Genomic DNA, 72,089 nt, shown 5'->3' with positions numbered 1-72,089 from the left:
AACATTTTGGCTAAAGAATTATGATAGTGATTTGGATAATGCTGTAAAGGTCCTGGCTGAAAAGATCTGCCCTGTTCTGTTTAAAACAATAATCCAAGGTATTTTCCTTACAATCATTTCTTCAATGGAAGTACTCTATTTCTTTTTTCATTAAATCTATATGTACTGTTTTGTAGGTGAGGTGGAAAAGAGAAAAATGATACTTAGAATTAGAATAATGTGGGATTTAATTGATGTGCCACAATTCACTAACTTAATGGTCATATAGTCTTATTTATTCTAATAATTAGGCCAAGTATTAGTACAATACTACAATCCAGTGCAATTCATCAAATTCACTACTTCAACAAGACTCCAAGTTCTAACTCTAATGTTCTCTCTTAAAGATTACTAAGCTTTTGGCTGTTACAAGTAGCAAATCTGAAACAAAATATCAGACGGCATAATTTAAAACAAATTGGCCCATTTCAAATAAATAACTTATGTAACTAGTACTCTCCTTAATAATAAAACCATGGTGGTGTGCTTGAAAGATAGCTCCCAAGTCTTTGACCATTCTCTTCAAGCACTGGAATATTTACCACTGGCCAACATAGGCACTATCAGAAATCCCATTGGCTTTCAAAGAAAGAACAAAGTTGTTAATAGAGGACCTGTCCTGCATTCAAATGCTAATGCTTCACAATCTAGGACTCTCCAATGTTTATTTCTTGTTCATATTTGTTGTCAATCATTTTTTATTTGTGGCCTGTCATATGTTTTGTTGCATTTATAGTCACGAATACTTATGTCACATATTTTCTTGTTAGTAATGCTTCTGATTTGCCCTCATAAATAAATAGGAGACCCGCGCATTAGCTCTGCGAGTATAATCTGGGTTAGTCCAGATACAAACACATGGGTCCGAAACCCTTATAAATCTTCTAATGGTGAATTGGCACTTGACATCATTCTCGAGAAGGAAGCTGTCAAGCAGAGTGGCGATGCTTGGAGAGTTGTACTTGATGCCTGCCTTCCTGTTCTTCACTTGATTGATACCAGGCGTTCCATCCCTTACGCTATTAAGCAGATTCAGGAATTACTGGGGATATCATGTACTTTTGATCAAGCGATTCAGGTGAGTTTCTAAAGAATATATTAAACATAATGTTTAGTTGTTTGCTCTTATGCTTATTATCTTTAGCATATTTCCTCTCTTTGCATTACTGTCTATGCTGCATATTTCCTCATTCATCAATTTTAAAAAGTGAATTTATTTTATTTTAATGTACATTCCAACTGTCATAATCAGCTGTGACTTATAGTTGGATGCTTAGAGCATCATCACGTGGTGTTTTTCATTTATTTAAAGAGCATTTGATCTGATTCTGTTGGCATTTTTTACTTTCATGTATTTACCAGTATAGTTGTAACTTTAAAAATTCATGCTTGAAACTTGATAGAATTTGAGAGAGGGAAAGAACAAGTTCTTTATCCTGAATATTATGTTCTATATATTGGGTACAAGCAAAACCAATATATTGGCTGAGCTTGAGCTGCATGCTTTATGACTGTCTAGTGATAGCTGTGAACAATCTAATAACTGACAGAAGGCTAACGGAAAGCTAGGTACAATTCAGTGTAATATTGCCTTGAATCCCAAGGGTGGTATTTGACTAATTTGATCTAATCTATAACAGAAAACTAACAGAAAGCTAGGTATAGTTCAGTCTAACATTCCCCTTGTAATCCCTAGGGTGAGAATTGACTGGGATGAACTATGTTGTCATAATCTACTACTCCGAGTTTGTTGCAAAGGTTAGCAAAGCAAGTGGTTCCAAGGGCATTCGCCAGAATGTAATCATATTGGTTCTGTGATGGAGCATGACAAACAACTAAATCTATTTTAGCATCTTTTTCACAAACAGAGAAGATATCCAATTCCATGGGATTTGTTCTGGTATGAAGCACAGGATTGTGAGCTAGGGAACCTGTACTTAGGTTATCCCAACATCTTTTAAGTGCAAATGTGAAGATTTAGTCATTTAGATCTAAAGATCATTTATCATTTTGTATTGTAAATGAGTTTTTGATATATTTTATTTGTGAGTAATTCAATTATTTTAAAATGTCCTTTTTTAGAAGTCCTAGTCTTGGGGTGCATTTAGAAGTTCTTTTAAGTTGATTACCCAAACATACCCTTAGTAATTCTACCAAACTAACAACTTACATTGGCTACTTAGTAGTAAGAATAGAATAATAAGCGTGTTGCCTAGTAGCAATAGAAAACCACTGAATAAATTAAAGATGAATATGCTACTTTTGAAACATTTGAGTTTTGAGATTTGAAGTTTCTAGTATTTCTTTTTATTTAAATCTGTGAATGCATATTTTGTCTCATTCGCCAAAGTTTTTGGGTCATTGATTTCTGTCTCCTTCATGATCACTAATTGTGTGGAGGACTTCTTTTATTATTATTAAGTGAATCTTAGTGAACTAACTGGATTTGTTTTTAATGAACAATTTATTACAATGAAATGCATAATCTATATTTAGATTACACTATGACTGAGCTGAGGGCAGCAAACAGACTGCACCTGAAATGAAACTAACTGAAGGGCACAAGGCCCAAAATGAAAACATACCGAACAAAGCTGTAAAATCTATTTCTATCATAATTAACTCTTAATATAAGGGAAATAATCAACTGAAAATAAACCTAACAGCTAAGTTTTTATGGTGCTATGCAACTTTTGCTGTTCTCTTGTGTGTTTTGGAGTGTGATGTTTATAACATTGAGGAGGTTTGTTTTATACTTGTCTCTAAGTTTGATTTGGAATTTATTTTCCACTATGTCATCTCTGTGCTGCGCTTTTATGTCTTCAGGAATATTGTTATTTTTAACATTTATCTTTTACTATTGGAAAGGCTCACTGCATGCTTAGTATTGCTCCCTATTTCATAATCTTTGGTTTACATGTTTTGTTATCCTCCCATTAGGACTTTGCTATGCTTATATTTCCTGTTTAGTCTTTAGTGAATTTTGCTATGCTTGTATTTCCTCTTTAGTCTCTAGTGAATTTTCATTTTTTTTAAGAGAAAGTGTGTGAGAGATATCAATTATTGTGTCTTGTTTGATGAAATCTTCTTGATCATTATGACATGATCCAATTGTTATCATCAATTATGGTATATATCTGTCTTCTGTATGCTTCTATTTTCTCTTAATTAAATTTTCTTCTAAGAGAAAATCATTAATTATTGTTTCTTGTTTGATGAAAGATTTGATCATGATCCAATCTTTAGTGGCCACCCATTATGGCTCCACCTTTTATTCCTATCTCATCCTTTTGTGGCTGCCTGCAGCGTGTTGCAGCATCTGTGAAAATGGTGGCGAAAGGTGTACTTAGGGAGCATCTAATTCTGTTAGCTAGTAGTATGACTTGTGGTGGGAACTTGGTTGGCTTTAATATAGGTGGATATAAAGCTCTGTCTCGTCAATTAAATATACAAGTACCATTCACAGATGCAACACTCTTTGTAAGTTGCTGCCTTGATAATTGTTGTAATCATGAGATGTATCAGGTTATTATTATTCTTACTTTGTAAATGTGACTATGCAGACACCTAAAAAGTGTTTTGAGAGAGCTGCTGAGAAATGCCATACTGATTCTCTGTCAAGCATAGTTGCCTCCTGTTCCTGGGGTAAACATGTGGCAGTTGGTACAGGATCAAAATTTGATGTTGTTTGGGATGCAAATGAGGTATTTGATTATACTCAGATTTAATATTGGACTTGATAAGAATTGGAGTTGTGTAAACATTATTTGAATATTGATATTTTCTTTTGCAGATAAAATCAAATGAAATTGAAGGGATGGATGTTTACAGTTTTCTTCACATGGTGAAAAGCTTTACCAATGGCGAAGAAGAAACCGATGCTTGTTTGGGTGAAGATATTGATGATTTGCTGGAAGAAGAATATATGGACTTGGGCATGTCCCCACAACATAACTCTGGTTTTGAAGCTGTCTTTGAAGAGAATCCTGAAGTACTGAATGGTTCAACATCCAATGGTTGGGATGTAAGTTCAAATCAGGGTGAATCAAAAACCAATGAGTGGTCAGGTTGGGCAAGTAGTAACAAAGCTGAAATAAAAGATGGTAGATCTGAAATTGCCCCCAAGAATTCTTGGGGGAAAACTGTCAACCAAGAAGACTCTTCCAAGTCTAACCCTTGGAGTACAAGCACCATAGCAGATCAGACAAAAACTAAATCTAATGAATGGTCTGCCTGGGGAAGTAACAAGTCTGAAATACCAGTTGGTTGGGCAAGTAGTAACAAAACTGAAATAAAAGATGGTAGATCTGAAACTGCCCAAGAGAATTCTTGGGGGAAAACTGTCAACCAAGAAGACTCTTCCAAGTCTAATGCTTGGAATACAAGCACCACAGTAGATCATGCAAACACTAAATCTAATGAATGGTCTGCCTGGGGAAGTAACCAGTCTGAAATACCAGCTGGTGGATCTAAAGCAGTTCAAGAAGATTCTTGGGGCTCAAGTAAGTGGAAGGCTGATGTTGCCCAAGAAGACAATTCCAGGCTTGGTGCTTGGGATGCAAATGCAGCAGATCAGACAAAATCTAGTGAATGGTCGGGTTGGGGAAAGAAGAAAGATGTTACCCAAGAAGACAATTCCAGGCTTGGTGCTTGGGATGCAAATGCAGCAGATCAGACAAAATCTAGAGACTGGTCGGGTTGGGGAAAGAAGAAAGATATTACCCAAGAAGACAATTCCAGGCTTGGTGCTTGGGATGCAAATGCAGCAGATCAGACAAAATCTAGTGAATGGTCGGGTTGGGGAAAGAAGAAAGATGTTACCCAAGAAGACAATTCCAGGCTTGGTGCTTGGGATGCAAATACAGCAGATCAGACAAAATCTAATGAATGGTCAGGTTGGGGAAAGAAGAAAGAAGTTACCCAAGAAGACAATTCCAGGCTTGGTGCTTGGGATGCAAATACAGCAGATCAGACAAAATCTAATGAATGGTCAGGTTGGGGAAAGAAGAAAGAAGTTACCCAAGAAGACAATTCCAGGCTTGGTGCTTGGGATGCAAATGCAGCAGATCAGACAAAATCTAATGAATGGTCAGGTTGGGGAAAGAAGAAAGATGTTACCCAAGAAGACAATTCCAGGCTTGGTGCTTGGGATGCAAATGCAGCAGATCAGACAAAATCTAATGAATGGTCAGACTGGGGAAAGAAGAAAGAAGTTACCCAAGAAGACAATGTCCAAGATTCTTGGGGCTCCGGTAAGAGGAAAGACAAAGTTACCCAAGAAGACAATTCTGGGTCTGGTGGTTGGGGTGCCAACAGAACAGATCTGGCAAAATCCAAATCTAGTGAATGGTCCAGCTGGGGAAAGAACAAGTCTGAAATACCAGCTGGTGGATCTGAAAATGTGCAGAATGACTCATGGGGCTCGGGTAAATTGGAAGATGATACCCAAAAAGAAAATTCTGGGTCTGCATGGGTGAGAAATAAAGCTGAAACAATAGATGGTGGGTCAGAAAAGCCCCAAGAGGATGCTTGGAATTCTGGTAATTGGAAAGCTGAATCAAAAGTCGGCAATGCCTCTTGGGGAAAACCCAAATCCTCAGAAAGTCAAGCATGGGATTCCCATAATCAGTCAAATCAAAATTCAAGTTCACAGGGATGGGAATCACATATTGCTTCAGCTAATTCAGAAAGTGAAAAAGGTTTTCAGTGGGGAAAGCAAGGTAGAGACTCGTTTAAGAAAAATCGATTTGAAGGTTCGCAAGGCCGGGGTTCAAATGCTGGTGACTGGAAAAATAGGAATCGCCCACCTAGAGCCCCTGGACAGAGATTGGACATTTATTCATCTGGTGAGCAGGATGTTCTGAAGGATATTGAACCCATTATGCAGTCTATCAGACGAATCATGCAACAACAGGGGTAAGTTACTCATGGCTGTAAATACTATCTAATAATAGTATAATATAATATCTATGCTCAAGTTAGGCCTGGCCATTTTATTTTCACCTTTGTTTTACCTGCACTAAATTGCAAGTAGCATAATTTGAAACTGCACAAGGTGTCATTCCTTCCATTTTAGGAACCTTTGTTTCTGCTCAACAGTTTTTCTTATTTATTTTTTGTTTTAACTAGATTCCATTAGCAATATAGCTATTATTACTTTGATTTTTTCTCCTGGTAAAAGCTTGTGTTACTAATCAATTCCTCTGTTCCCTTTGGCTGTACTCTGTATGTTTTCCCTCTGCTTCTATGAATTTTGTATCATAAACTGGAGCATTTTTATCTGAAGTTTTTAATTAAATTCCTGTTGAAGGTACAATGATGGGGACCCACTGGCTGCTGAAGATCAACTTTTTGTACTGGAGAATGTCTTTGAGCACCACCCAGATAAAGAAACCAAAATGGGCACTGGAATTGATTATGTCATGGTATCATCAAACTCTGTTTACATTGTATCTTTCATTCACATTTATTTATGATTTATGATTGATATCATCGTAGTTGCCCTAGATAAACGAGTTTCTTTCCTAAACTTCCAATATTTTTGTACTGAATGATGGGTTTATATTGGTTTCTCTATTTCCTTGCACATCTGTGTGAGTTTTAGTACACACAATACATGATCTATTTATCCACTCTTGGATAATGGGTTGCATTGAAACTTAAAATAATTGTCCGTCTTTATATTTTCCTGGATTTAATGTTGGGAGTACTTGCAACAGGTTAACAAACACAGTAGTTTCCAGGAAAGTAGATGCTTTTATGTGGTTTGTAAAGATGGTGAAAGCAAGGACTTTTCCTACCGGAAGTGTTTGGCCAACTATATAAGCAAGAAGTATCCTGACCTTGCTGAATCATTCCTTGGAAAATATTTTCGGAAACCTCGTGCACGGGGGGACCAGACTGCAACACCAGGGCGGGATGAAGCAGCCACTCCGGGCGAGCAGACAGCAACGCCAGGCCGGGATGAAGCAGCAACTCCGGCTGAGCAGATCTCAACACCCACCCCTATGGAAACCAATGAGTAGATTACAGTTGTGTCCATAATATTGTACAGAAACAGTGCAGTTGAGGCCACTGAATAGTTTGTCATAGCTGACCAATTTTCCTGTAGGAAAGTGTTCCTCTTTTTGGTGAACAGTTAGATGGTAATTTTTTTAGCATGTGAATGATGATAGCAAACACCCTTGTGCAGATGTTAATATTGTTCTGATGATTACAGCACATATGATGTGCCTAGCAAACTTTGCTCATCATTTTGTTTAATCATCAATGGCACCTGGGTTTCAGACCTTGATTGGACCACTGATGCAAAAATGGCATCCTTGTGATTAGAGTTTCATGAATCAGATTGTGGCTTATATTCTGTTTAATAGGTTACTAAGCATTTCCGAGTTATATTTAAACTGGTAAAATTTCTTTGATTTAGTTTTTTCTTGTCTCATCTTTGTAATACATTGCTTAACTGGTTTGGTATATCGATTTTTAGAGGTCTTGGTCGAAGGCAGGAATTACTTTAACTGCCCATTTTTGTTAACCACGCCGTTCTTTATAATTTCTGGTAAATTTTATTTTCAAAATATTTAGTGTAACGAAAACATTATCACCATTTTTCTTATTTTGATCATGTGTGAGTCCTATAACCATCCATTACAATCACTCATTTGTTAATAGTGAAAACCTTTTGGGTGCAATTTCTGCGATGACAAGTATTGCTCAAATTTATGTGAAAGAACGAGTTAGTTAGAAATTTAAGCTTCTCAGAATTGTGTAGACATGGGACATGGCTTCGGATTGTTTCCAAATATTTTGATGTTATTTCTGGGATTATGTTTCAGGAAGCTTTAATAGCTTGAGTTTTGGAATTATATGACTCAACACAAGAAATGGAAGCAACAGTTCCACAGTTTTTTTCTGACATACTTTCTTATCAGGTGAAATATGCAGGTCACATTAAGTATGGGTCATTTTTTTTCTTATTTGGTAGGTTTCATTCCAAATTAATAGAATCAATATCTATAAGAAAAGAGAAGGAAATGAAAAATACTGAAATACCCATGGCTGAGAGGTTGACAGCTGTTCAAAATTTTGGTTTTTTGGTCAAAATATCCATAGCTAAGAGCTTGACACCTGTCCAAGTTTTTTGTTTTTTGGTCATTTATGCCCTTCTAGGTTGGGTTGGTTTTCTGCTACCTTGCTGCCATGTGTTATTTTATGGTTCTATGATTATGGTTTTAAGCCACGTAGCTTGGTGTGTTGTTGAGTGATTAGATTGTCGTTTGCAGTTTTGGTGGTTGGTGGTGTACGTGGCTTCTTTGTAGCGTTTTTTACTTCTTTCACTAGCAAGTTGCAAGCTGCTGATTGCATTTGTTTAACTTTTTTCATTTGTTTTTTAGCTGTTCTGTTGTTTAGGATTTTGGCATGAGGCTGTGGTTTCTAGTTCGTGATTTCCGTTCTTCTGTGGTTGAAGGTTCGAGTGCATGTTTATGTTCTTCTAGCACGTGTTCTGTTCTATTCTTTATTATTCACAAATTCTTGCTTTTCTTTTCGTTGGCCTGCATTTGTCAGTTGTTCTTTGGATTGCATTTACATGGTTTTGGATTGATCGTATTATTCCTTTAGAGCTATAATTGTTTGGTTCAGTTTTTTTGCTTTTTTGCTGAGTTGGCTTTTTTGTTTTTTGTCTCTTATCATTGGCTTCAATGGTTGGATTGTATTTACATGGTTTTTCGTTAATCATATTATTGTTCGTCTGTTGTGCATGTGTGTTTTTTGATTAACCATATTATTGTTTGTGTGTTCTGCATGTGTGATTTTGTCAGATTTTTGTTGTTTGGTGATTTTGGTTTCTGCATGTTTATGTTACTCTGGCACGTGTTCTGTTATGTTTTTCATTATTTACAAACTCTTAGTTTTTTTTTGTTGGCTTCCATTTGTCTGTTATTGTTTGTTGGATTGATTGATAGTGTAATACATTTTGTGGTATGTTGGCATTGATGGAAATCTTATTGCATGTGTGGTTTAAGGATGGGTTGGTATTCTGTTTTCCAAAAGCTGAACTTTGTTGTGTTTGTTTTCGGCCTTTCTATTTGTTTGTTGATGGTTGCAATATTATTTGTTCAGAGATATAATTTTTGTTTCTGCTTCTCTGCTATTTGCTGATTTGGTTTTTTTTTTTTTTTGTTCAGGTTGTTGCATGTATTGGCTTAGTAGTTCAACGAATAGTATCATAGTTTTTATGGTATTTTGTCATTGATTGAAATGTTATTGCATGTGTCATTTGAGTCTGTGTTGTTGTTCTATTTTTTGTCAGCATTATTTTCTATTCTAAATTGACAATCATTCTTTACATAGCATTTGCATGGTTTTGGATTTATTACATTTTTGATTTAGAATTCGCAGGTCTATGTAATTTTATGGTGAGGATTCTTGACAAGATTAGGTCTATTGATGGATCAAAAGAAACGCTTAAGCTTGCTGTTAGGATCACCTATCTTTGGTTCGTTGGGACTCCTAACAAGTCTGAGCAAGCGGAAATGGTTTTTGTTGATTCTGAGGTATATTTTGTGCTCTCTATTTGATTGTTGGATTGTTGTTGATGTCATTTATTGATTATATAGTTTGCATATTTCAGGGTGATCAAATTCATGCTATTTGTAAATCGGACCACCTCAAGTCTTGGAAAGCTGATTTGAAAGAGAATTGCACTTATGTTATGCATAATTTCAAAGTTGTTAAGAATGATGGTCAATTTAGAGTGTGCGAACATGAGTACAAGTTATTTTTTATTGGAGTGACGGTTGTTAGAGAAGTTGATTTGCATGAACTGCCTTTTAAGGAATTTTGATTTGTTGAATTTCCAAATGTTGTTGCTGGCAATTTTGTGTCTGGCCTGTTGGTTGGTGAGTATAGTCACAATTTGTGCTTTCATTTTGATCATAACTTCTTTGGGTTTTTTTCCGATGACCTATTTTCATTTCTGGTGGTTTAAGATATTATTGGGGTCGTTGATCAGGTGGTCTTTCGGCATGTTTCATCGAAAAATACCAGGGTTGTTTTTTAGAATGAAGGATTTGAGGTTATGGTTAATCACAGTTTTTGCTATCTCCTGTGTATATTTGGTTATTTAGAGTTTATATTGTCGAGAATTTTATTTTTCATTTTGCATGGTGCTTATGTCTATCTTATCCTTATGAGGTGATGGATGTAATGTTGTTTCTTTGCTGTAGTGGTGAAATTTTGTCTTGCACACTTTGGGAGCATTACTATGCTCAGTTCCTATCCTATTTGAATGAACGTGGGGATGATGGGCCGATGGTTGTTATATTGACGCATGCCAGAATAAAAGATGCACATGGTAAGTATGATATTTTATTTGTTGATTTGGATACTCAATAGCTGAGTTTTGTTGTTGCTGTTGTTGGCATTTACAGGAAGTTATCTAGCTTCAGTGACCAATTCCTTCAAGGCGTCAAAATTATTGATTAATGATCCTATATTAGAAATTCAGGAATTTAAAGAGAGGTATTTTGCTTATCATCTTTGCTCTATAGTTGTTAAATTCGTGTGACAATCGTCTTGACTGTTTTCTGTTGTTTGATTCTATTTATTCGATTGGCTTAGGCTTTTAGATTTAGGTGTTTAGGTGAGTCAAGTTTTGCTACTTGGCGATCAAGCACGCTCACAAGTTTCAGGGGGAAGTCAGCTATCATCAAAGGATTCGTTTCTTTCAAAGACTGAAGCCAAAACTATTTTAGAAACCAATGCCATTTCTGAGGTGGACCTGTTATCTGTGTTTATTTTATATTCATTGCAGTTGGAAGTCAAATTTGGTTAGATTTGTTTGCATTCATATATTATAGCTAATGTATCTAACGATGGCATTTTATTGTTGGCAATTTGATTGTTATAGTTTTTTTAAAAGGACGTTGTTTGTGTTACCGTGGGGACTATTAGCAAAATAGTCATGGATAACCATTCATGGTGTTATCCAGCCTGTGCTCAATGTCATAGGAAAACTAACATCCAAACAGGACCATTCACATGTGGATGTGGCAAGGATAATGATCAGCCTATTCTAAGGTAATTGGAGTTTTAGTCCATTAACATGTTTTATTCAGTATTTTGTTTTTGACTGGCATCTAAATTGGTAGGTATAGAGTTGAGGTCATGGTTACACAAAACAATGAGAGTGAAAATTTTTTGCTTTGGGACCGTGAATGTGCTGAATTGATTGGCCAAACAGCTGATGGTGTGAATAGGGTCAAGATTGAAGTATGTTCATACTTTATGATATGCTGCTTCTCATTTTATGTATTATATTTTGTTCTTCGAGTTGTAACTGGCAGCTGGTGAATATGTGCTGTTTCTGGTAGGATGATGATCTTGATTTGAATGCTTCCCCTCAAGCACTTGACAAATTGTTGGGTCATGTGCTTGCTTTTAAGGTCAGGATTCAATCAAGATTCAAAAATCTAGTTGTACTTAAATACTCAAAAGACCTGGATTTGATCAATGCTGTTCTGGAGATGCTGCCTGATAGTGAGGTGTTCTTTTCTGATATCTATTTTAGTCGTTGTTGTCATGATGATATGATTCATGAGTTTGACTATCATCAACTTATATATGGTGCAGACATGTTTCAAAATAGATCCTTCCAATGTTGATTGCAATGATGCTACGCATGCTGAATGTGTGAGTTAATGTTGCTGTCATGAACATTGATATCTTACATGTTTTTTATTTACCAGTTTATGCTTTATGCAGCAATTTCTTTCTGCCACAGCTGACCATGATCCAGTTGCGGGGTTACCTTTAACACCCAAAAGGCGAATGTCATCTGATGAAGCCAATGATGAGTTAGGGAGCTCTCAAATTTCGCCAGCCCAGATATTGTCTAACAAATTAACAAGACATTCTCATAGGAGCTAATTTAGCTGATTCCAGATTCTTATTGTTGTGTTTTCACGCTGCTATTAAAATATTCGCATATTGAACAAATAATTATGTAGTTTTTGTTATCACTGCATATGCACATTTGAAAATCGGTTTTTTTGGATTCATGCTTTTAGACGTTCTAAATTGAGATCTGTCCATATTGTGTTCCTGCTGTAGTATTGTAAGTTTTCTTATATTAAATGTGGCATTGAAAACAATTGATTTTCCCAGTATTCTTTGTTTGGTTGTCCTCGATACAATTGAATTGTTGTTTACCATACCTTTGATGGTCTATATGGTTCTAACAAATTAATGGCGGAGTTAGCCTAAATAAAAAAAAACAGTGAAGGAGATAAATTGGTGTTCAAATAACATCAAATATTAAAAAACACCCAAGGAGGAAAATTTATAGCTACGTTGGCGATCATGTTGCTACTCGATATTCTCACGTTTTTAATCTGTTTGTTGATTAACTGCTTAATGAATTCCATTCCCATCTGAATTGCCTGAAAATAACAGGAAAAAAACCAGATTAAGAAAAAAATAGCATGCAGAGGATTGTGTTAAATTTTTAGTTTCAGTTTTCCTTCTCAATCAAGGTGCTCTTTAAATTAATCAAAGTTTCTATCCTGACATCGTATTTCCTTATTTGGAATGTGTTTGCCATGAATGTTATCACTCCATTTTTGTAGCTATCACTACTTTGCTAATATCATGCGTTCGATATTTCAGTTGCAATTTTTAATTTCATTGATGGCGAAGAGAAATCAAAGAAAAAATTGTGATGTGTTGGACAAGGTTATATAATGCCAAATAAAAGATGTAAAATAGAAATTTCATATTTCAAATTGAACACATCAGCTAATAGATGGCAGATGATATCATATTCAATCATAGAAAACAAGGTGATTTTATATATTCTAAATAAATATTGTTTACTCATAATCATTATGTTTATTATTTATCTAATCACAGGTATTCGCCTTACTGAAAAGGAAACAATTCATTTATGCTTAACTGAGATTGAGAATATGCTACAAGCGAACAGAAGAAGCTTGCGAGATTTTCCATCCATGCCATACGCAATAGGATATGCACGAAACCAACATCATAATAATCTGATCCATAATGAAATGACATATGACAAAGAGATGTTAGCAGAACAATACAACACGCATACCAATTGTTGACAGGTACTCACAAATTATGACACATTTGATATAGGAACTCCTTAATCACAATATATATATTACTATTTGTTAATATGTGAATATATAATTACAGATGAGCAAAAAACTATTGTCGATACCATTATGTCTGTGGTTAACACTCAATCAGTTGCAGTTTACTTTCTCTGTGGATATGGTGGAACTGGCAAAACATTTGTTTGGACAACCTTATCATCTGGTATACGCTCCAATGGTGGAATTGTTTGTACAGTTGCTTCAAGTGGAATTGCTTCATTACTATTGCCTGGTGGTCGGACTGCACATTCCAAATTTGCTATGCCAGTCCCTGCAACAAAAAATTCAACATGCAATATTCATCAAGGCAGTGAGTTAGCTGGATTATTAAAGGTTACAAAACTAATAGTCTGGGATGAAGCTCCAATGTGTCACAAATTTGCATTTGAGGCACTAGATAAAAGTCTTAAAGACATCATGCAAAACAATCTGCCTTTTGGAGGGAAAATTATGGTTTTTGGGGAGATTTCCGACAGATCTTGCCAATTGTTCCAAAAGGTAATTGCTCAGACATCGTCCATGCAACTATAAATGCTTCATACATTTGGGACCATTGCCAAATTCTTAAACTTACAAAAAACATGAGATTGCTATCAAATGTTCCCCAACAGCCCAACAATGAAGAACTCAAACAATTTTCACATTGGCTACTTGACATAGGAGATGGAAAAATTGGACAATATAATGACGGATTTTCAGAAATCACTATTCCAAATGAGTTTCTCATCAAAAATTATGATGATCCTATCCATGCTATTGTTGAAGCCACCTATCCCAGCTTGATAGATAACTACAGTGACACAGATTACTTGCAAAAAAGAGTTGTTCTTGCGTCTAAAAAAGAAATTGTTGACAAAATAAATGATTATGTCCTATCACTTATACCCAATCACGAAAAAGAGTATTGCAGCACATATAGTATTGATAAATCAGATGAATTGCTCAATCCTGTTTTTGCATTATTGCCACCTGAATTCCTATATTCATTGCAAACATCAGGTATACCTAATCATAAATTAAAACTTAAGGTTGAAACTCCAATCATGCTATTACGAAATCTCGACCAGAATGATGGCCTGTGCAATGGAACTAGGCTCATTATCACCATACTCGGATCTAATGTGATTGAGGCTGAAGTAATTACTGGGCCGAATTCAGGAAATAGGACATACATACCCAAAATAAATATGCCTCCTTCTGAATCTGCATGGCCATTCAAACTTATAAGGAGGCAGTTTCCATTCATAGTTTCTCATGCTATGACTATAAACAAATCTCAGGGACAATCATTTCATCACACAGGACTGTATTTGCCACACCCAGGTTTTAGTCATGGCCAACTATATGTTGCACCCTCAAGGGTCAAAAACAAAGATGGACTTCATATTCTCATACATGACAATGATGGTAATCCAAAAAATATTACCACTAATTTTGTTTACAACGAAGTCTTTGCGAATTTATAAACAGGTATCCTTCCATCATACAATACAATTATGCTGTCCATTAATTACACCTTTCTGTTTGTTTGTTTTATTCAGTCTGACATATAACACATGCACTATGTATGTTGTTGCATTCCAAAATTGTTATAGTCACTTCGGGGAATTCAATGCAACTTCAACTAATTTATTTAATTCTACATTATATTCTCTTTTACTCCTTTTGTTCAGTTTGACATATAACACATATATCATGTATGCTGTTGCATTCCAAAATTCCTATACTGACTTCGGGGAATTCAATCCAATTTCAACAAATTTATTTAATGGTGCAAATGTTATCTGAAAATTTATATTACATGGTCAATATCATATTGTTATTTCATGGTAATTTATTTATATAACTACAAATCATACAATAATTTACGAAATACACGTACAAATCCATATTATGGTTAATTAAATTGAAATCCTTTTTTATTTAATGTGATTTAACGAAAATGTTTTCCAACTACCTGGGCCACCCCTGCACATTTTGTATTCGTGCTTACACTCCTATACAATTGGTTTTTACACTTCCAGTTAGTCTACAAATAAATCCAACTTCAATCCTTTAATATTTAATATGATGATATGATATGATGAATATGAATGATATCATATGATTTAATTTAATGAAAATGTTTTCGAAGTCCTTGGGGTGCTGGACCAACCATCCACAATTTGTATTCATGCTTTTAGTCCTATACCATAAAATTTTGAACATCCACTTACTCTACAAATAAATTCAACCTATATTCACTGCCAAATTAAAATTACACCAACCAATCCTATTGCTAATAAATACACTGCACAACTGTTGCTCAACCCTTACTTTTCCCGATACCTACACGCTTCATATCCCCGCTTACTCTGCTATCAGATTGCCTTCTGAACTTCCAAAAACCGCTTTCCCATCCCACATAAAACTTACACCACCAAGGCACTATCGTAATAAATGCACTAAGACAATTACTGCTGTTGTATCTCCCTATACTACATCAGATGTAATCATTATCGAGAGACGTCAGCGCTGTATAGGGTTGTGACTCTTCACAACTCTTTTTTGCATCGTTCAACTACAAAGAGTCACCATTTAATTTAATTTCTTAATTAAATCAATCATTATATCGATATAACACCACCACCACTTACAACACTTCTATACAGATATATCTACGTATAGTACACATCTATTCATCTTCTTCACATTCTGCCAAACCAAACCAAACTCCCTATTCATCTTCTTTGCATCCAAGAGTCACCATTTAATTTGTTAATTAAATCAGTCATTATATCGATATACACCACCAACACTTACAACACTTCTATACACATATATCTACCTATACTGCACTTCGTATTCATCCTCTTCGCATCCTGCCAAATCAAAGTAGACTCCCTATTCATCTTCTTTGCATTCTTATGGCCACTTCCGCATCACGCTCCACTATTGTAATTTATTTCTTCTTCTTCTCATTTTCATCTTTCTTATATCTGTTTCCTCTATTCCTTTGGTTACTTAACATTTTCACATTATTCGTATAGTTTCCACGCGATCCAATGGACAGCATAAGATTCACCGCACCTTTCAGAGTTCAAAAGGTAACATTTCACATAAAAAAAACATTTTCTACTTAACTGCATTTCCATTTTTTTTCAACTGCCCCACCTTACTTTCTTTGCCTGCAAAACCTTCTCCAAGTTCCTTTTACCTATCACAGGAAATGGTTGCGCAACTACCCCAAATACGTTTTATTCCACTACGATGGCGAGATACATTTCATTAGGGTAAGAACACTCGGTACTAAATGCTTTTTTGCTGATGGCTTGAATGATTTTAGAAGGGCACACAACCTCCACGAAAGCGTGATTCTACGTTTGGTCGCCGGTGACAAAAACACCACTTTCACCGTTCATATTGACGGACCTGCACACCACCAGTCTAACCTAAAACCCATCATTTATAGAAGGAGATACATCTTTACTGTTGATATCACAGATGATATGCTACAACAGAACCTACCTTTAGTGCGTTATACTACACTTTTTTCAGTCTATCATACTTTGTGGTTTCCTCATCAATTTGTTTAACCATTCTTTCTTTTGATGATACAGACACTTCCTGCAGCGGCTTCCAAATTTGTGTATGGCTCCAAAAAAAGTATTACCATCCACCACGGACTTTCAAAATCCACCAAATGGCCACTCACCATCCACCATGACGTCCCTGCCATTACACAACCATGGTTCAACCTCATTCATGAATTAAATACTATTAAATTAAATTTGAATTTTTTTTAATTAAATTAAATTTTATTTTGGATCAGAATTAAATACTATTATTTATAGAGATAACAAAATTATTTAACATCACAACAAATTATTTGTATAAATTGAAACATTTTTTTAAACAAAGACTAAAACATAGTTTTTTTATGAGTCTAAATTATCTTTTATAATCAAAATATTATTTTCATATGCTCACTAAACATTTTTACAAAATTATTTTTAAAATTTAGTCCCTCTTCACAATTAAATACATCTAAAATAATTTCTTTCCAGAAAAACAAAACATTTCTAATTTATTTCCCATGTTTCTTTTATATAATTTAAATCAACTCTAAAATATTTTCAACACAATCAAGTCTTCATGCAAATTATCTTTATGTTATATACAAACAACATCTTGACAGATAATATTTATATCACTTACAGTAAAAATATACGAACAACACCCTGACAAATATTATTTTTTCACTTACAGTTTAATGATACAAACAACATCCTGACAGATAGTATTTATAGCACGGACACTCTATTTCATCAACATTATAATTATATATCTATTTAATATTCAATTATGCTCCTGTGATTGCAATTTTATTAACCAAGTGACCCGTGCGTACGCATGGCTTACAGACTAGTTCATATCCATTGAGTGTTATTAGCAATTATCTTCTAAATTTCGGGAACTGTGTGTGAAAAACCTTCATTATACCGTGAGTTTAGGACTTCTTTGATCGGTACCATCCGTACTCATGGCTGCTTTAGGAGAGTTAGTGTTGATGCAACGGTGGCAATGAAGTGAAGGAGAGGACTTGCTTGGAATCTATAATACCAATCTTTTTTGTAACTTTTAATTTAATGGGAGTAATTTACAAAAAAGATAAGAAATTAAGAAATTTTGAAGCACCGGTGGACAAAGGAATCTTTTATCCATAAAAACATTTGTCAAATAATATATATTTTGATGGTAACATCAGCCAAAAATGTAAAATTAAGCTAGTACATGGTCAAGATGGATTATTTTTGAAAAAAAAATTCAACTCGTTTGTTCCAATTTTTTATGGAAAAAATCACTTTTAAAAATTTAAGTATATTTGTTTAGTCGTTGAAAAAAAATCAGAATTTTAATTATTTTGAATAGCTTTAAGAAAAAGCTCTAATTATAAATACATTTTAAAATATGATTTTTTTATATAAATTTAACCAAACAAAATATAACTTCTTTTTTTTCCAATAATTTTTTTAAAAAAACAAGTCATTTTTTGTATAATCTTAAATCACTTTTCCGTTTTAGTATACAAACAATTATATATCAATTGATGTACAAATTTATTGGTAAACTGAAGTTATTTCTTTAAAATAAGTTATATTAATAAAAAAATTTACACATCATTCAATCACAATCTATAATATATGATAAAATTATTAATTAATTAAAAATCATTATTAATATTGATTATAATTTTTTTATCAATACTAATCAAAAACTTTATATAACTCACATTCTTAGTCAATTAATTGAGTTACAATCCAATGACAAAATTATGAATAATTTTGATGAATAAGAAATGAGATTAACAAATTTTTATACTTTCTGAAAAAAATAATAGAGTATACTATATGAGTAAGTGTTCTTTAAAATAATTCAACAAAGGAAAAAACCTTATTCAAACCCCGGTTTCCAAAACGACGAGTCATGGCATGTTGTTCAAACCATCACTTTCACTTCACCACCATAAGATATGAAAGTGAAAGAGCAGCTTTGGCCATTGATAGTGATATGAAACTGTAAACAGTAAAGGGCAAAAGGAAAAGCTAAATTGAGATAAGTTTCTGATTATTCATTCCACTTCTTTACATATTTATACTAGCGTTCTAACAGAATTCAATTTGTTATAACAGAATTATCTCGACAACTAACTAGTGGAATGCTGTGAGCGAAAAGGATCTGTAACCAGCTTAGTGGCTTCATGCTTTTTCAGTGTCTAAAATGTATTCTTGCGGGGTAAGTGGGCTTCTTACTAACTCTCATTGGCTTGCCATTGTAGCTATTAGCTTCTGTGATGTGGCCTGTGTTGGTATATGCTGAATTGCTATCAACACCCCCTTCCTCGAAAACAACCTTGTCCTCAAGGTTGTGAATGTGGCGCAACTCATCCCATGACTCCCAGGAAACCTCTTCTGGAGCCAACCCTTCCCATTGGACCAGGACCTGCTTGAGTGGTGGCGAAATAGAGTTGTCCAACTTCCAATCTAAAATGGTTAAGGGTGTAACCAAAGGATGGTTATTAGAATTGGCATGGGGAAGAGTTATCGGAGAAGAAGGTAAAGGACCCTGATGTTACTTCAAAAGGGAGACGTGGAAGACTGGATGAATGCAAGAAGAATTCGGCTATAACAACTTGTATGCTACTGGACCAATTCGTTCGTTCACCTGAAAAGGGCCGTAGAAACATTTGGCCAATTTGGTATACATAGGGGCTATCGACGTCTGTCGATAGGGGCAAAGTCGAACGTACACCCAGTCGCTGACAACAAATGAAAGGTCCTAGCGGTGTTTGTCACCCGTAGCTTTCATCACTTCCTGGGCTTTGCGTAGGCGTCATTGTAATTGCGCACGAATGGTCATCCTGGAGGTAAGTAAAGAATCAACAACATCTATGGAAGAATTGCCTTGCAAGTATTGGGCGATTGTCAGGGGTGATTTGCCATAGATGGCCTTGAACGGTGAAATCCCGGTACCGGCATGTATGGTCGTGTTGTATGACCATTCGGAAGATGGTTGGTGGTGGACATACGCGCAGAGATACTGTTCCAGGGTCTGGTTAAGAACCTTCATTTGACCATCAATTTGTAGATGGTATGCAGTACTCATGCAGAGCTTAGTGCCACTTAATCGGAATAATTCGCGCTAGAAGCTACTGATAAAAATAGGATCTCTATTGGAGACCAGGCTGCATGGAAAATCGTGTAGCTTGCAAACGATGTCGAGGAATAGCACGACGACCTTGTATGCCGTATGATGCGTAGGAAGAGCACCGAAATGGGCTCCCTTTGAGAAATGGTCTACGACCACCAATATCACCGTGAAGCCATGGGAGGAGCGCAATCCTATGATGAAATTGAGAGATAAATCCTCCTAGACATGAGCCGATATCGGAAGTGATTGTAACAAACCATCAACTTTCTTTATCTCGTACTTGGTCTGTTGACACGTGGAGCATTGCGCGACATACCAGCGAACATCGTCCTAGATATGGGGCCAATCGAAGTTCTGTCTTAATCTATGGAGAGTCTTTGATACCCCAGTGTGACCACCGAGATGAGAAGAATGGAATTTTTCTAAGAGGATTATCGTAAATGGTGTTGGGAACGGGATCCAAATATGACCGTGTCGAAGAATAAGGTCTTGATGAATGACGAGATCGAAGTGGGCATCGGGACGCACTTGAATGTCCTACAAAAGACTGACATATTGAGGATCCTGCAACAGGGATTGCCACAATTACTGCAAGAAAAGAAAATGAGGCATGGTCAAAGATAAGCATGTGGCCTCTGCCGGAAAGATTTGCAACAATGCATCAGCGACGACATTAGTGGCCTTGGGCTTGTACTTGATTATGTAATCATAACCCAGAAGTTTAGACAAATAAGTCTCCTATTCCGGGGTCTGAATGATCTGAGACATGAGATCTTTTAGACTCTTGTGGTCGGTGAGGATTGTGAATGAAGTTCCCAACAAGTAGTGGTGCCATTTTCGAACAAATGACGTGATTGCATGTAATTCGGGAACATAGGCCGACACTCTCTGTAATCGGGGACAAAGGACTTTGCTGTAATAAGCAATTGGGTGGTCGTCCTGAAGCAGTACTGCATCCATGGAGGAACCAGATGCATCCATTTCAATGGTGAATGGGAGCAAAAAATTGGGGTTGACCAAGACAGGGGCTTGAACCATTGCCTGTTGAAGGTGGTGAAAGGCTTGTTGCGCCTCTGGGGACCAACATAATTTTTCCTTGCGTAAGAGGCATGTAAGGGGTGAAGCTATTGCAGAGTACCCTTTAATGAACTTATGATAGAACCCTTTCAATCCCAAGAACCCTCGGAGAGCCGTGGGGGACGTTGGTATTGGCCAAGCAATCATAGTCGCTACCTTGTCCGGGTTTGGGGCTGTGCCTTGGGACAAGATGATGTGGCCCAAGTAATTGAGTTGCATCTAAGCAAATAAACATTTCGATTACCGAAGAAGGAATTGGTGGTCTGATAGAATGGACAAGAAAAACTCCAGATGAGTAACATGTGAGTCCAGATCAACGCTGTAAACCAGAATGTCATCGAAAAATACCGCGACATATTTTCGTAAAAATGGGCGAAGTGTGTCATTCATGGCGGCCTGGAACGTCGAGGGAGCATTACATAAGCCTAACGACATAACCCAGAACTCGTAGTGACCTTGGTGAGTTCGAAATGTTGTTTTATGTATGTCATCCTCGACCATTCTTATCTGGTGAAAGCCTTGACGTAAATCAAGCTTCGAGAACCAAGATGCTTGTCCCAAATCATCAAGCAATTCGTCAATAGTTGGCATGGGAAAATGGTCTTTAATAGTGACGGCGTTTAAAGCCTGGTAATCCACACAATAATGCCATGTTCCATCTTTCTTTTTGACCAACAGGATAGGGGACGAGAAGGGGTTGTGGCTTGGTTGGATTATGTCGGCTTCGAGCATGGTGGATATTTGCTTCTTAATTTTCATCTTCAGGAAATTAGGATAGTGATAGGGATGAACGCTAACTAGGGTTGTGTGTGGGAGAAGATGAATATGATGTTGGATGTTGCGCAATGGGGGTAATTGGGTAGGTTTAGTGAAGATATCGAGGTTGAGGACGGAGGATATCTATGAGGGGTACGGGAGGTGTCTGGTGGGAGTGAAGATGGTGAAGGTTGGGCTGATATGGTGGTTATGTGAAATAGAGTTGATATGCTCTAGGTCTGGGCAAGCCTTTTAAGTTGATGGGCTGATGCAAGTGAGAGCAAAGGGGAAGCATCTGCACTGAGAGTAATGGAGCGGCCCATGTGTGTGAAGGTCATGGTCAACGCCTGATAATCAGTAGTGATTGGGCCCAATAACTTGAGCCACTGCACACCTAATACGATGTCTGCACCACACAGAGGCAAGTGAAATAAATCAAGCGTAAAGGAATGGCCCTAGATCGAAATGGGAACTTGGACGGATAGGGTGTCACAGTTGAGGGTATGTATGTTGCCCACCATGACGTGAAGAGTCGTGGTAGGGGTAGACGACAAGGAGAGAAACTTGGCCACATGCGACTGAATGAAGTTGTACGTGCTGCCACCGTCTACCAGAATAGTAACCTGATGGTGGCGCAGAGATCCCAGAAGGCGAAATGTTTGCGGTGTGGGGCTGCCTTCCATGGCATTCAAACTAATTTGCGGGAGCAACAAAGTTTCCACCTTCGGAGGATATGGCGGGTCGAAGGGGACCGGGTTAGAAATGGGCTCCACGTCAATGAGAAGGTGCAAGCGAGGCATGCAGCGGTGACCGTGAGACCACTTGTCGTCGCAGTGGTAACACAGCCCCTGGTCACGATGGACTGCCAGCTCCTCCGCCGTGAGGCGCCTGACCTGGATTTTAGAGGGATTAAGATGAAGAGGTGTTGCAGGTTTGGGCGTGAAAGGGGAATGAGACACGGACAGGATGCGGGGGTCGCAGCGGCGGTCCAACATCTTGTCCTCCTGGAGTCGCACGAGTTTGGTCGCTTGAGGCAGGGAAATCGGTCGCAGAGCCTAAACTTCCCGGCAGAGTTCAGGAAGCAAACCAGAGACAAAGTAACTCAGCAAGCACGAAGGGGCAAGGCCCACAATCCGATTCGCCAATCTCTCAAACTCCGTCAAGTACTCGCTCACTGTACCTGTCTGTTGGAGCTTGAATAGGGCTCCTTGAGGGTCGTCATAGAAGGAGGGCGTGAAACTCGACTCAAATGCTTGAAGCATCGCCGACCATGAAGGGAAAAAACCATTCTGAAACATCCAACGATACCAGGACAGCATAGGGCCATTGTTAGTCATTATTTACGACTAAATTTTGGATTGAATAGTTACATGAAATTAGCCTCTTTCCCACAATTTATGGTTCTTTTTGTAGGAATTGTACATATTTTCATGTTTAGTTTGATTTTATACAGTAGATACTCTCATTTTGTGAATTGATGTTGAAACCACTTCAGTTTTAGGCTAAAAGAAGAGAGGGTCAAGTAGCTGGTGTCTTGCTAAGCAAGGCATATGTGCTTAGCGAGTAACATCCGCTAAGCGAGGCACTCAGCTCGCTTAGCATGATGGGAAGATTCCTTAATTTTGGGAAGATTCCTTGGCTTTTGGAACCAGCAAGGTATAGCTTTCATCCACTCCAAATTGAAGCTGCAAAGAGAAAACAAAAAAAAAATTCTCACTCGATTGGAGATCCACAGTGACTAATGACAAGACTAAAACAATGTATATAAGCAAGCTCAAACCCAAAATTATAATCTCAAGAAAAAATTGAGAGCCCAAACCCTCACCTCCTCATGGTCTGAATGGACTGTGATCTTCAAAGTGCCAACGTCGAATGCTAAAATAGAAGACACCAATTGTTCCCTCAGCTTTCTGATGAAACTAAACCCGACACCAACGATGTTCTTGAACACGATCCCTCTATATCGGTTGAAGGCCGCTCTGAGAATGGCGGAGCCACCGCTGTTTTCGGCGACGGAGAGGGTGAGCGCGGGGTCAACGGAGAGAGTGTCGCTGCCGGAAGTGAACTCACCAGAAGTGAACTCCAGCGCGTTGCTGAGCGCCTCCACGTGCGTCCACTCGCCAACGTCCAACGATGTCTTGGACTATAGCTCCACCAGCGGTACGTCGCCGTAGTTCCCGCCGAGGGGGTCCTCCTGGTCGACGGAGAAAGGTTGGTCGTGGCGGTGATTTTCTAGCGTTGGCGGAGCTTTTCCAGCTTGGCGGCCTCCTTCTTGGCGGCCTTTTTGCTGACTTGGGCCTCCGACGATGTTGTGGCGGCGGCGGGGTTTTGGGAATCCGAAGACGACATCGTTTTGGCGTGGGAGTGTGGGTTTTGCGAGAGGTTTTTTTTAGTGGATTGTGTATAGTAGACCTCGTCGCATGGAGCTCTGACCTTTTTGCGAGCGGAAGCGCAAGAGACGGAAGGGTTCAAAGGAAGCGCAAGAGACGAGACTGAAGGAAGCGCTAGCTAGTATAGGGATTTCAAATTAATTAAGTACACGCGTGACAATTATGTAATTAGGAAAAAAAACAACGACGTTTCTATATACAAACCCGTAATTGTTTAAATTGCCCCTAGTACATTCTAAGACGGTTCGGTAGAACCGTCTTAGAATGTGTGTCATAAAAGAAAAATTATTCTTCTTAATTACAAAACTGTCACGCGTGACATTCTAAGACGGTTATAACTGTCTTAGAATGCGGGTCATAAAAAGGAAATTTTTTAGTAGTGAAAGTTTTGTAGAAGAAACTAGGAGTTAGATTAAATCCAACTTTGATAATTATTTAGATGTATCTTTGTATCTAGTTTTTGTTTTGAATATAGATTGTCCAAGTTTTCAGCCGTTTGACTATTTTTTTCCTGCTCGATGCTAATATCTTTCAAAATATTGGTATGTAGGTATTTATTACTGACTACTTTTTCAAAGCAAACCTCGCCGAAGATTTTTCTTACGCAGAGATAATGGTAAGCATAGATATTTTGTTAATTATGCTCATTATTTTTAATGTCATAATTCTGTTATTTATTTGTTACACGTAATTCTTGTAAATCCAATTATTTTTTAATTCTCTATTGTTTTGTTGCTTTGATTTTTGTAAAAGTGTATGCAATTACCCAAATTTATAAATGAATTGACGTTCCCTATATTTTCAATTTTTCACAATGAATTTTACCTTTGTTTCGTTTATTCTACCATATTTTCCCCATCGTGTCATTGATGTTATAAGAACACTGATGTTTTTATTTTGCATGTTATTGTTATTTGGGATATATTATCAATTTCATGCATATATAATCCAGGTTGAAGTAAAAATAGATAGATTACAAGAGACATCCAAGGATAATGTTCTCACAAACTACACTATAGAAGCTACATTGTTTGATTCTGGAAGCTGGTACACCTCTGACGGGAATCCTGATCTCCTTTCATCTAATTTGGCAGACATAAAGCTCCAACCATCAAGTGCACCAACACAACCATTAGGGTTTCATGGCTATGTGCTTACAGGGGAACTGCAATCACCAAAGCTTTGGTCTGCAGAGAAAGTGAGCAATTTCAATATTTTTTCATGTGTCTGGGTGGATTTTATTCATGGATTAGCAAACTAATGATTACATCACTATTGAAAAATAATGTTGTAGTTATTGAGATCTTTTGTTTAATTCTTACTCCACAACTTTAATCCTGCCAATATCTCCTCAGTTTCATGTCTTGTTACCTTCTTCCCATGCAATTTTTCATCTATGACATACTTTGTTTCCATAGCCATTGAGTAATAGGCAGATGAAGTTTTTTACCGGAGTTCCTTAAACTTGTATGGAAAGTTGAAGACCTGCATCATGATGATGATTTATCAATTGTTTTATGTGATAAGAAATTTATTGACATATTTGGAGTTTCTTAAAGCTTCATATGTCCATTATTTTTGTTATTGCTCTTTTACCTATTTGTTTTTCATGTATCATTTTTGTTTGCATTTATCGCAGCCATACCTCTATACCCTAGTTGTTGTCCTGAAAGATCGATCTGGGCGCGTTGTTGACTGTGAATCATGTCCAGTAGGATTTAGAAAAGTGTCTAAAGCCCACAAACAACTGCTTGTTAATGGACATGCAGTGGTAATCAGAGGTGTGAACAGGCATGAACATCATCCACAAGTGGGGAAGGCAAACATAGAATCCTGCATGATCAAGGTACTGCTAATCTTATTTCACCCTTAAATAAAATTGTCCGTTTGTCTCTTTATGATGGCCAAATGTTATTTGTTTTTTAGATACTAATAATGTTGTGCCTACAGGATTTAGTCAAGCAAAACAATATTAATGCTGTGAGGAACTGCCATTATCCCCAACATCCTCGTTGGTATGGGCTATGCGATTTGTTTGGCATGTACATGATAGATGAAGCCAATATTGAGACACATTATTTTGACTACTCAAAACATCTCTAGCATCCTACTATGGAGCCAAAGTGGGCAACTGCAATGATGGATCGTGTGATTGGCATGGTTGAGAGAGATAAAAATCACACATGCATTATCTCCTGGTCTTTAGGGAATGAATCTGGATTTGGAACAAATCATTTTGCTTTAGCTGGTAGGTTGTGCACTTTTTTACTGACTCTGCTGTTACATTTGTTTGAAAAATTGCTTGCTAATATATATTTTTCTTTTCTTCATTCTGTCAATGTATCAGGTTGGATTCGAGGAAGAGATTCATCGCGGGTATTGCATTATGAAGGAGGTGGATCCAGGACTCCATGCACTGATATTGTGTGTCCTATGTATATGCGTGTTTGGGACATGGTGAAAATTTCCAATGATCCAACTGAAACACGTCCTCTGATACTGTGCGAGTATGATTTGTAGTTTTACATCAACAACATAATATGACTTCTACCGTTCCCTGATTTTACAGTGATAGATAATTATATAATTTTTTTTTATTTGTGATGTCCAACCCAAATGGCAGGTATTCACATGCAATGGGAAACAGTAATGGGAATCTACATATATATTGGGAAGCAATTGACAACACATTTGGACTCCAAGGAGGCTTTATTTGGGATTGGGTCGATCAGGTGAGTGGTTTTTGAATACCGTATCCAAATCAAATTGATGAATGATCAACATCACTTTATTTTGTCTGAGTTCTCTCAATTTTACACTTTGCTTGCATGTAGGCCTTGGTGAAAGTTTATGAAGATGGTACAAAGCATTGGGCATATGGAGGTGAATTCGGGGATGTTCCCAATGACTTGAATTTCTGTTTGAATGGCCTCACATTTCCCGATCGAACTCCTCATCCTGTTTTACACGGTAAATTGATATATTGGCTCATTTTTTCCCGCACCACCTTCGAGGAGTCACAATGCATTATTCGTCTGTTTACATCATTAGTCATGACTGTGTCTTCTGTTTCAGAGGTTAAGTACTTATACCAACCAACCAAGGTGGCTTTAAAGGAAGGAAAATTGGAGGTACTCAGTTTATCTGGAGGTTGTGTTTCTCTATTCGAATTTTACTTGATTATTTATTTTGCAGATAAAAAATACTCATTTTTTTCAAACAACAGAAGGATTGGAGTTCAGCTGGTCTATTTCTGCAGATGGATACAACCTTGGATCTGGTATTTTAGGCCTCACCCATATAAAGCCCCAGAGTAGTTATGCTGTTGATTGGCAATCAGGTCCATGGTATTCTCTGTGGGCTTCAGCTGATGAAGAAGAACTATTCCTGACTATAATGGCTAAACTTTTGAACTCCACACGCTGGGTTGCAGATGGTGATATTGTTTCATCCGCTCAAGTTCAATTGACTGCCAGGAGAAACATTATTCCTCATGTAACTTTTTACCATATTTATTCATTTTAGAACTGAGACATACGTCTCTTTAGATTAAAGAATAAATTATCTACTTCATCCGACTAGTCCCGGGCAACCCACTAGAATTAATATATCGAAATTCTAGAATTAGGGTTGAGTAATGAGGTTTAGTAATTTATAGTATATGCTGATATTGCTTAAATTCAAATTTTCTATCTTATGAATGGCTGTTGTATTCAGGCTGTTGATACTAGTGGTGGCACTCTCTGGTTGCTGAAACACTAGGAGATACAATCATAGTCAAACAGCAAGATGTTTGGGATTTGACATTGAATACTAAAACAGGTTTAGTTGAAAGCTGGAAGGTAAACCTGAACTTTCAATTTATTATTGTCCATTGATTGTTAGGTTAAATTGGAATTTTTCTTGTCTCTTTAAAATGAAAACAATTACAGTTTATTTAGATGTAGAAATTAGAATTACTTCATGTTATATAATGAAGAATGCCTTGAATAATGGTTTCTGTATCTTCAATACTAATGCCTTTAAATCTCCAATCACAATAAATACAATATTTTCTGATCAAATTGTTTTTCTTTTTGAATCCTCTGATAGGAGCCTTAGTGTTTGCTATGAGATAAAGCTTATTTATCCAAACCTAAATATTTTTTAGGTTCAAGGTTTTGATAATAGATATGATAGAGACTGGCTTAATGCTGAAAATATATGAAAAAAAATCAGAGCAAAGGTCCAGTTACAGTGGTAACAGTGAATAACACAACAGTCACTAGGAGATGTAAGGTGAAAGGAAAAGATAGAAAATCAGAGTAGCAATAACAGATTCTGACCTTGGCCTAAGCCTCCCAATGAATTCCCAGAAATTTTCATTCCTTCTCACTACTATCCTTTCACTCCTTATTCATATTTCTTGAGGGAGTGTTTGGTTCATTGTATAAGATTGCATTCCCGGGAATCACATTCCTATACCTAGGAATATTATTCCCATGAACATGTTTGGTTGGTATATAGTAATTTTAGAAAAAAAATTATTTAATTAAAAATTGAAAAAAAAAAAAAGTGGAAAAAAAACGTGAAATAATGAAGTGGAGAGGGGTAGTTAATATAGAAAATAACTTCCATTTCATGAGAATCTAAGATACCCAATACCCACCTTCCACCACCACGGGTATATAGTAAATTTGAAGATTTTGTTTTCCTGGAAATCAATAACTATTATGAATCTTAACATAGAATTGGGTCATGGGTCTAGATACGGAAGACTTCTTTCCACCTATAGTGAAAGCAAGAACCAAATTTGTCCTTGACAGCACCTAAGGGTGGAAATGAGCCGAGTAGCTTGTCAAGGGCCTTTGGCTTGGCCTATGTAAGGTTCGGCTCGACTTGTTTATTATAGAGGCAAAACTCAAGCTTTTTAAAAAGTCTTTTTAGATAAAAAGGCCAAGCCCAAACTATAAAAAAAACTTGTTAAGTTTGACAAGCCGGCCTGTTTAACTAACAATAATAATAATAATAATAATAATAATAATAATAATAATAATAATAATAATTTTATTTTATCAAATCTTATCTTATCCAAATTTTATTTCATCTAGATTTTATTTCTCCAGATTTTATTTCATCCAATCTTATCTTATTTTGTCCAAATTTTATTTTATTTCGTTTATGGGCTTGGACTTAAAATAGATTTGTAAATTTTAGGGCTGAGGACTTAATCCATACATTTTTTAATATTATGCTCTTCTTATTTTCTTTTGATATACTTTGTGCTTTAACGACTTGAATTCAATATGATTTTGTTTATCAATTATTTTTGGATTTGTACATTACTTATATGAAATTTTATAAGTTTCTTTTTTTAGTTAGTGTTTCACTAGGTCTTAAAATAATTAATTAATTAAAGACATATTTAAGCAAGCTTTTAAATAGGCTCGTGGGCTAAACCAGACTTTTATGTAAGCCGAGCCGAGCCTTTTAAAAAAGTCTATGACAGGTAATGAGCTAAGCTCAAACCTTACGTATTTAACTCAAACCGAATTTAAGTCTAGTAAAACTTGGCTTGTCTCATTTCCACCCCTAACAGCACCCCTCCTAAACTACCGCAACTTTTCTGAATATTTCTTCTTGTTTTATTTCCATAAAGTCTGCCTTTTAAATAGGTTACAAAGATATCCTAACAATTATCCTAATTGATAAAATAAAAATAAAGAGAAACCTAATTGATGGGATCATAACTAACAATTATCTTAATGGGTAAAATAAAAATAAGATATCCCTAATTAATAAGATCTTATCTAAAAATTACCCTAATTAATAAAATAAGAATCTGACATAAGAAAAGATAAAGAAATAAGAAATAAGGTAAACTAAATAATTCAAGATTTAGATGATAATCCTAATTTGTTGTCATATCAAATTCCTAGGAATGTTTTTCTAAAAAATTGTGCCAAACATGGGAATATGATATTCTCAAGCTCACTTTCCCGGGAATCCCTTGCAATACCTTGAAACAAACACCCAAGTTTTGAAATATCTGAAGGGCGAAAACACGCCATAATTTTGGAAATGTTTATATTTTATTATTTAAGTTTCCTCTTTAATAGAAGTCTCGTGATGTCTATTTCCAAATTTTTGTATGACTTTACTCTTGATGAAACATTGGTATTAATATTAAATGCTAGGTTAGGGGAGTACATGTTATGAAAAAGGGCATCCTCCCATGTTTCTGGCGAGCTCCTATCGATAATGATAAAGGAGGAAATTCAGCCAGTTATTTGTCCAGGTGGAAAGCTGCTGGAATGGACTGCCTCCACTTCATTACTGAGAGCTGTTCTGTACAAAATATTACAGAGAACTCAGTTACAATATTGGTGGTTTTTGTTGGTGTTACCAAGGGAGAGGATGGTTCTATCTCTAACCAAGACAAGTCAAAGGTTTTATATACAACAGAAATGACATATACAATTTATGCTTCTGGGGATGTCATTATAGAATGCAATATGAAACCAAACCCTGATCTTCCTCCTTTGCCACGTGTGGGAATCGAATTAAATGTGGAAAAGTCTTTGGATCAAGCAACTTGGTATGGAAGAGGACCATTTGAGTGTTATCCAGATCGAAAAGCTGCAGCCCAAATTGCAGTCTACGAACATAATGTTGGTGAGTTGCACGTTCCATATATTGTTCCTGGAGAATCTTCAGGTAGGGCAGATGTTAGATGGGCAACATTCAGAAACAAAAATGGTTTTGGAATATATGCTTCTAAGTATGGTAGCTCTCCACCCATGCAAATGAGTGCAAGCTACTACAGCACCTTGGAATTTGACCGTGCCACACACAATGAAGAGCTCATTGAAGGAGATAGCATTGAGGTATTTATAACTTGCTTCAATATTTCTGCATATGTTTCTTCCAGGTCAAAGTTAGGGATGTTTAACTTTGCTGCCCTGATCTCTGGGTCCAATTGTAGCTTCCCTAAGGTTAATATTCGATAAAGTTTATTAAGTCTTGACATTTTTGCAACTATATGTAGTGTATGTTCATTCAGTTTGCTGCATTAAAGTACATTGTGGTTGTGTTCTGTTCTTTGTGACATAAATTACTTCATACAAATTCTTTTATGAGCAATTAGGTTATTTGAATGTTACCTGCTATGGTGATATGTAACAAGAGTTTTATGATATGGTAATATGGTCATTTTTTTATATATTATGTCACATTTCATAGAAATTATTAATTAACTAGGATTTTTAGTCCTTTTAAATAGGACAATGTTTGTTTTTAGTTTCTCAAAAATAAGTTGTCTCCATTAAGTCACTTATTTATGAAAGATTTAAATATTTTTTTATGTATCACTTTAATATTTGCTGTTAGTCTCATTCTGTGAAGTGATGACGTATTAGATAATATCATGTTATTAATGTCTAATCACTAACATGTTTACAAATTTTTCACGTCATTTTTTATTATTTAAATTATTTAAAAAATTCAATTCTCCGTGTTTCCCTTCTCCTTTCTCGTCTCTCTCCTCTCCTTCTCCCTTTTCTCACCTAGGAACTCTCACATCTTCTTACTCTTAATCTTTTCTTCAGACCACTCAGATAATGGCAAGCACTCCTAGCATTCCATTACACATAAAAGCTTGGGTTTAGTCTGAATATGGGAACACAGAAGAGATTCTCATTTTCTCCACCCTCGTGGACCACCACCTCTTCTCCAACATCCTCGCTGCCCACCACCATTGTCTCTTCTTCCATCACTGATGAGGACAAATCTGACTCCACCTAACTCTGATCTGAAAAAGAAAGGAGCTTGGGTCTCACAACTGCATGGGAACCACGCACCACGTTGGGATGACTGTGGCGACGATGGGGAGGAAGTGCTCGAGCGGCCACAGCGGCTTGAACTTGGCGCTAATCCTGCATATGGTGCTGTTGAGAATAACACCGCTCCACAGCATTTCACAGCGGCGGAGAGTGATTAAAAGCGTGATTGCGCCGCCAAGGGATTTGATGTAGAGAAACGAAGGAAGCAAGGGATCAAAGCGAGAACGGAAATTCTCAAAGGTTGTGCAGTCATTGATGACGGGGTTGATGTCGGGGATGTGAGCAACTAGGCCGTCCGAGAAGCCGTGGCCACGGTGGTTGAGGGCACAGGTGGCGAGGCCAATCTTGGCAAAGTGGATGGTGGTGAGCTGGAGGAGCCAACTGGACTTGCCGGTGTAGCCGTGTATGACAATGAGGGTTCTGATGATGGTTTTATGTTGATGTGAAGGTGAATGTGGTGAAGGAAGGGATCTTTGGAAGAGTGAGAAGAGGAGAAGGAGAGGAGGGAGAAGGGGAAGAGGGAAAAGGGGATTTTTTTAAATAATTTCATTAATAAAAAATGATGTGAAAAATTTGTTGACATATTAGAAATTAAATATTGATGACGTGACATTTCGTCTGTTATAAAAGTAAAATATAAAAAAAATTCAAATACTTAAATGAAAAAAATAAAATTTAGATAATAAAATAAAAATAACTTATTTTTTAGGTATGAAAAATATATTTAAATCTTTATAAAATATGTCAAATATACTCCTTATATTATACAAAAAATCGTTTTCTTTTGATCCTTATTTATGAAAATAAGAACTGCATATGACACATTTCCATATATGAAACACTAAAAGAACACAGACCATTGTCCTATAATCCTATTTACAGGAACTAAAAATATATTTCCCAAATTATTATTATTTTTTATTATTATTATTGTGCAGTTTATTATGTTTAATGTCTTATGGGATCACAGATTCATCTGGATCACAAGCACATGGGATTGGGTGGAGATGATAGTTGGTCACCATGTGTCCACAAACAGTATTTGATTCCTCCTGTGCCATACTCATTCTCTGTTAGGCTGTGTCCAGTAACTCCAGCCACTTCTGGTCATAACATCTACAAATCCCAGTTTAAAAACTCTTGATTTCTTGGATCACACGACTTGTTCTATTCAAGAATAAGCATCATGTAGAAGACCGAAGGCCAAAGACTGGTATGCTACTAAGGACTACAACGAAACTTCAAAGCTGTTGGTGTAAAGAAACTTCTCATGCAATCATTTTAGTTGGAAGCTTGATTTAATAATGTGGAAGAATAATCTTATTGTACAAATTTGTTCCACTGCCACAAGAACAAAGCAACAATTTCACAACTTGTTTAATAAATGTGCTGTAGCTGTGAGATGAATAATTTACTGTTCTTATTTGAAGATTAAGGACAATGAAATGAACAAAAAATAATTACAACTCCAGGATTTAATGGAGCGCTTGTCTGAGACTAGCCCTCGGTTGTGTAAGTTTGTTCCGGCTCCTTTGAATTTGCTTGCGTGACATTTATGTAAGAAATTGTGTTTTAAATATATTTCATAAACATAAATTAAAATCATGTCATTGGGATTTAAATAATAATAATAAAATCACAGCACAATCTAGGACAACTATATTTCACAACCGCCAAAGTATGGTCTTATAACTTAATAATGAGTTGTATAGAGAGGGTTAATTAGATGTTAAATCTTAATTCCAGAGATTTAAGACACAATTTGTGCTCTCACAATCTCTTTAAATTATAAAACACCTTAAACAAAGCCTTACTTAGATTTGTGGCTTTTCTACAAGCTCTGTTACACAACATTGTTCTACATACATTCGTTTTGTGTTACAGCCTACTGCCTGAAAATCACCCAAAATTTCAGAGCTCTATGAAGTGATTCAAACAAGCACTAGGCAGTACATGGTGGGTTAGAGCCGACAAGGTGGGATAATGATAATACGCAATGAAGAACAAGGGAATGATGAAGCGGTGAAGAGTTAGGATTGAGAGAGGGTGTTGCCACCATATTGCCAAGCAAAGGTTGTCCATTGACAAATCACTTATTAAGGTTAAAAATGTCAATTCAATTATTAAACCATTAACATAAAAGTTTTAAAAATTAAAATACTTTAATAATCTGGACCATTCATTATTTTAATTTAAATCTAATTAATGACACAAAACAACTGGTCCATATATAGGTGAACCACCTAATTCATAGGCTCATCGTAGAAATTATCATCTTTTTAATCCTTTTCATTCCTTCCTTTTCCTTTCTTTCCTTTTTACCTCTTTCAAATAGAGCATAAAAGTAGTCATGTGTGGATTAAAGATGATTGAAGATCTCTTGCATGTTTTTATTTCCTTTTCTACCTCTATTATATCATTAATCAGAAGTTGCATTTTAAGTTTTGAAAGTATATTATACTTTAATTTATATAAAAAAATATAGTGTGGTTAATAATTTTGAATACAATCCATAGGACTACAACAATGTAAAAATGAGAATGTAGCTCTCACCCTTACATTGAAGCAAGATTGGTATTTATTAAGGTAGAACCAACCAATTAAATCAAAAGTCCCCTTTGAAATATAATTTTATAGTTTAATAATAAAATAAATTAGATAATACTATGTCATATTAAATGTCTAATCAGCTTATAATGTTTTCCTCTAAGAACGCTATCATTATATAGGAATGATTTGGATTCTGGACAATCAAATGGTATAACAACAAAAATGGAGACAAAAAATCAAAGAGAGAACAAGAAGAGAGAATAGGCGAGTAGAGGGATAAGAGGGGTCGGAACAGAGTCAATGGCACACTGATATCTTTCTTCTTCACTCATTTCTCGGAAGATATCAAGGCTATGGTCCTATGGAGACTATTTTAGAAATGGGGAATAGTTTGGGGGTTTGAGATTTTGGCAAGGAGGAAGAGGGAGGGACTCAAATTTGGGTTCGTAAGATTTTTGGATATCTAGAATCCAAAATGGTTGGAGGAACATTTGGACAATCGTCAACATGAAGATGCATGTCAATATACCTAGGTTTAGTTGGGAATATTTTGGGGGTTAAACAAAGAATGTCAATGGGATAAGCGTTAGAAGAGCTTAACAACATGGTGTTTCAAACAACCTTGTTCGACATTAAGCAAGTATGGGACCAAACAAAAGGGGTAATGCTAGATAGCAAGCTAAATCAAATCCAAAAAAAAATCAAGCTAAAGGAGGAATGGAAAGGGAAATTTCAAGATCAATACCGACATTAATGGAAGGATTCTCAACAGTTATGTTGGTAGACTCTTGAATCTCACTATGTTCAACAAACTCTATAATGCATGTGCTTTGGTTAGTTCCGATATGGCTAAGATGAAGTGCATTGGGGAGGATTTGATGTTGATATCGGGGGTGAAGGGAGAGGTAATGATAGCGGTATGTAATGAAGGAGGGGAGACAAGGGGGTTTTAGCGCCCTTCCATTCGATTAAAGAATGGGATCCTTACATATCGTTGAGCTATAGGTTGTCAGGGGTAAGGGTATACGACATACCTTTAAATGTTTGGGGGGAGCTTATCTTCTCTCAAATTTTTATGTCTTTTCGATTCTTTTGTGGGTCTAGATGAAGAGACAAAAAACATGGAGCATTTGGAGTATGGAAGGATCTTGGTTAAGCTAACATCACCACACTCGATCTCACACACTCAATGGAATCGTTTGCAAGGTGAGATGCACTGAAGAAAAAAATACTTTTGTAAAGAACTGCGAATGTGATAGATAGGAAGAGCATGGGGATGAGGAAGGAGCATCATCTATGGAAAATGATATGGGATATGAAGTAAAGTCATCTTGCTCAGAGTTCTCTGAGTACCCAAAGATTGCTGGGATGGTGGAGGATGAGGCGGATGATGCATGCGTGGTGGTCGAAGAGGATGGTGACACCTTAATCTCAGGCAAATGTTCCGATAACCATGCAAAAATGTGTCAAGATAGGCTATCATATAAAGGTGATAGGCAGATGCACAAAGTACAACAAAGGGAAGGAGCTGGAGGGACACACCAAGATGGAAAAGGTATGGAGGACAAGGATCACCATTATGAAGAAGAGGTTCAGGATCTAAAAGGATGCAAAATATGTTATCTAGGAGGTAAAGAGTCACCTAAAGAGGGGAGTAACCGAGTTAGAGATAAAAAAGAGGGGAGTAATCGGGTTAGAGATAAAAAAAGAGGTGAGACTGGGGGATTCTAACCCTATGGATGGTGAGGAAAAGAATAAAGGAGGCTGTATTCTAGGGGTGGGCCATACGGAGGTGGAAACCACTTTGGTTGTCCCAACCATTGTGAAGTCAAAGGGGAAAATTGGTATGCAAAAAATAGGTTTGTGTGGCAAAGTGGAGGATATTGGGCCTTGACTCATTCTCGTGATAGGTGAAGAGAGAGAAAAGGCCAACACTAGACCTAAAAGTAATGCTAGGAGGGAGTTGAATGCTAGTTTGGTAAAATTTTTGCAACGTCCCAATATTGCAATAAAGAATAGATTTGCTCATTTCATTCCCTCAACCTCGAGGATAGGCTCGAAATCAATTTCTAGTGGATTTAGTGCTAAGGTAGTTCATTCCAAACAACCTTTTGGTATCTTTGGACATGGAGGAAGACGTCAATAGGGGGAAGGGTCACTCTATATCCTTGGTTTTTTGCAAGTTCAAAAAGCATGTGTAGGGTAAATTATTGGTACATGACAAAAAAGATGAAGCTAGAGGAATTTTGGGGTAGAGGCAACATCTCGGGGTTTCTTACAAGGGCAAGGAGGGAAACATGGTTCAGGAGTTTGTAAGGCTGGAGGACAAGGACCAAAATTGTGCTGGTAAGGAGAAAAAGGCCAGGAGAGTAGGGAAGGAACATGTTGAATTTCTAAGGATCTTTCTATGAAAATCAGGAGTCTGGGTAATCAGGTAAAGTCCAAAACAATTAGAGACCTGATTGCCAAGGAGAGGGTACAACTGTTATGCTTACAAGAAACCAAGAAGCAAAGTATATCTAGGGACCAATGTTATGTGGGGACATTATAACATTGATTAGGTTATGGCCCCCACTATTAATGGTGGAGGGGGACTTCTATGCATCTGGGGAAAATAAGATTTTGAAGTTGTTGTTAGAATGGTGTGTGAAGGATTTATCCTTCTTGAAGAAGTGTGGCGTGTGAGAAATTTAAACATTGTGATGGCTAATATATATTCTCCATGAGATCTGGTAAACAAGTAAAGGCTATGGGAAGATTTATGTGGGAGGAGGTCAACAAGTTGTATAACAAAATAGTGTGTCATAAATGACTTTAATTGTATAAGGAGGAATGGGGAGAGATTGGGAATTGGTGTGTACATGGGGAGGATAAGGTCATGAGGGAATTCAATCATTTCATTGATTCAATGGAATTGGTTGAGCCACTCTTAGTTAGTAGAAGCTTTACTTGGATTAGGCTCAATGACAGTAATAAGAGTCATATTGATAGAGCCTTGGTGTCCATGGAGTGGTATAGTATGTGGTCGGGGAGTACGGTGTATGTGCTTAAGAGAAATATATCAAATCATTGTCCGCTTCTTTTGAAAAATATATCCGTTGATTGAAGTCTAAAACCTTTTTGTGTCATGGATTAGTGGCAGAAGAAAGAAAGCTTCAAGGTGTGTATGGAGGAGGCTTGGAAGAGGATGGAGATTCAAGGTTGAAAGGGTATATACTTAAGGAGAAACTTAAGGGGTTGAAAGGATGTATTAAGAGTTGGAGTAAGGAGAAAAGTGAGGATGTCAAGACTCAATATATTTTATGTGGGCGAAAGATGAATGAATTAGATGTCAAAGGAAATGAAGGGGTTGGATGAGGGTGGTATCACAATTAGGAGAGAATTACAAGATGAATTTTGGAAGCTTGCGCCATACCATGAATCTCTTCTAAGACAAAGATCAAGATCTAGGTGGTTAAAAGAGGGAGATAATAATTCAAATTTTTTTTCATGTGGTGGTGAATTGGAAAAGAAGAAGAAATGTAATGAGAGGATTGATGTTAGATAGGAATAAGTAGAGGACCCTTCTAGGGTCAAGGGAGGTGTAAAAGATTTCTTTTATCAAAGGTTTTTGGAATCTGATGTCTCTAGGCCCACTCTTGATGGGGTCTTTTTCTCTCAAAATTATGTTGGAAGAAAAGCAAAGTTTGACCGCTCCTTTTACGAAGAGTGAAGTGAAGAAGGCGGTGTAGGATTGTGATGTCTTGAAGGGTGACTTTATGGGGTTTTTTTAAGACTTCCATATAGAGTTTTTCCTAGAGGGTCCAATTCCTTTTTTGTATCTTTGATCCCTAAACCTTTGGACCCTCAATCTCTTAATGATTTTTGGCCCATTTCATTAGTAGGTTGCTTATATAAAATTGTGACAAAGGTGTTGGCTAGTAGGTTGAGAAAGGTATTGGTGGGTGTCATTGATAGTGCTTTTTTGACAGGAAGGCATTTACTTTATAGTGTTTTGGTAGCCAATAAGGTTGTGGATGAAGCTCGAAGGCTTAAAAGGAAGTGTTTGGTGTTTAAGGTGGATTTTGAGAAGGCGGGTGATTCGATAAATTGGAGGTTTTTATTTTACATGCTTAAGAGACTTGGGTTTAATGATAAATGGATTTGGTTGATAAAGGGTTGTTTGATTTCTAGTAGGGTGTCAATTTTGGTTAATGGGAGTCCTACAAAAGAATTCTCTATCTCAAAAGGGTTGTGACAAGGTGATCCACTAGTTCCTTTTTTGTTCAATGTGGCGGCCAAAAGGTTGAGCGGCTTAGTGAGAGAAGCAAAGAGGTTCGATCTATTTAAAGGTTACTTTGTGGGAAAGGATAAGGTGGAGGTGAACCTTTTACGATATGCATATGACACTTTATTTGTGGGAGAAACATCATTGGAGAATGTCATCACAATTAAAACCATCTTGAGATGTTTTGAAGTTGTGTCAAGTTTGAAGGTAAATTTCCATAGGAGCTCTTTTGGGGTGGTTGGAAAGGATAGAGGGGAAGTGGAGGCTTTTGTGGATTTTTTGAATTATAGAACTATGTCACTACCACTAGTTTACTTGGGAATTCCAATCGGAGCGAATCATAGGAAGAAAGACACTTGGAGTCCTATTGTTGATAAATTCCATAAGAAGTTGGCAACTAGGAAGCATAGACACTTATCCTTTCCCAATAGAGTGTACCTCATCAATTAGGTCATTTCTTATCTTCCTCTTTTTTTTTTTATCCTTTTTTAAAGTTCCATTGGTGGTTGTTAATAAGTTGGTTAATCTCTAAAGGGATTTCCTTTTGGGGTTGCAAGGAGGGAAGGTGGAAAATTGTTTGGGTTAGTTGGAAAAAGATTTGTTGTCCTAGGAGTCATGGAGGGTTAAGGATTAAGGATATTAATTTGTTTAATAATGCTTTGTTAGGTAAATGGAGGTAGGTTTTATGGGAGAAAGGATCATTTTGGAGTGATGGAAGGTGGTGTAGGTTGTTAGAAAGTGGCGTATCTAATAGAACATCATTGTGGTGGAGAGATTTTAAAAAAGTGTGTGGTGAAGAAAATTCCATGAAGTGGTTTGATAGTTGCATTTCTTGGGATATAGGGGGTGGTCGTAACTTTAGTTTTTGGAAGTATGGGTGGTTAGATGGGGTTTCAATTGCCAATAAGTTTGGTAGGCTTTTTTTGGTATCGGATCAACAAGATAAAATGATAGGTGACATGGGTAGGTGGGTTGATGGTGTATGGTTGTGGGAGTTTAGGTGGCAAGAGACAACTATTTGGGTGGGAAGGTGACTTACTAGTGAATCTCTAAGATCGAATAAGAGTGTACTGTCCTAAATTGGATCATGTTGATTTTTGGCAGTGGGAGATTGATAATTCCAAAGAATATCCAGTACATTCTGCATACAATGGATTGCATAGTTCATTGATTAACAACGTGAGAAAAGAGATCTTTGACACCATTTGGAGTTTGAAAGTCCCCCCCAACATTTAGTTCTTCATTTGGAGACTTTGTTAAAACCGTTTTTCCGTCTCTCAAATATGCAAAAAAGGAACATTTTTATTACAAAGGAGATTGGAGCATGCCAATTCTGTATGTGGAGAGGAGTTTGTGAAGTACATGTTTTTTCATGTCCAGTCATTAGAAGTATATGGGATATATGCTACTCTTGGTTGGGTATATCTTCGGCTTTTCTGTCGGATCCACAAGCTCCATTAATATTAATGTTATGTGAAAATTCATATGGTGTTCTGTTGTGTAGAATATTTGGTCTTGTAGGAACAATTATTTTCAAGGAAGAGTCATTTGCATCACAGAAGATTTTGGATGATATGTTTTGGAGTTGGTCATCGATGAAGAATTGCTATGTTGGGTTCGTGCTATCATTCATGTAGTGGGTGTCCAATCCAAATGTGTGTCTAGGCACCATGTAAAGAGTTTTTTGGAACGATGGTTTGTGTATTTGGTGGTGGGTTGTGCAACACTGCATGGATCTTGGTGATTTCATGCGTTGGAAGCCTTAAGTATTATGAGGGAGGATTTGATAGAAATGCGTATATTCCTGAATTCGAGGACAGGAATCACCTCCAGAAAATAGAGATAAAAGATTTGAATAACTGAATTTTTCATTGTCTTCCTCTTGATTCGTTACATATATTTATAGTATTTGAAATAAAAAGATAAGTACTAATCCTAACGGTCTTGCTGGCATGCAGGGGACAAGGCAAAACGCAGATGCAAAACGCGCGCACGATGGAGATACGCACGATGAGGAAGGCCATCACTACTCAACATTACTCGAAGGTGAGATTCCCAAATTGTCCCTCTATTTCTGTCTTTGAGTGATTAGTGGACATATTCCTCCCAACTCAATGGTTTCTTAAGGATCTTCTTGGGTCATGTGGCTACTGCCAAGTCATCTATGGCTACTGCTCTATCATCTCTTACTCCTTGTGGAAGCACCTTGTCCTCAAGGTGATAGATTCCTAGGAGATTGACCCAGTTCTCCTAAGTGGCATCTTCAGGCTGCAAACTTGTCCATTGGACTAGGACTAACAGTACTGGGGGGTCCTGTTTATCCCATTTGTGATCCAAGATGGCGAGTGGCTTAATTACTGGATTATTGTCCCATGAAGATGGTGGAAGGGATTGTGCTGTAACAATGGGGCCATGATGGAGCTTAAGCTTCGAACAGTGGAACACGGGGTGAATCTTAGCAGTTGGTGGTAAGGCTAAATGAAAAACGACTTTGCCTACTGATTCAGTTATCTGATATGGTCCATAAAAGCGCTTCCCAAGTTTCTGGAACTTATCAGCTACTGACGTTTGGCGATAGGGTCTCAATTTCACGTAGACCCAGTCGCCAACTGTAAAGTTAGCCTGTCGTCGATGACGGTCTACGGTGGTCTTCATTTGAGCTTGGGAACGCTTGACTTTCCGTCGGAGAGCATTGAACATCTCTTGGCGAGAAGTCAGAAGGAAGTCAACGGCTTTGACAATAGAGGAGCAGGGAGGTAGTATGGAATCGCGGGTGGCGGTTTCTTGTATGTGACCTCGTATGGTGATAAGCCAGTGGAAGAATGGCAGGAGGTGTTGTAGCACCACTCCACGAGGCTGAGAAATTTGCTCAATTTGGCCGGTTTGTCGTGAACAAAGCTACAGAGGTATTGTTCGACGACGCGGTTGAGCACTTCCAATTGACCGTCGCTCTGAGGGTGGTAAGCCGTGCTCATGCGCAGCTTGGTACCACATAATTTGAAAAGTTCCTGCCAGAATTTGCTCACAAAGACAGGGTCTCGGTCGAAAATTAAGCTCCAAGGGAACCCATGGTGCTTGCAGACGAGGTTGATGAAGAGTTAAGCCGCCATATGGGCTGTGAAGTGGGACGATAGAGACCTGAAATGGGCGCCCTTCGAGAAGCGGTTGACGACGGTCATGATGATCATGGCTTCGTTCGAATTAGGTAGCCCAATAATGAAGTCGAGGGCTAAATCTTCCCAGGGTCGTGACAGCAGCAGAATTGGTTGGAGAAGGCCTGCCGGTTTCTGGGTACTGTATTTAGTTTACAGGCAGTCCTGGCATTCCTTGATGTATTGCTGTGCGTCACGGCGCATGCTATCCCGAAAGAAACTCTGGCAAAGACGACATAGAGTCTTGGCCAACCCCATGTGTCCTCCTAACGGAGATTTGTGGTACTCTTCGAGGAGAAGAGGGATAAAGGGATTGTCTCTGTTAACCCGTATGCGACCCTGGTACAGTAAGAGGTCGTCTCTGATCTTAAACGCCTGGTATTGCGAAGGTTCACTGCGAACACGATGCATGAGATTTTGGAATTCCGCCAATGCGTACAATTCCTTTTTCTGTTCCTCCGGGAACTTGGGGTGAGGCATCAAGACGATTAAAAAAACTTCCTCCGTATGCCCTGGTTCATGCAGACGAGAGAGAGCATCTTCCACCACATTATTGTGCCATACCTTGTATTGAATTATGTAATTGTAGCCAAGAAGCTTCGTGAGATACACATGCTGCTATGGACTCTGCACAGGCTAGGTCATTAACTCCTGATGGCTTTTATGGTCAGTGAGTATGACGAACGCGTGGCCCAGGTGATATTGTCGCCAGCATTTCACAGCGGTGGTAATGGTGTGCAGTTTGCGGATGTATGTTAAGGATCGAAGTAGCTTGGGGCAGAACTGCTTGCTGAAATAAGCGATTGGATGGCCCCTCTACATCAACACGGATCCCATGCCGAAACCCGAGGAATCGGTCTCAACAACGAAGGGGACACTGAAGTCCGGCAAGGCTAGCATCGGAGTGACGATCATGGCCTGCTTTAAGTTGTCAAAAGCAGTCTGAGCAGCGGGAGACCATGCAAATTTTTCCTTCCGGAGAAGTTGGGTGAGTGGTTCCGCGATTTGGGCATAATGGTGGACGAATCGCCGGTAGGACCCAGTCAAGCCCAAGAACCCGCACAACTGCTTGGGAGAGGATGGTACTGGCCATTGCGACAGAGCTGTGATTTTGGAGGGGTTCGGTTCCACGCCCTTGGAGGATACAAAGTGGCTGAGATACTCGATACGTCGTTGGCCGAAAATGCATTTGGAAGCTTTTAGATGGAATTCACCCTATTGCAGAGTTTGAAAGACGCAATCCAAGTGTTTGAGATGAGCCCGGAAGTCGCGACTATAAACCAAGATATCATCGAAGAAGACCAGCACAAATTTGCGAATGAATGGATGGAATAACTCATTCATCGTCGTCTGGAACATGGACGGTGCGTTACAGAGGCCAAATGGCATCACGACGTACTCATAGTGCCCTTGGTGCGTTCTAAAAGCCATTTTAGGGACGTCGTGCTCCACCATGCGAATTTGATGGAAACCTTGAGCAAGGTCCATCTTCAAGAACCAAGATGAGTTGCCCAAATCATCAAGAAGCTCGTCTATGGTGGGGAGAGGAAATCGATCCTTGACAATGATCGTATTTAGTGCACGGTAGTCTACACAAAATCTCCATGTCACGTCTTTCTTCTTGACCAGCAACACCGAAGAGAAGTACGGGCTGCGACTGGGACGAATTAGCTGCCGCTAGAGCATATCTTCCACCTGCCATTCAATCTCCCGTTTCTGGTAGTAAGGGTAGCGGTAGGGACAAACATTGACTGGTTTTGAGTTGGGTTCAAGGTGGATTGTGTGGTCTGTTGGCCAGGGTGGTGGGAGCTAGGAGCTGGGAGCTGGGTCGAAGTTTGGAAAAGGTGGGAAAATTTGGTAAGCAGAGGACGTAACAGAGGGGGTGTGAAAGGGGATCCTGAAGGGGTTGGACTGTGTTCCTGGAGCTGGATATGGAATAGGGCCGCGATTCTGTGCGTGTTGACCAGGTGTCGGACTTGGCCATGGTGTATTTCGAATGGGCCAAGATCGACGTTGTCGTGAATAGTAATGGGCTCGCCGTTATGTTTGAAGGACATTGTGAGGTGTGAATAGTCAGTAGTGACTAGACCCAAAAGCTTGAGCCAGGCCATGCCTAAGACAATATTTGTTCCACCCAAAGCCATTACATGCAAATCTAGGGTAAAAGCGCAACCCTGAATCGTAACGGTGACATCGCGACAAACCTTATCGCACTTGATCTCTGTGTCATTGTCGACCATGACTGCCAGAGCAGGGATAGATTGGGGACGCAAATGGAGGAAGTGAGCCAATCAGTCGTGGACAAAGTTATGGGTGCTACCACTGTCCACGAGAATGATGACGTCATGGGCATGGACAGTGCCCACTACGCAAAAGGTGGTCGAAGCTGGTGTCTTAATAGCGCGTGGAGGCTGAGCTGGGCAGGGTTATGGTCTGTAGGTGGTGGTGGTGGGGAAATGGGCTTGGAAAGGTCAGGGGGGTCAGGTGGTTGGGTGTCATCATCATCCTCGGAGGAAATAAGAAGAAAAAACTTGGCGCGAGAGCAATGATTAGGCCCGTAGCGCTCGCTGCAGTTGTAGCACAAGCCACGCTTGCGGCGGGATGCCATCTCAGCCTGGGTGAGTTGCTTATAAGTAGTTTTGGGTTAAGAAGGTAGAAGAGGGGGAGGAGTGGTGTCGGGGGCAAGGTGGAGATGGGTTGAAGAATATGGGAAGGTGGTTTTTGACGGGAGGAACAGCGGGCATCAACAATTTTGTCTTCCTGTAGGCGGGCAAGAGTCGCAGCCTGGACAAGCGACAAGGGTTGTAGGGCCAAAACCTCGCGGCGTATTTCAGGAATGAGACCCGAAATAAAACAACTAAGGAGGAAAGGGGTGGGTAGACCCATAATCCTGTTGGCCAGGGCTTCGAACTCGGCGAGGTAAGCGAACATCGATCCTTGTTGGGAGAGCTTGAACAGGGCACCACGGGGGTCGTCGTAGAGGGATAGAGCGAAACAGAGCTCGGGGGCCTGAAGGAACGAGGACCAGGAAGGTTGTTGGTCGTTGCGGTAGAGCCACTGGAACTAGCTCAGGGCAGCCCCGTCAAGGTAGAAGGAAGCCACCTGGAGGCGCTCCTCCTCAGGGGTGCGGTGGTAGTCGAAGAACTGATTTATTTTGAAAAGCCAAGCCGATGCGTTGGTACCATCAAACCGAGGTACATTGAGGTTCATACAGGGAGGGGAAGGTCGCGGGGAGTGGGTTGGGGAAGAAGCTTTGAGGGACTGGAAGCGTGAGATAACCTCGTCGAGACGAGAGTGAAGGGAGTTTTGAGTGGTGGTGAGGGTGTGCTGGTTTTGGGTTAGAAGGGTGACAACCTCCTCTAAACGGGAAAGGGTATGAGCACGGGTGTTGTCGGCCATGGGAGGGATCAATGGAAGCACCAAATAATAGAAGCGCGTATATTCCTGAATTCGAGGACAAGAATCACCTCCACAAAATAGAGATAAGAGATTTGAATAACTGAATTTTTCATTGCCTTCCTCTTGATTCGTTACATATATTTATAGTATTTGAAATTAAAAGATAAGTACTAATCCTAACGGTCTTATAGGCATGTAGGGAACAAGGCAAAACGCAGATGCAAAACGCGCGCACAATGGAGATACACACCATGAGGAAGGCCAGCACTACTCGAAGGTGAGATTCCCAAATTGTCCCTCTATTTCTATCTTCGAGTGATTAGTGGACATATTCCTCCCAACTCAGTGGTTTCTTAAGGATCCGCTTGGGTCTTGTGGCTACTACAATGTCATCTATGACTGCCGCTCTATCAGAATTTCATGGTGATTAAGTAATTCTTTGGTGGGTTTTTTTCCGCTTCCCTTGGTTCTATAAATAGACACTTTGTAACTAAGTTTAAGATTTTAGCGAATTTTAATGATTACACCATGGAGTGGGAAAGAGAACATATTTAGAGTTGGTCATCAGGCGTGCTAGTTTTTTAACTAGCTTTGTATCCATGTGCGGTACCACTTATACCTATATCCTCTCTTCTTTATCTCTTGTATATTTTTTTTTTAAAATATACAAGAGATAAAAAAGACCCAACCATGCATATGTTTTAGACTACAACTTCTTAGGCATTGTTTAAAGTTTCATACGTTTGCTTTTAGAAACTTGGACGAATCAGTTAAATGATTTCAATCTTTAGATTAAGTGCTTGCAACTGCAGTTTTTTTTTTATATATATATATATATATATAGGTTGTGTTTGTTTCTATAGACGGAAATAATACACTGCAGACGGCATAGTGGGCCGGTTGTTTGTTACCAATGACTTTAAAGAGAGTTAAGTTTGCAAATTCTGTCTTCACAAGCAGTAAAAATCGAACTTTTTTTAGGCAAAAAAGAAAAACCGATTTCCTTTGACACGATAATATTTGCCACCTATTTCTCTTAAACCAAACAACACATCATTTTATTTCTCATTTTTCAAATTATCTTTCCATCTATTTTATTTCTCTTCTCTCCTTTAAGCCAAACACCCATAAAGTTCCTTTATTACAAACATTTTTTATAGTAAAGAAAAAAAATTCTCCCTTTATTTAGTAAATTAATGAATGTGTCTCTGTAGTAATCTACATAACAAAATAACAAAATCAGTAATGGTGTAATTAGAAATGCGTGCTTCCTTATTTTTTCACCTTTTGGGGATTTTTCTTTTTCTTTTTCTTTTTCAGTTTCCCAGAACTTCAGGCTACTCTTCTCCAATCACCATAAAACACAACTCTTTTCTACTACTGACTTAAACCAATGAAGATATAGTTCCAAGTATACTACATATTCAACAACTATAACATGGACAGCATTTTTTCATTAGGGGAGGTTGGCTCATGTAAATCAAGCGTTCCCATTCAGTTTTGTCATAAATTAAGCTTCCAATAGTTCAGTTTTAATGGTTTCTATTACAGCCCCCCCTTTTTTCCTAATAGTTTATAATATCCTCAATCACCAAACTGCTACATCCAAGCACTAGGCCTTCTCACAAACACAAAGGAGATAGAAGAGACATACACTAACTAGAAGTTGTTGCATGAATAACCATACTGCACACAACTAATAAGGATTCTCATTCATGTAATAAACATAGCAATCTAAGAATTAAAATAACTTACAAAAATCCCTCCAAATTCAACATTTTGAGAAGGATAGAAAATCACCCATGAAGCAGGCAGTACACATCCTCACATCTCACCAAGTCCTGAATTTTCTATTTTGCTCAAATGCACCAGAAAACCCACCAATGGAAGTTAATTTCACTAATGGAAAGTTTACACTACATTCATTGACATTATTTGCCTAGCAAGACCAGGATCTTGTTGTAACAGTTCTCTCAAATTGGTTTCCACCTCTGCCATCTGTTTTTCCAAGTATTCTTTTGAGCTCTGTTCAAAGCCATAGAATAAGAACTTATTTTCACTCAAAAGATTATGGAAACTCATATTTACTGCTTTAGAAATTTAGCAAAAATAGTTATATTGGTTTCAATAATGAGATTTAACTCTCTTCTTTTCACCTTTAGAAAATTCAAAATAAAATAAGTATAAAAATGATGGAAGGCAAGAAGTTTTCACACAAACAAAGGAAGGACATATACCTGTAAAGCTGTAATTGAAGCTTCACCATCCTTAAACTTGTTCTCCTGCTCATTCATTAATGTTGCCTTGGTCTCCAATACAAACCTGGCCATTATGTTAAGAGCGGGTTAATGTATGCAATTTATATTTTCTAAACAGCCCATAAATCAAGTTTTTGTGTACTCTATTTGGTAGTATGTTCAAATAGGTAACCACGACTCACATTCTCCCTGCAAAACAAAATAAATGGACTCATCATATTTCTGTAGAAAACTAGGGCATCACTAAATACAAACAGCAATAAAATTATTCAAATTTTTTGGGTTGTTTAAAGAATAGCAGCATTACACGAGCTCGTGATTTTCCTTACATACCAATGGATTTGTAAACATTAGTATCATCAGGAACTTGCTTCAGCTCCTCCATGGTCAGAAAAGCACGCTTCTTTTCTGCTTCTTTGGAACGCATCTGGGTTTGCACCTGCATGTGCCAAGGGAGATAATATAAATCCCAAGAGTCTCAGGCAACCCCTAACAAGCAACAACAACAACAACAACAACGCCTTATCCCACTAGGTGGGGTCGGCTACATGGATCAACTTCCGCCATAATGTTCTATCAAGCATATAGATATAATTCCCATATGCAAAATACAAAAGTCAAGGTTTTCATTCTTTTTTCCCACCTATAAATAAACAAAATTACTTATTCTCTTTCAGAACTCATATGTAAGTATTCTCAGTCAGAGTTGATAGCAGTGCAAGGGCAGCACAGACACACACGCCGTACCACTTAAAATATTGTAATGTATTAGTCATAGCAAAATAAGTGCATCAAATCATCAATTAAATCATAATATATTAGTCATAGCAATAGTTTGCAACTGTGCATCAAATCACTCTTTTTCAACATAACAGCTTCTTCACAACCATTCCAAGAACATCAATTAAATCCTCTAAAACATCAAGAATAGAGCCAGGAAACACATGCTGGAAAAACACCATCAATATATGAAACTAAACGTGATCTGATTCCATTAGGATCCATCCCAACTCAGCCTCTGATCAAACTTAAGATAAAAAGAAATTCCTTAGGCGCCCTTTTCTTTTACAAAGATACCTCTAGCCTAACCTTACTAATTACTAGTAGTAGCCAATACTTAGCCACAAATTAATCCAAATATGAAAAAAAAAATTATAAATTTACTAGTAAATAATACATTCACTGACAGTGTAAAGAGTTTTCACACTGTCAAACAATCAGCAATAGTCAAGTATGTTAATTTTGTTGAATAATAATTGAGAAAAAAGACTATGTGTCACCCAATTATAGATCACCATTTATGATAAGCTGTTTTACTTTTACAAAATTATCTTAAAAATCATATAAATCGTGATTTGTGATCAGATAATAATTACTATAAAGGTCATCATCATTAAACTCATAATAATTACCATAAAAGTCATCCTTAGCATCATTTCTGAAAAGTGCATAGATTTTAAACTCAATTTACACTGTCTACTATTTGCTTAAGGTAATAAAATTCAATTATTCAGCTAGGTTCAATCAAATTCAAATAAAAATAATGATAACTAGCAATCAAGAAAGATTACGACAAACCTGTTTTATTTTTCCAGTAGTATCGATCATGCGACTTTGAATTTCAAGGAAAGCCTGCATTTTGTGGATCAAAAAATGGTTACAGCAATTGGAAGAAGTATATATAAAACAATTTCGAATATGAAGACAGAACGAAACAAAGAGAGAGTGTTATTACAGTTCTGTTAGCTTCGTCTGCCATCTCAATCGATCACTGCTAAGAGATGATCCTAAGAAGTCTGCACACTGCAACTCTCAAAAACCCTAACGCGATTGGATCCGGGAACAGGAAGCAGAAAAAGAAGAAGAAAAATAAGCACTTGAATCAAACGCACGTTTCGTGTAGGTTTTATTTGGAAATATTTAGAAAAGAATTTAAAGATCAAAATAAGATAAAATTAAAATAAAGATAATAGAATATTTGATTTAAAATAAAGATAATAGAATATTTGATTGGGATTAAATTCAGATTTAGAAAAACATGGGATAAGGTTTTACGCTAAGATTCTTGTTCATATATAACTTTTTAAAGGTGAGAGAGTGCATGTGTGATGAGGAGATGACAAGTACTAAGGGTAAGGAATCTTTAGAAAGATTTGGAGAATCTATGACAAGAGATAGAATAAAGAAGGTCAAGGAAGTCTTCAACAAGTGTTAATCATGCTATTTGAATTTAGGTCCAAGTTAGAAATGAAAAAGTTTCAAATTGTCAATTGTACCATGTTCCAAGAAGAGTAGAGGGCGTTACCTTTGTTGAGTGGTTTTATTAGCATTTTGTTAGTTGAAATAAAGGCCCAAACTTATGTTAAAGTGGAGGTCAATTCTATTTGGATTTGCACCACCTATGGGCTGGTTTTAACTTGAAGAAATTAAGGTTTAACAAGGTGGAAACTCTAGGCTTGTGACTGATTAGGACTTACGCATTTTTCCACATGTTTTTGTGTCTTAATTCTAATTTTAATTAGATATAATTACGATTTTAATTAGGTATAATGACACCATTAATTATTATTATTGGTGATCATTTCATCTTCTCACTTTTGTAATCAACTTGATGTCATTCCTATTTATGCGCTGCGCATTTTCTAATAAAGGACAACAGACCTTGAATTGAGTTTTAATCATCTTCTAAAGTGTGAGAGTGAATCTTGAGTGATTCAAGGAATTGGTTTATCAAGGAACACTACCTTGTGTATGACACCAATTCCGGAGGAGTGATTCTTCAAACCACATTCTTTATTCTCCTTCTTCTTCATTCTAAACCTTCATTCGACTTACACAAACCCAGAAATTGTTTTTTCCCAACCAGCCACCATAATTTTACCTTAAACTCAAATTTAAGGTTTTCTTTGTTTCCTAAAAGTTTGCCAAACTTAAACCAGCCTTTAATCTCACTTGAACACCATCGTTATCTTCATCATTCTCCATCCAAACACATTCAGACTTTGAACCAAATCCCTTCCATTCAGTCCTTCATAAACTCGTCACTTTCTCTCTCCTTATCCATTCCATTTTCTGAATTTCATACAAGTAAAAAAAATAAAAAAATAAAACCTTTGAAGATCCAACATCAACCCTTGTGCAAATGGATTTACATCAATGTGCAACCCGTCACATAAGTGTGGATCCACCATTGATAACCACTATTGTCTTTGGAATCGATTGCTTCGTCCATTGTGTTTGGATCCTTTCACACATATATAAACTTGTTTTAAAACAGATTTAAAAATGCATAATATATGTTTCATTATTTTGCATGGTGTTCTATCTAACGTATTTTTTAAATTATCCAAACAATAAATATATTTTATTTTATTTCTCCCTTTCATTAATTTTCATATCTACTTATATGATCTAAACCACATAACTATTCTTTATGAGAACTAACTAGTAATTTTATTTGAATTAGAAACATCCTCAGCATGATAAAGCAAACTCTTGGTAGAGTTGTAACAGGAAGAAAATTAATAGTAGATTTTTTTAAGGAAAAAAATACTCAATTATTTGATCTTTATAGTTTCATTTATCTTTTATTCTTATACTTAAAAGGTGTTCTTTTAGCACCAATACAAACACTTTTGAACCCTTTTAATATCTACTGTTACAAAATAGTAAAAAATGAAAGATAAAATTTATGTATCAATATAAACTAAGAAGGATGTACTCATGACTTCTAGTTAATAAAAACTAAAAGTAATAATTTTAATATTATATTATCATATAATCACAATTTTATATATAATTAATTTATTAACTTTTGTAATAATATAAGCTTAAAAGTTATATTTATTATAATTTCAGATTAATTGATTTATAGAGAAAATAAAGTCTTACTTTATAAATATACAATGTTACATTATCAACTATTTATTTTAAGATTTAGTAAAATATACAGAGAATATAAATAGATTGTTATAAAAACATGTTGTTGTGTATTAAGTTTTATAATGTTTAATTTTGAAATTTATAGCTATGACAATAATTATAGTTAAGATAATTATATGGCTTAATTATACCATTAATCCCTTAATTATAATTAAAAGTTTAATTGGATCCTTAATTATTTTTTAACACCATAATATTGGTGTAAACTATCCATCAGGTTGACTTATGATTATTATTCATCGGAAAACTTGATTGGTTAAGATTTCCCTTCTAATCATATATTTTTCATCCACAAGGCTCTAGACCTACATAAGAAAATCAAGTCTATAACCAATAACTTGTTGGTGAATTCTAATTATTAAAAGGTTTAATTAAGTTTTTCACTTGGGTCCCTGTACCTCTTAAAAAACCGAATTAGACAAAGATTACATGATTTTGATAAGGGTGGAGTTTTTAACATTAAAATATCTGATTAAACTTTTTAATAACTGAGATAACCAATTAAAGTTGTAATTATGATTAAGGACCAACTGTATAATTAAGTCTAATTATACATACGAAAGCCATTTGCATGTGAAGCGGCAGTTGTGAGCAGAAGAATTAGGTGGAGCCAAAGACAGAACACAGAAAGAGAGAGAAGAGAAAGTGTAGTTTTGTTTCCAATTCTAATGGACTTTGTTGTTCTCCTTCACATATTTGTCTTTTCTCCAATCCTTTTCTGCATCACTTTTCTGTCTCTGCTTCTTCCCAACCCAACATGTATGTAACTAACTTTCTCTTCTCATTCTCACACAACACAACTATCTAACACCTTCCTCCTTCTGTTCAACCTTGTACCCACGTTGCACACTTTGAATGCTCACAGACTCTTAGCTCAATTCTCATGCAATTATTTACTTTATTTTTCTATTTTTGTATCACTATAGATAAAAACATTATGATAATAATTATTATGGAAACAACTATTAATGTCAATTTTAAGGCTTATGTTAATTTTGATAAGGACATAACTTGCATACTGTTCTATAAGTACTATATGTGTTGTTCAATTATAATCAGAGTTTTATCGTTTTGATAACTGTGTCATGACTTGTAGTTTTTATATTTTTTATACTATGGTTGTCATGGTGTAGAGTTACATGGTTCTGTAAACATTGGAATTCAGTTAAGTATGTAACATTTTGTTTAGATTTTTTTTCTTTTTCAGATTTTTGGGCTTGGAAGTCACAGTTGTCTCAGCCTGTGGCTGATTTGGTTTTGAGGAATGGGGTGATATATACCAGCGATGATTCTCTCCCATTTGCAGATTCCATGGCAGTGGCCAATGGGAGGGTTCTTCGTGTTGGCAACCGTTCATTTTTCCAGGTTATACTTGTTGTGCTGCTAAATACACTTCCCCATTTGTTAAAAAAACAAAAGAAAGAAGAGCAATTTTATTGGACTTTGATTTTTATGCACGGTCAGTGGATTTTTTTTATATTACTAACCAATTAGAAATCATCTTAGATACTACATTTAAAGTAGTCTTTGTAAAAGTCAACAAACTTGTTGTACATATGTGATTGGATGACATTGTAAAAATCTTTACACCCTCAATAGATTCTAATTTTAATTCATTGTATTGAACCTTGTTGTTGTTGCTGCTGCTCATATATGTGGCCTTCAGTTGCAAACTGGGTCTGATCCAGATGTGCTTTTCAACTTTTATGTAGGAGCTGGAAGGATATGGAACTCAAGTTTTGGACCTTGGTGGGAAGGTTGTGGTTCCTGGGTTCCTTGATTCCCATGTGCATTTCATTGATGGTGGATTGCAGGTTAAGTGCATGTCCCGGTTTTTTTAATGTTTCTTATGCCCCATTTCTTATTATGTGCTTGTGTCTGTTTATTTACCTAGTTTTTCTGAAATGATCTTATAGGATCGTCTGATAGTAAGAAGATTATAGTAATCTCTAATGTTTGATTCTTGAAGGCACTTATGCAAAACTACTAGTCTATCAATCAAGTGCAGTTCAGAAGTGTGCACAAGTTGTATTGTTTAGGATGGATTTTGGTTGTCTATAGGTTAGGATGCTTGAATCATTTGAATATGTAAACTTAATTTTGATTTTACTATCTGAGAAATCCTTTATGTTTGTGAATCTACAGTGTGTTCCTGTTTTAAAATCCTATTGGTAGTTACAGATGATGCAGGTGAAGCTGAGAGGTGTTAATAAAAAGGAAGAATTTATCAGAAGGATCAAAGATGCTGCGCAAAGTAAGTCTCAAGATTTTGCATGCTTTTTTCCTAGTTTTGAGTGCCTGCTCAAATGCAAAGTGTATTCTACTTTTCAAACTTGATTGAGATTCCAAAGCTAAAATTATCATCTAAATATTCTGTTGATACAACTAAAACAAATTGATGATACTTGTGGTTATGTTTCTATGTGTCGTAAAGCATACATTTGATTCCATTAATTCTTAGTTTGACTCCATCAGATATCTTAGTCTCATTTTGCCTTTTCATCTGGTAGTAGATTCATTGAAGTTGACTGCTTTTACCTCTTGTTCCTTTAAGATGAAACTACTTAATGAGCTTTAAGAAAATAATAAGCTGGAATAGAAAGCTTAAAGGCATGTGGTTAAATCTGCACGAATATGTTCATCGAATGAGAAAAATAACAGAGAACAATTTTCACCTTGGATGCATTTGAGTTCTAAATTATATTATATATGATGTTTACTCATTTTGTACATTTTCAACATTAGGCACAAAACAAGGTTCCTGGATTTTGGGTGGTGGATGGAACAATGATCTATGGGGAGGAGATCTTCCAGCTGCCTCTTGGATCGATGATGTTACTCCTAATAATCCTGTGAGCCCTATACTTATGTTCTTTCCCTTTTGAATATCTTCATTCACAGCAATATAATCTTATTTAAAGTACATGAGCAGGTTTGGCTGTCAAGAGTGGATGGCCACACGGGCTTGGTTAACTCAGTGGCACTTGTGTTGGCTGGGATTACAAATTTAACAGATGATCCAAGAGGGGGAACTATATTGAGGACTGCTAATGGAGGTAATACTCTATGATCTTTGTAATTAAAGGATTTTGATCATTCTGGTGGTTTCATTTTTTTGTTGATAGAGCGATGAAGTGAATTTCTAAAGAATATAAGACTCTGAGCATTAGACCATCATACAAATAATATGGGATTATCCTTTTTGGCCTTTTGCATATCCTACTCTTTAATTAACCATTTTTCTTTGTGAACTTGTAAATTTCGAAAGTCAATAACTTGAGCAACAAAATTTTTAGTTTCTGCATTTTTATGATGATTTTCCTGATGCTATATTGTGTGTTTTTACTTTTTAGTTTTCTTGACATGGTATCAAACCCACTATGACTAAGAGTCATGAATTTAATTCTTGCCATCCCCATTATTCTAAATCAAGTTGAAATTCAACTCAAGGTAAAACAATCTTGTGCATTTTCCATGCTTTAAAGTTCAAAGCCCAAAGGGCTCTTGCATGAGGGGGCATTTGAGTATGTCGGTGTCAGCAGTATTAATTGTATACTCGGAAAAAAAATACAATTACATCCTTTGATTCCAGAAATCAATATAACATAATACAGTATCAAATCTATGATATGGTATGCTCTTTTAAACAGAAAGTAATGATGAAAAAGATTTAAAGATATTCAGCAATATTCAACAAAATAAAACCATTCGTGAGTCTCTACCTAATAGCTTAAGGTTTTAGGAGCATCCTTATCAAGCATATTAGCATGTCTTATTTTAGGAGCATCCTTATCAAGCATATTAGCATGTCTTATTGTCATTTGTAAGATCCTAATTTTCGTAAACTAGATTAAAAAGGATTGTTATTTATAAATAAATAGAATTTTAAAAAAATGATGAAATTTTATAAATAAATAAATAAGGAGATATAATTATTAATTAAAATAATGATTTCAGAGAAAATAAAAAGGGTATTTTTTTTATTTGTTTGATAGAGAATAAAATAAAGTTTGTTTTTATAAAATAATAAATAATAAATAAATAAATAGAGTAAATAATAGGTCGTAAATACCCCTAGTTATAAATAGCAACATGCTAGGTCAGTTTTCAAACTGACTCCTCAACACCTCAATTTCGTTTTTTCTCTTTTCTCCCAAAACCCTCTCTTTTTCCCGTAGGCCACCTAACCTGTCTTAGAAAAATGACGATCTTGGACTTATTCACCGTTGGATCGTTGTGAAATTTGAACACCACGTTCGCAACCAAATTTTGAACATTCTCACCGTTGAGAATTTCAATATTATGTCTGAACTAAGAGAAATACTCCTCGCATTGTAGCATTTTCCTTTCCCGCAGAAACCCAGAGTTGTCTCGGTAAAACTACGATCCCGGTTTCGTTAACCGTTGGATTTTCATGAAATTTGAATTTGTTGTTCGAAATTCAATTTCGCAAGCTTTAACCGTTGGTATTTGCGAGATAATATTTGTGGAGGGAGAAAAATAAATCGCATGATGACAGTACAAGTGGAGGCTTCAATCCTTTTTCTGTCTCTTTGACGTTTGGGAACTCTATCGGAGCAGTTAGAGATGCTGCTATCGCTGGCTGAAGACACGTGAGCCCGCTTAGAGGTAAGGGATGAGTTATTCACAATTGGGGATTAGTGAAAACATGTGTAGGGATCCCTAGAGTATCAATTCGAATGAATTTTTGGGTGTTTCTGTCATTTTATTTATTTTATCCTTATAGTTATAATTGTGAATTATATATGTTTGACAAACCAATTGTTGTGAAATTGATATGCTATTGTGTTGAGCGTGAACTCTATAAATCGAGCATTTTTCTAATTAACATGAATTGATGAAATAAAGTAAGGAGAAATTTAGAGTGAGATATTGATTTTGTATTTTCTCTTTTTCTTGCTTTTTTAGGTTTTTTTATATATAATTTAAAAATTAATATCATAATTGAAATTGACCAAAGTGTTCATATAATTATTTAGAATTTGTGCATTGAAAGCTTACTTTGAAATTTGTGATTCAATATGATGTATGCTAGTTTATATATATAGAAGTAGTTATTTATATTAATAATTTATGTAAATAATATTGTAGAGTGTTATAGTATGATTCCAAAAATTATTAAGTGTTGGAGTTTGAGAATATTATGGTTAAATTTGATGAACATGTGTATGTTGTACCTTATGAATATCATTAGGAATGTTATGAGATGGTTGATGTGATGTTATGAGACATTAAAGTGTGGGCATGATATTCGATTGTGAATAAGTGGATGTGTTTAACACTTGATGTTACATTAATTATATTGTGAGTTATGAATTATACAATAACCCGACCAGTGTTTATGCGCAGTGTTAAAGAGAAAGTGTAGGTTCTTAGTTAGGAACCAGTATTAAATTGTAGCGCAATTGTGTTAAACATGTTTGAAACATGAGTGTGAGATCGTGGTATTGTATAATTCATGAGCAGTGCTTATAAATGAAATATGTGATGAATTGTGGAATAATATGTTGCCTTGAGATTATAATATTGTTATTGAGATTGAGTAAAAGTGTAAAGTAGAATAGGTGTTGAATTGTGAGATACGTGAAAACATGTGATGGTGGATTGTGACATTATGAGATGTGAAATTGTGAATGAGTTTTGGTTGTGAATAAGTGTGTGATTAATTCTTTATGTGACATTATTTGTGTTGTAAGCTGTGAATTGTATAATAACCCAACCAATGTTATCTTGAGAAAAGTGTAAATGCGCAGTGTTAAAGAGAAAGTGTAGGTTTCCTATTTAGGAACCAGTGTTAAAGAGAAAGTGTAGGTTCCTATTTAGGAACCAGTGTTAAATTGTAGCGCAATATATTGTACATGTTTAAGACACGAGTGTGAGGTCGTGGGTATTGTATAATTCACTAGCAGTGTTTGTGTGCTAAAATGATTTTAGGGGTTGGACCTGAATCAGGAGGGAGAAGCCCTGACGGACTCTTCGGAGTGTAGGCCTTGGGGGTCATCGGGTTTGAGTGCTCCTTTAAGCCTGTGCTGATCCCATATGGTTGGAGCATTCTCGCAAAACATCGTGACCCTGACTGGTCTCCCTATGATCTTACTTAGTGAGAGTGACCTGACAAACCCATTGTGTGGTGTGTCGTGTTATGTACTCCTAAGTGCCCCAGGGTGGTTTTTCACTGACATGGTACCACATTGCATATAGGCTTGAGTCTTAGCATAACTGTCTCATGCGCTTGCTAATTGTTTATTATGAAATTGATGTGCTATTATGTCTTGATTAGAGCGTGTGATTCTTGTGTAATGTGATTGATGATTGAAAAGTGAACTTTGAATGACAAAGTGGTGGAATTACGTGAATTACGTATAACTAAGTTTTATTTGGTTTATATGATATGTATATCTAGTTGTCTTGTTTCTCTATTAGTTAGGAATGTGATAACTCACTCCCCATGTGTTGTTTGTGTTTGGATCCTGTGATGATCTTGAACTTTGTGTTCGAGGGAGCAGATGACTAGGTGAATTGCTTTAAGGAACCATGTGCTAAAGGACGTCGGGACACAACGCTCTAATAGGATGTGACATTGGGGTATAGGGTTTTATAGACGGCCTTGTTTGAGCCGAAGTGAATTTATTATTTATTTAGAAAAGTTTTATGATGATTTTAGAAAGGTGAATGTGAGCCTGCTACCCTCTTGAAAGACTTGTATTTAAATATGTTTTAAAAACTTGAATTAAGTTTAATTTTTTTAATTATTTCTTTTATTATTAGTATATATATGTGTGGGGTAGAGGATGTCACACCATTCCTTATCAACCTTTGTTGACATTTCTAGTGTCATTTTCCTTACCATTACCATGTTATTACTCACTTGTTTGTCAGTCTACTTCATGTGTTTTACAATGTGGATTTCATGTTTATTATGTTACAATCAATATATGAATTACTATTTAAACTGATACGGTGTAACTAATTGTAATCATCATGCAGAACCACCTGGAGTACTAATTGATTCAGCAAGGACACTTGTTGCGTCCAAGATTCCAGAGGATTCAGTGGATGATAGAAGGGAGGCATTGCTTAGAGCAAGCAATCTTGCCCTAACAAGGGGGGTGACAATGATTCTTGATATGGGAAGATATTATCGTGGGTTTTCAACTGAACTTTCTTGGGATGATTTTTCAGGTTTGATCTAAATGTTTGGGTTATATTTATAGCTCATAAGGTGAATCATTTATCTTTTTGGTATTTTCTAATTTTTTTCCTTTTATTTTGTATATCAACTGAATATGTCTACTTAGTCATAAGCGGAAGATTGTTTAAATATACAAAGAATTCATATAGCAAGCAATTTCTGTTGTATTGTATATTGAACTATACTTGAAGAAACCCACGTAATCCATCCAAATGCAACATAAAGTAATGGATTTATAACGAGACTAGAAGATTCAACTTATTCCATTGCATAACTTCTTTTGTGTAATATCTTGAGTTGATCTAATCATCTAAATTATATTATTTAGTATTTGAATTAATTAAGAAAAAGGGAGTAGGAAAACACACATGATGTAGTTTTAATCTGACTGATGCAAACCTAAAGCCAAGGTCCAAGGAAAATGCCTTTGAAAATTTGAATTGTGATTGATGTTTACTCTGATTTTATTCTTGAGTTTAGGTGTATTCATTTTATTGTTTATTGTTTTTTGGATTGCACATATGTTTATCAATGGGCCAATTCTATGTCAAAAATGAAAATTAGAGTGTGTTTATTTTTTTCAGTGGAGACATATATGGTCACGCTTGGTGGCACGTCTCCTTTCTGACATATGATTTATGAATGTTCAGTATATTATCACCCTTTCTCAATTTTTAGAACTTATTTTTATGTGTTCCTTCTTTTCTATCTTTCTTCCTTTTTTGATAAATTATTATATGTATAAGATTCATAGCCATATTTTGCCCAATGTCGTGGAGCTTATTCTGTAGATTTTTTCTTCAAGTGAGGAAGCTTAGGTGTGCCCCTCACAATTAGACAAACTCCTACTAATTGGATTAAAAGTGCTTCCCAAAGAACACCAGTAGAGTAGATTATAGTGGAACTTGTCTTATTTTGTTACTCTCAGAGCATTTGGATTGAGAGGAACTCTGGAAATTTAGTAATCAAAACACCACTACTGGTAGATGCCCTTTTATAGTTCTTCAGAGATTACTGTCACTGCCCAGCATCCTCCATCATAACCAATGTTGATTGTACAGTCATATTTTTATTTCCAGTAAAATGATAACTAAATGTCTTAACTCTTACTATTATACGTTATAGGTAGAACTCTTTGTTTTTTCATTAGTTTAACTTTTATGGCCTTATGTTAATTTAAAATCCAACCAATAGTCTTATTAGAATTGAGAACAGATTAAACTTAACTTAATCTCAAAAACTAACTTAAGAAGGGACAATTGTCCACGTCATTAGAAAGAGTAAATTTGTCATGTCCCAAGTTAATGTGGGAAGTTAACTCATGATCAGTACTGGACATCTAAAACATGAAGTTTTGTGAGATTAGATATTTCTGGATGTCTCGACATTAGTCTGAGATAAACTTTGATACCATATTAAAATTGAAAATGGACTAGGCCGAAAAGCTAGTTCAAGAGGAAGGATTGCACAAATCATTATAAGGAGTACTTTCACCGTATATCATTTTATCAAGCTAATGTGTGATCTTAATAGATGTTTTTCTCTCTCTCTCTCTTTATTCGCCTGAGTTTGGTATTACAATAATAATTGTTGTAAACTCTATTAAAAAAATATTGGAATATATTTATTTTATGTCCAGAAAATTTTAAAATTTGTCCGCTAAAGTTATTTTTCCACCTTAGGGTGTGATAACAAAGTCAGCCATGCCTTGAGCGAATGGATTTATATAGGTGGTGTCAAAGCTTTTTCTGATGGGTCTTTGGGTTCCAATAGTGCATTGCTTTATGAGGTGAGATCAGACATTCAAACTTTCCATTTAAATTATCTTAATAAAAAATTTCAAAATCCATTTACTTGTCCATTTTCCATCATGCTTTTTCTAAAGGATATGGGTATGGAGTGACAAGGAGAACATGTGTTTGTCGGGACAAAAATTTAGCTCCTAGTTTAACTATGCACATCTAATCATGTAGTTGTGATGGGATAAACCATGGCATTTCAAATTTTGTAGCCATATGTTGATCATCCTGACAATTATGGTGTACAAGTGATTGAACTTGAAGCTCTTCTCAACATGACCTTAGAGTCAAATTTAAATGGTCTTCTTTTGTTATTGGTTACCAAACTTTTTTTGTGTTTATATAACATTTCAGTTACCAGCTGGCTGCCTTACTGGTGATTCATTTCAGGTTGCTATTCATGCTATAGGGGACAAAGCAAATGACCTTATCTTGGACATGTATGTGGTGTGTGACTCAAAATCACAAATGGCACAAGTGGGAAGACTATAAGAGGTGTTGTCATAACTGAATTCAGTTATGATAACTGAATTGATTTTGGTACCAAAGCATAGCTAGAGTGTATATATATATTCTTGATCATGTAATGCAGTGTGTGGTGGTTTTTTTGAGAGTGGCTGAAAAATAGAGAGGCTGAGAAATCAAAGTTGCTACAGAAAACAGAGAGTTCAATAGAGAGAGAGAGCTAGGTGATTGAGAGAGGTTTTCAGAAAGAAACCAAGAGAGATCAAAGCTAGTTGCTGCTTGTATTGAACTTGTAACTTCATGATCAATGTGATGATGAGGAACTGCACTTTCTCGTGGATGTAGGCACATTGCCGAACCACATAAATCTTTGGGTCTTGCTCTGCTGTGTATTGCTTTGCTGTGTTTGTTGTGTTTTCTTGTTTTTGATCTTGTGTAGGTTTAAGAGCAGCAGAAATTTTGCATAGAACCAACAAGTGGCGCCGTCTGTGGGAAGATCAAGATCAACAAATATGGGAACAACAAAGTACGATATTGAGAAATTTTTAAGGGAAAATAACTTTGGGTTATGGAGAATCAAGATGGAAGCAATCTTGATTAAACATGGCTGTGCAGAAGCTCTTAAAGGAGAAGAAAGGATGTCTGAATCTCTAAGCTCAAAGGAGAAATCAGAGATGATTGATAGAGCAAGAAGTGCAATCATTCTATGCCTTGGAGATAAAGCTTTAAGAGAAGTTGCAAGAGAAAAGACAGCAGCCTCAATGTGGTTGAAACTAGAGTCATTGTATATGACAAAGTCCCTTGCAAATCGACTATGCTTGAAGCAACTACTGTACACCTTCAAGATGACAGATTCAAGAACAACCACTGAACAATTGGATGATTTCAACAAGATTCTTGATGATTTGGAAAATATTGAAGTAAATCTTGAAGAGGAGGACAAAGCTCTTTTTCTTCTGAATTCCTTACCAAAATCCTTTGAACATTTCAAGGATGCAATTCTTTATGGCAAAGATCAAGACATTACCCTAGAAGAAGTCCAGACCTCAATAAAGACCAAGGAGATGCAAAAACAGCAAGACTCCAAATATGAGGATAATGGTGAAAGCCTAAATATTTCACGGGAAAGAAGTGAAAAGAAGGGAACAAGAGGAAAGAAGTCCATATCAAGGTCAAGGGATTCAAAGAATGACCAGAAAACAAAGTTCAGATGCTTTAATTGTCACAAAACTTGTCATTTCAAGAAAGACTGCCCAGACAAGAACAAGAAAGGATCTTTGGACTCTGCTGACATTGTTGAAGCCTCTGAAGGTTATGAGAGTGCAGGTGTTTTAGTAGCTTCTAATACCAAAACACAAACAGAATGGATTATGGATTCTAGATGCTCATATCACAACAGCCCGAGAAATGACTATTTTGAAACCTTGGAACCGAAACCAGCAGGAGCTGTACTGCTAGGAGACAACTACTCCTGCAAGGTACAAGGCATTGGAATTGTGAGATTGAAGATGTTTGATAATAGAGAGTATCTACTGAAAAATGTAAGGTACATTCCAGAACTCAAAAGAAATATTATTTCCATAAACATGTTTGATGATCTAGGATATTCAACTAGAATTTTAAATGGTGTTATTAAGATTTCAAATGGATCTTTAATCATAGCTAAGGGTAACAAGAATAAAAGTAATGGCTTGTTTATTCTTGAAGGTTCCACTATTGTTGGACATGCATCAGTAGCTAGTAATACTTTGATTGATAAAACAAAACTTTGGCATTTAAGATTAGGTCATGTTAGTGAAAGAGGATTACATGAACTTGAGAAACAAAAACTGCTAGGTGGTGATAAACTAGATAAACTTGAATTTTGTGATCATTGGGTGGTTGGTAAATCACATAGAATAAGCTTTGGCACGAGTATTCATGTTTCATCTAGGCCTTTTGAGTATGTGCATTCAGATTTATGGGGACCATCTAGAGTGAAAACTCATGGTGGAAGCTCATACTTTCTCACCATCATAGATGATTTCTTAAGAAGAGTATGGCTGTATGTTTTGAAAAATAAGTCCGAAGCTTTTAAAAAATTCAGAGAATGGCATACTCTTGTTGGAGATCAACTTGGTACAAAATTAAAAGTTTTAAGAACTGACAATGACCTGGAGTTTGTTTTAGATCAGTTCAATGAGTTTTGCAGGAAAATAGGCATCAAAAGGCATAAAATAGTCCCTCACACTCCACAGCAGAATGGTTTGGCAGAAAGAATGAATAGGACCATTTTGGAAAGAGTGAGGTGCATGCTTCTAAGTGCAAGACTGCCAAAGACCTTTTGGGGAGAAGCTGCAAACACAACAACATATTTGATTAATAGATGTCCTTCATCAGCCTTAGATTTCAAGACACCAATGGAAGCTTGGAGTGGTGAACCACCTGATTACTCAGAATTAAAGGTGTTTGGATAACTGGCCTTTGCTCATGTTAAACAAGGAAAGTTGGATGCAAGGGATATAAAGTGTGTATTCATTGGCTATCCTGAAGGAGTTAAAAGGTACAAGCTGTGGAAATTGGAATCGGGTGAGACAAGATGTATCATAAGTAGGGATGTGACCTTTGATGAGAGCAGAATGGCAATGCTAAATAAGGAGCAGAAGGATAACAACTCAAGTGGTGAGAGTACCAATTTTGAGGTGGAGCATTCTGAGTTTTTAGATCATGGCAGCGTAGATACTATTGATCACACTGATCAAGGAGAAGCTGGATATAATGAAGAGCTAGCTACTCAGCATGACTTGTCCAATTATCAATTGACTAGAGATAGAGAAAAAAAGGTGATAAAGTATCCAAAGAGGTATGGTCATGCTGATATTATTTGCTATGCCTTGAGTGTTGCTGAGGAGATTCAAAATTCAGAACCAAAGACCTAGAGGGAAGCAATTGAAAGTGAAGACAGCCAGCTGTGACTTCAGGCAATGAGTGAAGAAATGAAATCTTTGAGAAAGAACAAGACTTGGATACTTGTGGATCAACCTAAGAAGCAGAAGGCTGTTGGATGTAAGTGGATTTTCAAGAATAAAGAAGGCATTCCAGGAGTAGAAAGGCCTAGATTCAAGGCAAGATTGGTAGCAAAAGGCTTTAGACAGGTTGAAGGAATTGATTACAATGAGATTTTTTCACCAGTTGTGAAGCATTGCTCAATTAGAATCATACTTGGTCTGGTAAATCAGTATGATTTGGAACTTGAACAGCTGGATGTTAAAACAGCTTTTCTCCATGGAAATCTGAAGGAAACCATTTACATGAACCAGCCCGAAGGTTTTGAAGAAGGGGAAAATAAGGTGTGCTTGCTGAAAAAATCTTTTTATGGACTAAAGCAAAGTCCTCGAATGTGGTACCTGAAATTTGATGAGTTCTTGATCAGATATGGCTTCATTAGAAACAGATATGACAGCTGTGTATATATCCTGAAAAATGGGAAAGTGTGTGTTCTTTACCTTCTCTTGTATGTGGATGATATCCTCATAGCAAGTGCTAATAAGGAAGAGATTAGGAAACTCAAAGAAAGCTTGAACACAAAATTTGAGATGAAAGATCTAGGATCAACTAGAAGAATACTCGGGATTGATATTCATAGGGATAGAACAAAGGGTGAACTATTCCTATCCCAAAGCAATTACCTCAAGAAAGTGGTGGAAAGGTTTAGGAGGCATCAAAGCAAACCTGTTAGCACACCACTTGGTCATCATACAAAGCTATCTGTTATTCAAGCACCGAAAACAACTGAAGAAAGGTCTAAAATGGATCAAACACCCTATGACAATGGTGTTGGAAGCATAATGTATGAAATGGTTTGCAGCAGACCTGACTTAGCTCATGTTGTAAGTATTATAAGCAGATTCATGGGAGATCCTGGCAGTGCACATTGGAAAGTTGTGAAGTGGACACTAAGGTATCTAAATGGATATTTGAAAGTTGGATTAAGGTACAAGAAGACAGCACATGAGGCAGCAATCACAAGCTATGTAGATGCAGATTTTGTAGGAAATGTAGACACAAGGAAATCTTTAACAGGATATGTGTTTACTTTGTTTGGTACAACAATCAGTTGGAAAGCAAATCAACAATCAGTTGTTGCTCTTTCAACAACTGAAGTAGAGTACATGGCCCTAGCTGAAGGAGTGAAGGAAGCAATCTGGCTTAAAGGTATAATAAATGAACTTGGAATAGCACAAGCTTGTGTCACGATTCACTGTGACAGTCAAAGTGTCATTCACTTAGCAAATCACTAAATTTACCATGAGAGGACAAAGCACATAGATGTGAAACTACACTTCATCAGAAATGTGATTGAATCTGAGAAGGTGAAGGTAGAGAAGATTTCAATAGAAGAAAACCCGGCTGATATGTTTACAAAATCCCTCTCTAGTGTTAAGTTCAAGCACTGCCTGGACTTGATCAATTTTGAAGATGCCTAAAGCAGATTGGTAGAAGTGCAGCCCTGAATCACAAGGTAGACACTTGCTGATTTGGAGTCAAGGTGGAGATTTGTGGTGTGTGACTCAAAATCACAAATGGCACAAGTGGGAAGACTTTAAGAGGTGCTATCATAACTAAATTCAGTTATGATAACTGAATTGGTTTTGGCACCAAAGCTTAGCTAGAGTGTATATATATATTCTTGATCATGTAATGTATTGTGTGATGGTTTTTTTGAGAGTGATTGAAAAACAAAGACTGAGAAATCAAAGTTGTTGTAGAAAACAGAGAGTTCAATAGAGAGAGAGAGAGAGCTAGGTGATTGAGAGAGGTTTTCAGAAAGAAACCAAGAGAGATCAAAGCTAGCTGCTGCTTGTATTGAACTTGTAACTTCATGATCAATGTGATGATGAGGAGCTGCACTTTCCCGTGGATGTAGGCACATTGCCGAACCACGTAAATCTTTGGGTCTTGCTCTGCTGTGTATTGCTTTGTTGTGTTTGCTGTGTTTTCTTGTTTTTGATCTTGTGCAAGTTTAAGAGCAACAAAAATTTTGCATAGAACCAACAATGTATATTCAGGGTAACATTTTTTGCATAAACATAGAAAGCTTCAATAATTTTCTTTAGATAATGGGGAAATTTTGCTTCAGTAATGTATGTTCTAATATAGTCATAGTGAAGCAAGTTAACAAGGAACTTAAACTCTGTTTTCAGATTGAGCATGCTCAGCAGTTGGCATCTGGAACCCGCAGTCGATTTGGCAAACAACGGGTTGTTGCTTCCATGCAGGTTACTTATGAGTTATGTGTTGGAAAATAAAACAAAAATGAAGGAAAATAAAATACGAAGAAGATGCACAGTCTTGAATTAAATAACAAAATAACAGTAGCAAAATAAATTTAATTGACAGCACATGAATAATGCATTATAACATACAATAAGCACAAGAAAAAAATTAAGGGAAAGAATTAAATAGCCTGGGTTGAAGCGCGTAAACGCTATCCTTAGAGAGAAAACGCCCCCACTGCACGGGTAAGAAATTCTGATTGCGCTCCTCTCCTAAGATACGACAACCCGTTGGTTCCGATCGTGTGCAGCGAAAGGATCCCCGAACCTTATGAACACCAATGCTCTTGCTCTCACAAAAATTAAGTTTTGTATAGGAAAAGAAAGAGATAAATTTTTGGCAGAAAGAAACCAGAGCTCTCAGTCTGTCATTTCTAGAAAAGAGGAAAGAGATATATATAGGCATTTTGCAACAACAAAATATGACCGTTAGAAATATGACCGTTGGAAAACCAACCTACAGTTGTCACAACAAATATAACAAACTAGTTTGACTCATTAAAACAAAATCTTAAGAAAATCTAAAATAAATATTTTATTTTATAAAATAGAATTAATATATTTATAAATTTTAAATTAAAACACAAATATTTACCAACATTCCCCCACATAATTTAAAATTTTAAAATATATTTTCTAAAAGATAATTTGTATAAAAACATAAGAGTAAGAGCATGTGATATTGTATTTCGGTATAAGGAACCTTCCGGGTTTGAGCCTTATACCTAGTGTTTATGAACTTCCATCCGAGAAAAATGTAGTGACTTGATTGTCTTGAATTACATATTCTTTAACCGGACTTTAGTACACAACCCCTACAATATTGGCGTTCAATTAGGTTCTAATCAGTGGTAGCGCGTTACACGGCCTTGCGCTTGTATCTTGTTTCGTGAGTGTCACTTAGAGATTAGCCCAAATCTCATAGTGGCGGCCCCACCACCACACTCACTAGGTGAATCCTCAAAGAGTGAGTTGTGACCCTCACCCCTACAATAATTGTCATCGGATTCATTAAGAGGTATTTTTTTTATACCAAAAATACACATATATAAATACCTCAACCTTAATATTGCCACAATTTATAATATACCTCGTCATAGGAATGAGAAACGGAACAGCTCCGTCAAATTTCATTTTGGTGTACTTTAGTCAACAAACAATTTCGTTGTTACCCGTTGAACTCCATTCATGGGATCACCAATCACACGGAGACGGGTGTCCATTGTTGTAACTAAATAATGGACTTTAATCTCATTCCCCTCGACGACTCAAATACTTGTTGACGCGTCAACCCTTTTGTAAGCGGATCCGCAATATTATTTTCTGACTAGTAGCAATATCTAAAGCAATAATTTCTGCTTCCATAGTAGAACGTGAAATAATAGTTTGTTTAGCAGATTTCCATGATACTGCACCACCAGCTAAAGTAAAAACATAACCACTTGTTGATTTTGTTTCATCAGAATCAGAAATCCAATTTGCATCACTAAACCCCTCAATTACTGCAGGAAAACATGTATAATGAATGCCATAATTGATGGTTCCTTTTAAGTATCTAAAAACTCTTTCTAATGCAATCCAATGAGAATGATCAGGATTATTAGTATACCTTCCTAATCTACCAACTGCATATGCAATGTCAGGCCTAGAGAAGTTTGTCAAATGCAACAAAGAATCGATAATTTGAGAATATTTATGTGAAGAAATTCCTTTACCCAAATTTTTCTTTAGCTTGATGGATGAGTCATAAGGAGTAGAAACAGGTTTCACATCAAAATAATTAAACTTCTTCAACAGCTTTTCAACATAGTGTGATTGGGTTAAAATCATGCCATCATTTTTCTTTATAAGCTTAATACCCAAAATCACATCTACAGGACCAAGGTCCTTCATATCAAAATTTCTAGACAAGAAAGACTTCACATCATTTATGAAATTCATTTACTACCAAATTTCAATAGGTTATCCAGATACAAACATAAAATGACACGTTTATTATTATTAAATTGTTTCACATACACACATTTATCACTATCATTAATTTGAAAATCATACAAAAGAATAACTTAATCAAACTTTTGTGTCAATGCTTTGGAGCTTGTTTCAAACCATACAAAGATTTAAAAATTTATTTTTCACTTTCTTCTTGCATAGTCTTTTCTGCAGTAGCATTCTATTTTATTTAATTCAAGACTGTGCATCTTCTTCGTATTTTATTTTCCTTCATTTTTGTTTTATTTTCCAACAGTCTTAGAGAGAAAACGCCCCCACTGCACGGGTAAGAAATTCTGATTGCGCTCCTCTCCCAAGATACGACAACCCGTTGGTTCCGATCGTGTGCAGCGAAAAGATCCCCGAACCTTATGAACACCAATGCTCTTGCTCTCACAAAAATTAAGTTTTGTATAGGAAAAGAAAGAGATAAATTTTTGCTCTCAGTCTGTCATTTCTAGAAAAGAGGAAAGAGATATATATAGGCATTTTGCAACAACAAAATATGACCGTTAGAAATATGACCGTTGGAAAACCAACCTACAGTTGTCACAACAAATATAACAAACTAGTTTGACTCATTAAAACAAAATCTTAAGAAAATCTAAAATAAATATTTTATTTTATAAAATAGAATTAATATATTTATAAATTTTAAATTAAAACACAAATATTTACCAACATTATGATCATTATCTTGTGTTTTTTTCATTACTATTAATACTATAATGTCACAGACCTATATGGAAAAGGACATGAAATGTTTTATTGACGGAGTAGAATGTATTGCTGAGTGAATTCTATTCCAAGAGCAATGCTCCTACAAAGGTTCACAATATTGTCCACAACAGAAAAGCAGAAATTAACTTTTCCTCTCCCCTCTCCCACTACATAAGCATAACATGTTAATTGCTCTACCATAACTAATTCCTATTCTGCCCCTTTGTATTTCTCTTACTATGTGTTTTCCAAACCCATGGCCCATGATTGAGTTGGACTGGACCAACGGAACCATGGGGCCTGCCTGACAATATATGAACTGGTACTAGAACAATCACTAGAATGGCTGCAGTGCGCAATTAAAATGAGGGTTTGTCGCATGTCAGATCAATCCAGTAACTAAAATTTCCTTTTACAATGATTGTCTCATTTGAAACATGAATTATCTAATCTTAGTGCCTCTTTTTTCTAAAATAATTCAAGTGTTCTTGCAAATCCCAAGAACATGAAGATAAAGGCAAATGAAATCATGAAACAGTGTTCTACTTTCCACGCTGACAGTTGGAAATGTTTATATAAACATATTATGCACTTGCTAATCTCATTGAACATAAAATTTATAAATATATACTAGTGCATTTGGCACTAAAGGTTCATTTCCTACAGCTTTGTGGAAAAAGAATTGCTGATTTTAGCAACCAATAATCATGTATATTCAGTTGCATCGAGAAAGTGCTTTTTCCAAATCCTTTGTCACTGTTATGAAATCTCTTCGATCTCTTCTCTACTTTGTTCCCCAAACTTGCTAGCAGCTCTCTTCTTGCTTCAATTTGTCTCGTTATTGTTCATACCTCAAAAGTGACTTAATGAACCCTTCCCTATTATATGTTTTGACAGTATAGACAATGCCCCTTACAAGATTTGTAATAATTTCTTACTACCAATCCTCAACAGCCAGATCAATTGTTGGATGATGCTGACTCTACTAGCAAAAAGCTTGGCAAGGATAGGGCTGAAAAGGAATCATATTTATTCCGGTCACTCTTAAATAACAATGCATTAGTGGCATTTGGTTCTGACTGGCCAGTAAGTATGTGGCATTTGTTAGTACTCATCACCTTGCACATTTTCATATTCTGTAACACTAGTTAAGAGGTACTTTTGCACAACATGATGTCTCTCTTTTACAGGTGGTAGACATCAATCCCTTAAGTGGTATTAAGACAGCAATGAAAAGGAGGCCCCCCAACTGGCAAAGTGCATGGATTCCATCTGAGTGCATTTCATTAGATGATGCAATAAAGGTGTAAGCAACATTAAAGCACTCTTGTCATATCTTGTCTACTTGTGTGTTGAGAGCCACTTTAAGTGGACTAGTGAGTGGCAAAATTTTGCATATGATAAAATGATAACCTTTCTAATACTTGATGCTTTCGTCAAACTCAGAAAAGTAGTCAAAATATCATATAGAATTAATATCATGATGTAGTACTCATGGCCTGCTCAATATTCATCTGTACTAAAGAAAATTTTGAATTGAGACAGGCATGAGAGTTTTTGAGGAATATAACAATAGCATCCAATAGATTGCACACTTAACTCTATAATCATTTGCATCTCAGAAGACAATTTCCTTAGTGCTCATGCCTATCTGAATTTGGTAGGTAGCAGGACCATTAAATGTATGGCTTTTAAATAGTGGAGAGACCACTTATCTTCTGTACTTTGTACTTCACAGAAAATTTCACCCACAGTGTTGTATTGTTCTTTTTGTTTTTTCTTCTGATAGTGTGATTACATGTTCCATGCACAACTTCTTCATATGATATTTTTAGTAAGTTTATTGCTGTATGTAATCTTTTAACTGCTTGAGTGGTGCACTTTCCTTATATGATCATATTCCAACTTCCAGTCTAAATACATGCTTTTCTTTTACTGTTCTTACATGATTCTAAAACTCTCTGTGACCTTGACAGTTACACCATTTCTGCTGCCCGTGCAAGCTTCCTTGACAAAGATCTTGGGTCCTTATCTCCTGGGAAACTCGCGGATTTTGTCATATTGTCCACTGATTCATGGAAAGACTTTGCTGAAGATGCTTCTGCATATATGTTATGTTGAGGAAGTATATGTTTCTGGTGTGAGAGCTTATCCTTGAAGCCTTTCCATTTTTAGTTAGATGATAAATTTTTGGTTAAATGATAAAATTCTTCAAAAAAAAATAAATTAGTACGGATGAACTCAATTACTAGTATCTGATCCATACGATATGAAAGTAATGGGGTAGTAGGAAACATTTTGACCTACTAAGGTTCATGGATTTAATCAAAACACGTTCTTGGTCTTGGTCTTGGTTTTTGTAAAAAAAAGGGAGAATTTTCCTTTTCTCGGAATGGTGTTAGCTTGTGTTGTTTGTGTTGTTTGGAATGGTTGTTTAATTATTCATCTTATACTTTGCTTTAATATGATATTTGAGACACCAAGTTGGAGTAATCTTTGTACCTCATGATAATTTTTCTTTTGCTATAAAAGAAAGATACAATAGATAAGAAAATAAAAGAAATTAAGAAAAAAAATGGAAGAGTTATTACCTGATCTAGTATTATCCAATGGAGAAAAATAGAAGTGAAACTTCCATTCTTTTATAGTTTTATTTAGCTTTGTATAAAGGAATAATAGTCGATATAAATGATATTAGGTGCTTATCAAAAAGAAGATATTAATGATATTGGGTGAGATAAAAATGTAACCATAATAGGGGAAATGGATTCTCTGCTGTCACTATTGTGAATGCATGAGATCTCAGCCTTCCAAAATAAATTATATATTTTAAATAATTAACTCAAAAAAGTATACACCCTTGGATATGACTGCAGGATCTAGCATTTGCTTTATGACTGCAGGAAATCAGGGTCCCATAGGTAACAAAGTTGGACTCAATTCTGGCAAACTCTTGAGAAGATAATTGAATTGGACAATTTTTTTTTTCGAAAACCGAAATAAAATTGATCGTAGAAATTATATTAGATCCTTAATCAAATGTTTTTGTTTTCTTTAAATTATATAA

The 72,089-nt window shown here is 36.4% G+C and overlaps 5 protein-coding genes and 1 pseudogene across 5 annotated transcripts in view; 5 read left to right on the top strand and 1 right to left on the bottom strand.

Moving 5' to 3' along the window:
* LOC100801412 (DNA-directed RNA polymerase V subunit 1) overlaps nucleotides 1-7,403 on the top strand; it is a 16,587-nt gene extending 9,184 nt beyond the window's left edge. The window contains exons 13-19 of the mRNA XM_006598046.4: nucleotides 1-98; nucleotides 843-1,117; nucleotides 3,346-3,519; nucleotides 3,603-3,743; nucleotides 3,833-5,955; nucleotides 6,350-6,464; nucleotides 6,759-7,403. The exon at nucleotides 1-98 is cut by the window's left edge and continues 39 nt beyond it. Coding sequence (XP_006598109.2) covers nucleotides 1-98; nucleotides 843-1,117; nucleotides 3,346-3,519; nucleotides 3,603-3,743; nucleotides 3,833-5,955; nucleotides 6,350-6,464; nucleotides 6,759-7,064 — 3,232 coding nt within the window. The 3' untranslated portion in view covers nucleotides 7,065-7,403. The remainder of the gene's footprint in view (nucleotides 99-842; nucleotides 1,118-3,345; nucleotides 3,520-3,602; nucleotides 3,744-3,832; nucleotides 5,956-6,349; nucleotides 6,465-6,758) is intronic.
* Nucleotides 7,404-8,126: 723 nt separating this feature from the next.
* LOC106796225 (uncharacterized) lies at nucleotides 8,127-10,108 on the top strand. The gene is made up of 2 exons (XM_014767835.3): nucleotides 8,127-9,593; nucleotides 9,671-10,108. Exons 1-2 carry the CDS (start codon nucleotides 9,453-9,455, stop codon nucleotides 9,881-9,883), a joined length of 354 nt encoding a protein of 117 aa, XP_014623321.1. The 5' UTR covers nucleotides 8,127-9,452; the 3' UTR covers nucleotides 9,884-10,108.
* Nucleotides 10,109-13,798: 3,690 nt separating this feature from the next.
* Nucleotides 13,799-14,683, top strand: LOC106796185 (ATP-dependent DNA helicase PIF1). The gene has a single exon (XM_014767765.2). It carries the CDS (start codon nucleotides 13,799-13,801, stop codon nucleotides 14,681-14,683), a length of 885 nt encoding a protein of 294 aa, XP_014623251.2.
* A 10,883-nt stretch (nucleotides 14,684-25,566) lies between these two features.
* LOC100800872 (beta-galactosidase-like) lies at nucleotides 25,567-33,281 on the top strand (annotated as a pseudogene).
* A 13,693-nt stretch (nucleotides 33,282-46,974) lies between these two features.
* Nucleotides 46,975-49,608, bottom strand: LOC100306096 (putative prefoldin subunit). The gene is made up of 6 exons (NM_001250535.2): nucleotides 49,312-49,608; nucleotides 49,155-49,208; nucleotides 47,910-48,015; nucleotides 47,759-47,765; nucleotides 47,556-47,640; nucleotides 46,975-47,343 (listed from the first exon to the last, which is right to left on the bottom strand). Exons 1-6 carry the CDS (start codon nucleotides 49,333-49,335, stop codon nucleotides 47,230-47,232), a joined length of 390 nt encoding a protein of 129 aa, NP_001237464.2. The 5' UTR covers nucleotides 49,336-49,608; the 3' UTR covers nucleotides 46,975-47,229.
* A 2,500-nt stretch (nucleotides 49,609-52,108) lies between these two features.
* Nucleotides 52,109-71,563, top strand: LOC100799799 (protein LONG AFTER FAR-RED 3). The gene is made up of 15 exons (XM_026125643.2): nucleotides 52,109-52,277; nucleotides 52,726-52,883; nucleotides 53,231-53,332; nucleotides 53,700-53,772; nucleotides 54,264-54,370; nucleotides 54,451-54,574; nucleotides 58,527-58,721; nucleotides 59,253-59,339; nucleotides 60,414-60,520; nucleotides 60,743-60,833; nucleotides 60,916-60,981; nucleotides 66,141-66,253; nucleotides 69,977-70,108; nucleotides 70,213-70,328; nucleotides 70,999-71,563. Exons 1-15 carry the CDS (start codon nucleotides 52,187-52,189, stop codon nucleotides 71,141-71,143), a joined length of 1,707 nt encoding a protein of 568 aa, XP_025981428.1. The 5' UTR covers nucleotides 52,109-52,186; the 3' UTR covers nucleotides 71,144-71,563.
* Nucleotides 71,564-72,089: the final 526 nt, after the last annotated feature.

This window comes from Glycine max, chromosome 15 (assembly GCF_000004515.6).
Source record: "Glycine max cultivar Williams 82 chromosome 15, Glycine_max_v4.0, whole genome shotgun sequence".
NCBI classification, from domain to species: Eukaryota; Viridiplantae; Streptophyta; class Magnoliopsida; order Fabales; family Fabaceae; genus Glycine; species Glycine max.
Note: the sequence above shows the minus strand (reverse complement) of the source record. Positions and strands in the feature narration are given on the sequence as shown.

Excerpts from the sequence above, each read along its gene's own strand:
- LOC106796225 (XM_014767835.3), top strand. The coding sequence starts at position 9,453 with ATGGTGAGGATTCTTGACAAGATTAGGTCTATTGATGGATCAAAAGAA. Across the intron at positions 9,594-9,670 it reads TGGTTTTTGTTGATTCTGAG|GGTGATCAAATTCATGCTAT; the intron begins GTATATTTTGTG and ends TGCATATTTCAG.
- LOC106796185 (XM_014767765.2), top strand. The coding sequence starts at position 13,799 with ATGAGATTGCTATCAAATGTTCCCCAACAGCCCAACAATGAAGAACTC.
- LOC100306096 (NM_001250535.2), bottom strand. The coding sequence starts at position 49,335 with ATGGCAGACGAAGCTAACAGAACT. Across the intron at positions 49,209-49,311 it reads CAGACGAAGCTAACAGAACT|GCTTTCCTTGAAATTCAAAG; the intron begins GTAATAACACTC and ends CACAAAATGCAG. Across the intron at positions 47,344-47,555 it reads CTTCAATTACAGCTTTACAG|AGCTCAAAAGAATACTTGGA; the intron begins GTATATGTCCTT and ends GGCTTTGAACAG.
- LOC100799799 (XM_026125643.2), top strand. The coding sequence starts at position 52,187 with ATGGACTTTGTTGTTCTCCTTCACATATTTGTCTTTTCTCCAATCCTT. Across the intron at positions 54,371-54,450 it reads ATGTTACTCCTAATAATCCT|GTTTGGCTGTCAAGAGTGGA; the intron begins GTGAGCCCTATA and ends GTACATGAGCAG. Across the intron at positions 59,340-60,413 it reads GACATATATGGTCACGCTTG|GGTGTGATAACAAAGTCAGC; the intron begins GTGGCACGTCTC and ends TTTCCACCTTAG.